At 42.4% G+C, this 71,651-nt stretch overlaps 2 protein-coding genes across 2 annotated transcripts; one reads left to right on the top strand and one right to left on the bottom strand.

Moving 5' to 3' along the window:
- The first annotated feature begins 31,597 nt into the window (after positions 1 to 31,597).
- LOC139172555 (vomeronasal type-2 receptor 26-like) lies at positions 31,598 to 48,008 on the top strand. The gene is made up of 6 exons (XM_070761706.1): positions 31,598 to 31,824; positions 32,253 to 32,541; positions 35,863 to 36,657; positions 44,773 to 44,985; positions 45,573 to 45,699; positions 47,098 to 48,008. The coding sequence occupies exons 1-6, from the start codon at positions 31,598 to 31,600 to the stop codon at positions 48,006 to 48,008; spliced, it is 2,562 nt and encodes an 853-aa protein (XP_070617807.1).
- Positions 48,009 to 58,351: 10,343 nt separating this feature from the next.
- On the bottom strand, positions 58,352 to 66,407 carry LOC139172553 (vomeronasal type-2 receptor 26-like). Its single transcript, XM_070761705.1, has 4 exons — positions 65,661 to 66,407; positions 61,535 to 61,747; positions 60,837 to 60,963; positions 58,352 to 59,262 (listed from the first exon to the last, which is right to left on the bottom strand). Exons 1-4 carry the CDS (start codon positions 66,390 to 66,392, stop codon positions 58,352 to 58,354), a joined length of 1,983 nt encoding a protein of 660 aa, XP_070617806.1. The 5' UTR covers positions 66,393 to 66,407.
- Positions 66,408 to 71,651: the final 5,244 nt, after the last annotated feature.

The raw sequence follows: 71,651 nt of genomic DNA, 5'->3' as shown, positions 1-71,651 counted from the left end.
CAGGCACTGAAGCACTGGGGAAAAGCCTGAAAATGGCCTGAAAAAATGGTCCAGGAAACAGCCAAAAGAAAGACAGTTTGCAGGTGATTTTTTTGCACCAAAAATGACCTGAAAAACAGCCAAAAAGTGGCCAAAAAATGGCCAAAACAGGCATGTGCACACTGGCCAGCTGGTCTTTGAGTTTCCAGTGCTCCAGCATGTGTATCTGCATGTTCTGGTTTGGCATTCGGTGCCGAAATGCCATCACTGGTATAGGTTCTCCTGTTTGAGCAGGGGGCTGGACTAGGAGACCTCCAAAGTCCCTTCCAGCTCTATTTTGATTGATCGATTGATTTATATGACTGGCAGAGCATTTGTATAATGAGTTCCCCCCTTTATTATCCACAACACCACATTATGGACCTTCTCAGTGATCCTTAAAGGGAGACCGATATCCAATGAATTGCAATGTCTTTAAGAAGGTGGACCTGAAAGAATTCAAGTTTCAAAGATCTCAGATGTTCCTAGAAAGGTAAACTTAGCAGCATTTCTCCAAACTAAAAAGTGTAAGAGATATTTCGTCTGTTGTTAGTAAAGCTTGCCCAGTCTGCCATCCCCTCCTCCCATCAGTTCCCAGCTCTCCTTCAAAGTCTTTTTGATTTACTTCCTTTTACATAAGAAATTGTGCAGGTTAAAAATAAAGAAAAAAACATGTTTGCTCCAATCTTCCTTTTAACTTGCACTTTCATAAAAATGTTCTGGATGGATCCAGTTCCACCAAGCCTCCCATTTTCCTCAGTGTCACCCACCTTCCTGAGTGGAGAAGGTCCCCTCCGGACAAGGAACGCAGTCATAGCAGCAAACTGGCTCTCCTTCTCGGGCCCTTTTGACAAATCCAGGATGACAACTTTCCACACATTTGGACTGAGGCAGAGACTAAGCAGAAAAAGAAGGAATACCAAAGGAAATATGTTAGGACTCTCCATCCATAGAAAACAGAGGTAGAAATGAATGGAGACAAGTAGCCTCTGGTCTTCACTGAGGTTAATATGAAATCTCTGACTTCTTCTGAACAGATATAGGAGGTATTACAACTGGCAGATTCTTCATTTAATTCCTCCCTTTTGGTTTTGGAATTTAACATGATAATAAAGTACTTTTCTATTTAATAAAGTCTGAAGGGATAGAATTGCAGGAAAAATATTTAAGTATGATGATATATTCATATTAAAACTGAGAATAAAATTTACTGTAAAAGATTTATGAAACTTTTATTTAATTCAGTTTTTTTAATGTAGAAAAAAACTGTGATGAGGAAAGAAACCTCTGATCTGTAAGATCTTGAAAGATTTCCATAAAACATGGCAAAGCTGCTCCACTTAGGTCCTGTCTGTTGAAGAACTTCCATTAGATGACACCAAATGGCATGGGAGGCCAGCCACCCTGGAGATTCTAGGCTTTCCCCACTTAAAATGGGACCTCTGGCTTTATAAAACACAGAAAAGACAGCAAAATGTCTCCCACCTTATTGAGTAACTTTAGCCGTGAAAGAGCATCTTGTTTGACAGAAAGTCTCTGCCTTTCAAAATACACCAGAATTTCCACCTTGGGATCCTCCTCAGGGAGAATCAAGTAGTAGGCAATGACCAGATCTGCTTTTATCTCTCCATTTTGGTCCAAGTACAGTTCATAGTGTGAAAAATTCCAATATTCATTCTTCTCCAGAAAGGGATGAAACTAGAATGGGAACATCCAGGAATTTGAAGTACAGAAAACATTGTTTCTTATTCCACATTAAATCTTTCTTCTTCAATTGTCTAATTTCCAAAAATGGTTAAATAATATTGCCACTATCTTCAAAAGTGAATGAAAAAGTTTGAGAAAAAATTGTCAATCATATATTGACAAAATATACAGAACATATAATTGATACAGTTGGTCAATTATACGAGATCATTCTAGAGTATTGTTTGATGGTGGGTGCACAGGTTACTGAGCACTGTGTTATATGTTCTGTGTATGTTTTTGTTATTACAAAAATTTATATATATATAGCCTTGGAAATGGCCCTGGGTTGGGCCAAGAAGGAAAAATAGGAGCTGTGATGTTCCTTCAATACACCAGGGTGATTCGACACAAAAATATGTAATTCTTCCCTGGTGCAGAGCTGAAGGGACTGGATACTGTAGCCTAGAGGTTAATTCTCTGCCTTACAAGGCAAAGGTTGCAGGTTCAAGTCCCAGTGAGGGTATGGCTAGCTGATGAGGCCAAAATAAGGGTGAAATAGATCTATCCTAGTCTCCCTTAATTTTCAAATTCAGCAAAAAAACATGTGACACATACAGATAGAATTGTTGGCTATCAATAAAATTAACTGCCTTGGAAATGGCCCTATATATACAGTGATACCTTGTCTTATGAACTTAATTGGTTCCAGGACAAGTTTCATAAGGTGAAAAGTTTGTAAGATGAAACAATGTTTCCCATAGGAATCAATGGAAAAGCAATTAATGCATGCAAGCCCAAAATTCACCCCTTTTGCCAGCCAAAACACCCGTTTTTGTGCTGATGGGATTCCCCTGAGGCTTCCCTCGCTGGGAGAAGCTTTTATTTTGGATTTGGTGGTTTTTTCCAGGTAGGTGGTAGGATCTGTGCTTAGAGGTTTGTAAGCGGGGTCTTGGAGTAGGTTGGATAGCTTGTCTTCGTAGTCAGATGTGTTCATCACCACAGTGGCATTGCCTTTGTCTGCTGGGAGGATGATTATGTTATTGTCTTTCCTCATGTTTTCGTAGATTTTCACGGCTACAGGTATGATGGTCTTGGTATATTCAGGTTTCTTCCCATGTAGGATTTGGAAATTTCTGGTGACGTTTCGACGAGGTCCCACTCGTCATCTTCAGGCTGGTGTTTCTGTCCTTGTTCTAGGGTGAACGTCACCAGAAGTTTCCAAATCCTACACGGGAAGAAACCCGAATTACCAATATTTATGATTTCCACAGATAGAAGGGTGCAGGAATAAAAGTCAGTAGAAAAACATTTGGGCTATTTAGCAATTAGGACTTGACTAACAATAGAGCCTCATAGAAGAAGATTAATGATGAACTGGAAGAACAATGGGGGACACTAAACTTGATATGCATGTTTGTGAAAATGATCTCATAGTCGTAGTTAACTGGAAACAGAATATTGTCAGCAGAGAGATGTTCTTGGAAAGAAGGCAAAGGCAGCCATAAGAATCCCAGGACGTGGACCTTCTGGCTTCGGGAGACCCCAAATCAATGACCAAGTCCCCTTGCAGGCACCAAACTTACAGGAGAATTTACAAAACATCTACATCAACTTCAGGGAACGATAAATGCAGTATTTTCTGGGGTATAAGACACTCCAGACTATCAGGTGCACCAACCCTTTTTGGGGAGGAAAACAATGGGAAAACAATCTGCCTCCCAGAAATTTGCCTTCTTGCAGCAAACAGCCCATTTCAGCTTCAGCACAAGCAGATTATTATTATTATTATTATTATTATTATTATTATTATTATTATTATTATTATTATATATTATTATTATTATATTATTTTATTATTATTATTTAGATTTGTATGCCACCCTTCTCCAAAAACCTGTTTGTTGGATCAGCCTCATCAGCTGTTTCAGGCTGCAAGGATTGCCCTAGCCTATTGCCGCCTCTGCACGCTCCATTTCCTGGGTAGTGGGGATCTGAATGGATGGAAAATGGGGCACACAGAGGCAGCAATGCGAATCCCTGAGACTGAAACAGCTGAGGTTCGTGCGGATGCTTGTGTTAATCAGGCTGTGCTGAAGCTGAAACTGAAACTGGCTGTTTACAGGCAAGAAGGCAAATTGCTGGGAGGAAGAGGCCAAAGGGTGGGGGCCGGTGGGTTGGTGAGGCCACATTTGTTATTTGAATGCAAAGACAGAGCAGCCATCAGTCAGAGAAGCTTTAACTGGGATTCCTGCTAAGAGGAGGTTTGGCCTAGATGGTCTTAGAGTCTCCCCCAAATTAATAAAGGTAAAATTCTACAATGCTAATCACAAACCTATACATACAGGATTTTATATTAAAAAGAATAAATATTTTCAATTAACAGTGTTTAATATCAAAATGCCATGGTATCTAGTCTTTGGAACAGGGGTGGGATCCTACTGGTCCATTCCTGGTGCATTGGTAGTGGCCTGCTGGTGACGTCACCCCACCTGGAACTGGTCCTTAGGGTAAAGTGACCATATTTTAAGATTGGGAAAGAGGGACACCATTGAGGGGAGGGAGATAAAAAAGAGTTTAGCCAAAAGAATTAGCAAAAAATAAAAACCTCTCTCTCTCTCTCTCCTTCCCCCCTTTCTCTCTATTTCTCTCTCTCTCCCTCCCTCTTTCTCTCTTCTTTCCTTTGTGTCTTTCTCTCTTCCTCCCTTCCTCTTTTTTTCTCTCTTTCTCTCTCTCTTCTTCTTTGTCTCTTTCTTTCTCTCTCCCTCCTTCCCTCCCTCTCACTCTTTCTCTTCCTTCCTCTCCTTTTTTCTCTCCTCTTCCTTTCTCCCTTTCTCTCTTTCCCTTTCTCTCTTTTTCTCTCTCTCTATTGCTCTCTCTCTCTTTTTCTCACTAGCTCTCTTTTTCTCACTCTCTTCCTCCCCTCTCTCACACTCTCTCTCTTTTGCTCTCTCTCTTTTTTTCTCTCTCTCTCTCCTCTCCACGTCACCTACCTTGGGTCGTCGTGGGTCTGGCCTGGCCATTTCCAAGAGAGCCACTTCAAGAGCCATTCATCCTCCGCTGCTCCCAGTTGCCTGAGCTTCCAAAAGCTGGCGTGGCACATCTTATGCACCCGGAGATACTACTACTACTACTACTACTACTACTACTACTAATAATAATAATAATAATAATAATAATAATAATAAATTATTAGATTTGTATGCCACCCCTCTCCACAGACTCAGGGCGGCTCACAACAATAATTAAAAAATGTACAATGTAACAAATCTAATATTTAAAATAAAGCACTACGGGGCGCTCCTGTGAGACAACTGGAATGGCTAACAAAAAGTTGCGAGACCGGAAGCTGAGCTTCCTTCATCGCGGCTTCCAAGTTTTTTCCGGGCACCGGTGATAGATTTTGCCGAGGGAAAAACTTGAAAGCCACGAAGAAGGAAGCTCAGCTTCCACGCTGCCCAAAATTGGCTGATGTGGAGGTCCAGCAATCTCCAGCCGGGGGCTTGTTTAAAAAAATTGGGACTTAAAAAAAAAAAATCGGGAGGGAGGGTGGGGAGGGAAGGAAGGAAGGAAGGAAGGAAGCAAGGAAGGAAGCAAGGAAGGGGGGAAGAGGGGGGGGGAAGGAATTTAAAATTTCTAAAAAGCGGGATGTCTGGTCACCTTACCTTAGGGGCCAGCATTTTTTCATAATTTCTTTTGAATATTTTTCAATTGTGGGGGAATTTCTTTATTTTTTTATTCTTCTGAGAATCTGCAGAAGCCAGGTTTTCAGCAGTGAGCATGCTGAATTTTTTTATTTTTTCTTTCTGAGCATGTGCGGAAGACAAGTTCCAGAACTGTACATGTGGCTGCCATCTGTTTTTTGGCCTTGTATTTTTTTTTGGCCACACTCTCCAGGAGGAAGCAAACTGGTAGCCCACCCCTGCTTCCAGAGTTCCCGGTGCCCCTTTTGGCTCCCAGGGGGATATAGAAAAACTTCCTAGGCCCAAAACAGGGCAGGGAGGAAGAGGGTTTAGGCTAGTTGATGTGTTGGTATGGCAGTCCCCTCAATTTCTCAACTCCTTATACACCCTGTTATAGTAGGAGAAGGAAAGGAATGGAAGGAAAGAAAAGGAGGAAAGGAAAGAAAGAGGGAGGGAGAGTGGGAGGGAAGGAAGGAGGGAGGGTGGGAGGGAAGGAGGGATGGAAGGAAGGAAAGAAGAAAGAAAGAAAGCAAGGGAGGGAGGGAGGAAGAGGGAGGGAAGGAAGGAAGGAGGAAGGGAGGAATAAGGTTGGGTGGTGGGATGTTAAGAAAAAAGAGGACGGGAGAAAGAAAGAAAAAGAAACAAAAGAGAGGAAGGAAGGAGGGGGGAGGGAAGGGAGGGGAGGAAAGAAAGAAGGAAGGAAGGAAAGGAGGAAGTGGGAGGGAATGAAGGAGGGAGGGAGGGAAGGGAGGGAGAAAAGAAGGAAGGAAGCAAGGAAGGGAGGAAGAGGGAGGGAAGAAAGGAAACGGGGAAAGGAAACAAAAGAGAGGAAGGAAGGAGGAAGGGAGGGAAGGGAAGGGAGGAAGGAAAGAAGCAAGGAAAGGAGGAAGAGGGAGGGAAGGAAGGAGGGAGGGAGGAAGGAGAGAGGGAGGGAAGGGAGGGAGGAAAGAAGGGAGGAAGGAAGGAAGCAATGAAGGAAGGGAGGAAGAGGGAGAGTAGGAAGGAAGGAGGGAGGGAGGAAGAAGGTTGGATTTATTTATTATTTATTTATTTATTATTTAGATTTGTATGCCGCCCCCTCCGCGAACTCGGGGCGGCTCACAACAAAGCATAAACAAATCGTATGGATACGTGGGATGTGAAAAAAAGAGAGAGTGGGGAGAAAGAAAGAAAGAAAAAGAAACAAGAGAGAGGAAGGAAGGAGGGAAGGAAGGGAAGGGTGGAACGAAGTAGGAAGTAGGAGAGAAGTAAGGAAGGAGGGAGGGAGGAAGAAGGTTGGATGCGTGGGATGTGAAAAAGAGAGAGTGGGGAGAGAGAAAGAAAGAAAGAAAAAAAGAAAGAAAACAGAGGTAGGAAGGAGGGAGGGAAGGGAAGGGAGGAAGAAGGAAGGAAGCAAGGAAAGGACGGAGTGAGGGAAGGGAAGGGAGGAAAGAAAGAAGGAAGGAAGGAAGGAAGGAAGGTAGGGAGGAAAAGGAGGGAGGGGAGGAAGGAAGGAAAAAAGGAAGGAGGGAGGGAGGAAGTGTCACGCTGAAAAATTGCCAGCCCCAGAGACATTTAGTAATTAAAGAGTTGTGTGTGCCTTATTAAGTTCCTCCTATTATGATGTAATATCCTGCCAAATCTAACATCACTTCCTTCTTCTTCCTCATCATTCTCCATCCTCTTTTCTATCCACCATTATGTGAAGACGTATTTGTTATGTTGTCCATCGAGACATGTTTTATTTCTGTTTTATAATAAAGAAATCTTGTTTTTGAACAAATGACTAAAGGCTTCTATCTATCACCTCCGCGGGATTAAGGTTGTAATGGACTTTAATCACTCATAAACTGCGACATGGTAGCAGAGAGATGGTTCTCTTAATTAAGCCTGAAAAATAAATAAGCTCTAAGGCTTGATATGCCTGGCAGGAAAGGAAAATTCCATTTTTCTGACACTTTGGCATTCGCGATGACTGACAGAGAGGTAAAAGATGCGCTCTCAAATCTAACTAGGGTACAAGAAATTAGGAATGCTGAATTGCAAAAGGAACAAGCAACAGGAATTTTTAAAAGACTCTGAAATGCCTTTAAGGAGTGATCGAAACCCCCCCCTCACCAAGTGTAACTTCAGATACTGATATATTCACTTTAAATTTCCTGGCTGCAAATCTGCAAGAAGATATAAAACAATGATATATTCACTTTAAATTTCCTGGCTGCAAATCTGCAAGAAGATATAAAACAAACTAGAAATTTCTTTACTAATTTTTATGCACAAAGGATGTCACGCAACCTTACCATGAAAGGAAAAAAATTAATAGACTTTTATGCAGATCAACTTATGCAAAAAGAAAAGAAATTCAATAGAGTCAGAGACTTGCAAATACGTTATTATGAAAGTAATGAAAATAATGCTGCAGTGGCCATCTGGTGGCCAAATTAAGCAAATGCAGCCTAAATAATATGAATTATGTCTAATGCTCAAAAATGATGTTGCAGTGCCATCTAGTGACCAAATTAAGCAAAGTATATATGATGAAACATATTTTAAAAAGCGTACAACAGATTTTATTTCAGATGTTCCAACGGGACAAAAGGACCATGTAGTGCACCACTACCTTGCAGACAAACCCCAAATGCCACAGAGAAGCCAAAGTGCGCAGATGCAACAGGATCAACAACCGCGGGTTCAAACTCAACAAGTACAGCAACCGTGGGTTCCAGTTTCTCAGATACAACAACCGTGGGTTCCAGTTCCTCAAATGCCACAACCAGTAGCAGTACAAGCTGCAGTTCAAAGGCAAGTTCTGGCTTCATTACAATTGAAAGGTGAGTCAAGATTAAAGAATAATGGACAAAATTATAAAGCTTGGTTACATGAAATAAGAGTAATACTACACAGTGAAGGTGCTTATCACATGGCATTCAATCCACCAAATAGACTGTGGACTGAAGAGGAAAGGGCTTTAAATACCAGAGCTAGTACTTTAATGTTAATGTCAATGGATACAGATTTATCAGTTAGATTTCCATATGATATCACTGCAAATGCCTTGATCACAGCTCTAGATTAACTTTATAGACCAATTTCAGCTGAAGGGACATGCTTATTATTTTCTGAATTTTTCACTCCAAAATTAAAGCCTGGAGAGAAAATTGCTGCACATTTATCTAAACTTTTAGCAATGCAGAAAGAATTAATTGAAAGAGGTTATAATATTGATGACATTCAAATGAACACCGCTATAATTACCTCTCTAAATGATGATTGGAAAGAGGCTATTTCAAAATATAACAACATACCTTTAGCTCAACGTACCACATCCAGAGTTTGCAAACTTTTAACAGAAGAAGAAGTTATTATGCAAGGAAGACTTAAATCCAGAGCAACTGCTTCCAGAGCTCCAAAGAGTCCCAGTTACCAATCAAGGGGCTACGCTCCTAGATATCCAACGTATAACCAACCCAGAAGAACAGATTTCAACACACTCAATATCCTGATTCACAACACTCTCAATCTGCTGATTTTCAATGCTCTCAATATCCTGTCCAGCCCAGAGGAACAGATCCCAGTGGCAGCAGACACAGAAGCTCCAGGAACTACAGATCAACTCAACGAGGTTCCAGAGGTGAACCACATCCTTACATCGGTTCTTTGGTCCTGAACAATGTTTCACAATCAGATCCAGAGCATGACATTTGACGGTTATGGACTTTAGATAGTGGAGCAGCTTTTCACATTATTTACCAAAGAGAACTTTTCACAGAACTACATAAGACTGACATAAAAGAACTATATTCAGTGTCAAATCACCTATGCAAAGTTGAAGGAGAGAAGGAACTGTTTACATAAAAGAATTAGACCAAATGATTCCATACATTCCAAAAGCTACAAGCAACTTACTCAGTCTGTATCACAAACAAAGATCTAGGCTACAAAGTTATGCTTTTAGAAAGTGAAATTCACATTATCAAGCATGGGAAAGTTATTGCACATGCTTTTCCAATTGGAGGTATCTACTACTTAAGGCCAAAACCTCAAGTGCAAGTTGAAGTAAGTATAAAAGTTCCAAAGAATGAAAGCACAGGCTCAGAGAGAAAACCTGTTGCTACTCTAGAAACAAAGGCTCCTAAAGCCAATGAAGTTGAAAGGGTTGATCAAAACAAATCTGAAGTTCCACATAATGTTGCAAATGTTAAACCTGTACTAACAAACAAATCTTTTCATTCCAGGTGTGTTCACCATTGGCACCGTCATTTGGGCCATGCATCCTTTGCAGTTTTATCCAAGATGCCAGAATTTGTCAATGGTTTTAAGGTTATAGTACAGTAATTGCAAAATTTACTTAGATTGTTCTGTTTGTAACAAATCAAAATCCAAAGCATTACCTATTGCTAAACATGCCACATGTTTGTCTACACGCATTTTTGATTTGGTTCATACCGACATTGTCGGTCCATTTCGGCCTACTAAAGGTAATTGTAAGTATTTTTTAACTATTGTTGATAGTTATTCTAGATATGGTTTTGTGTATCTAATGAAACAAAAATCAGAGACCTTTCAGATCTTTAAAGACTTTGCTGCACACGTCCTCAATCAACATGGTGTCCACATCAGAAGAATACAAAGTGATCGTGGTGGAGAATTCATGTCCCACCAATTCCAAGGATGGATGAAATGAAATGGAATACATCACCAAACTTCAGCACCTTACTCCCCAAGTCATAACGGTATTGTAGAATGACGCCAAGGCGTTTTACAGACTATGTTTAGTTGTCTTCTAGAAGATGCTAATCTCAACAACTTCTATTGGGGTGAAGCACTAAGGTATGCCAATTACATTGTTAACCATATTTGGAGCAGTGTTATAAATCAAACTCCTTTTTACATGTTGCACAGAAAGAAGCCTGATATCCAAAACCTCCACATTTTTGGCTCATATGCCATGGTTAACATTCCACTGGTCCAGAGAAAGAAAGGCGGTCCAGTAGCAGAAAGACTGAGGTTTATACGTTTTGATCAAAGTTCTAAGTATTATAAATTTGCTGACTCTAATCACACAGTTGTTATTTCCAACTCAGCTAAATTTGAAGAAGATACAGATTGGTCCAGAATACACAGTAATGATACTTCAGTTTATTTTCCTAAAGATGATGTTGAAGGTACAGTGCAACCTGATCCACAAGCAGCTGTTCCAGATGTTCTTTCTCCAAAAGATGATGCACAGTCTTCACAAGTCGCAGATGATGTTCCTAGCGATGAAGTTGGAGACGAAGATGATCAAGATGAAGGATGGACTACAGTTCTAAAACGTTCCAAGAGAACCACACAAGGAATTCCTCCAAAGAGAAACAGCAAGTATTACAAAAATCTTTTCCTTTTCTTTGTAACAATGTTACACTTCCTCCTGAAAATTTTTCTCAAATAAGACATTTACCTGAGTCTGAACAAGAAAAATGGTATGAAGCAATGGAAATTGAACTGGACAGTTTAAAGAAATTTAAAATGTTTAAATATGTTGAGCCTCCAATGAACAAGAAGATTATTGGCACACGATGGGTCTACAGAATTAAACAAAAACCAAATGGTGAGAAAATATATAAAGCAAGATTAGTAGCATAGGGCTACTCCCAAGTTTATCCTGAAGATTACACAGATACATTTTCACCTACAGTTAAAAATGAAAGTGTCAAAATTGCTTTAACCACAGCTATTGCCTTGAATTTAGAAGTTTACCAATTTGATGTTGAAACTGCTTATCTGAATGCTGATTTAAATGAAGAGATCTATGTGAAGGGTGCAGCTGGTTTCCAGGATCGAGAAGGAGATGTCTGGTACCTGCAAAAGAGTCTTTATGGCCTGAAACAATCTGCTTTAATGTGGCACAGGTGTCTCATTGACAAGCTAAATTCAATGGGCTTTATTAAGTCCAACTCTGATGAATGTGTGTTTACAAAAGTGGCAAGGTAATGTTTATGAAATTATATTTGTTTACATTGATGACATTGTTTATATTGGTCCAAACAAACGTATGAGTGAAGTTTTTGCAAAAGGTTTAGAAAGACATTGTACATTGAAAAGCTTAGGGCACATTCATGATTACCTAGGTGTTCAGATTGAAAAAACTCAGAAGGGGTTTAGCCTCTCACAAGAAAACAAAATTGATCAACTTTTACAAAATTGCAACATGATTGATGCACATCCATGTCTCTCTCCAATGCAAACAGATTTTTACAAGTTGACACAACAGACTAGTCCTGAATTTAAAGATCAAACACTTTATCGTTCAATCATTGGGTCACTGTTATACATTAGCAGTTGGACAAGACCCGACATTTCACTTAGTGTCAATCTTTTGTCATGGTAGGTTGGCAAAGCAACTACATTTCATTGGACATACATAAAGAGACTACTGAGATACATGAAGCACACAAAAGACATGAAGTTGTTCTTAGAACCAAAACATAACAAGTTTCCTGAGTTAGTTTGCTACGCAGATTCTGATTGGGCAGGTGAGAAAGAAACACAAAAAAGTACTTCTGGTTATATAATGTTTTTAAATGGTTGTCCAATTTATTTGAAAGTTAGAAAGCAGAACTTTATTTCTTTATTTCTTCTACTGAGTCAGAATATGCCTGTGTTTCTGACTGTTGTAACGTTTTAACCTGTGTTTCTGCTCTCGTTGATGGAGTGATCCTATGAAACCAATTGTTATTATGGAGGATAATGTTTCAGTTATATTCATATCTGAAACATGTTGGAGCTCGTTCATGGCACATCAACATAAGATATAAGAATGCAAGAGAATATGTAAAACAAGGATTTGTGAAACTACACTATGTGCCCACAACTGAACAGATTGCTGACGTGCTGAATAAACCACTACCAGCTGACCAACACGAATACCTCTGCAAGAAAATGTGCCTTATGTGAACAAATGTCACTAATGACTGCCAAAGAAGGGCTGTCACACTGAAAAATTGCCAGCCCAAAGACATTTAGTAATTAAAGGGTTAGCTGTGTGTGCCTTATTAAGTTCCTCCTATTATGATATAATATCCTGCCAAATCTAACATCACTTCCTTCTTCCTTCCTCATCATTCTCCATCCTCTTTTCTATCCACCATTATGTGAAGACGTATTTGTTATGTTGTCCATCGAGACATGTTTTATTTCTGTTTCATAATAAATCTTGTTTTTGAACAAATGACTAAAGGCTTCTATCTATCGCCTCCGCGGGATTAAGATTGTAACGGACTTTAATCACTCACAAACCGTGACAGGAAGAAGTTTAGATGGGTGGAATGTGAAAAAAACAGAGTGGGGAGAAAGAAAGAAAGAAAAAGAAACAAAAGAGAGGAAGGAAGGAGGGAGGGAAGGGAAGGGAGGAAGGAAAAAGGAAGGAAGCAAGGAAGGGAGGAAGAGGGAGAGAAGGAAGGAAGGAAGGAGGGTGGAAGAAGGTTGGATGCATGGGATGTGAAAAAAAGAGACAGTGGGGAGAAAGAAAGAAAAGTGAAGAAGGAAGGCGAAAGGGAAGGGAAGAAAGAAAAAAGGAAGGAAGCAAGGAAAGGACGGAGGGAGGGAAGGGATTAAGGGGGAAAAAGGAAGGAGGGAGGGAAGGAAGGAAGGAAAGAAGGAAGGAAGCAAGGAAGGGAGGAAGAGGGAGGGAAGGAAGGAGGGAGGGAAGGAAGGAGGGAGGGAGGGAGAGAGGAAGAAGATTGGATGGGTGGGATGTGAAAAAAAGAGAGTGGGGAGAAAGAAAGAAAAAAAGGAAGGAGGGAGAGAAGGGAAGGGAGGAAGGAAAAAGCAAGGAAGCAAGGAAGGGAGGAATAGGGAGAGAAGGAAGGAGGGAGGGAGGAAGAAGGTTGGATGCGTGGGATGTGAAAAAAAGAGAGTGGGAGAAAGAAAGAAAAAGAAAGAAAAGTGAGGAAGGAAGGAGGGAAGGAAGGTGTTCTGTCTGGGTCACTCCAGAAGCCAATACCAACCCAAAAAGAGAAGCCAGACACACTGGTAAAAGGCAAAAGCAGTTTTATAAAATGCAAGAAAAACACAGGTAACAGAAAATGTCCTTACAAACAGAAAAATGCTGTATCTTCAGATATATCCACGAAGGCAAAAGTCCATGCAGCAATAAAGAATTCTTGCTGCCAAGCCGAGGCTGTAGATAGCAGACCTACACCTCCCACGGGTCTTCCAAAGCTGCTGGGCCACAAGCCAGGAACAGAGACGCCGAGAAATAAGACAGGATAACGCAACTCCAAACTGATAACACTCCACATGGCTTCAAGGGCTTGCCAGCCTTTTAAACCCCTGCTAAGGAGGATCACACCCAAACCCAGCTGTTCCTAATTCAGTGCTGACAATACTTCTTTAATTGCTCCTTTCTTTGATCTGACCGTCTCTGTCGCATGTCAATGACGGCTTGAGCTTCATCACCTAATGACGCCAAACTACTGACTGGGGAGAGCCCCCCCCCCCCGGGGCTCTCATGCTGTTCTCCTTCATCCCATTCCTGATTTTCCTCTCCCTGTCCGACTGTTCAGCCCCCTCCTCTTCGCTGTCATCCTCCTCCAGGCATGGAGCCAGCAGAGACACAGCCGGTCCCTGAGCAGCCTCAGGCTGAACCACAACAGAAGGGAAGGGAGGAAAGAAAGAAGGAAGCAAGCAAGGAAAGGACAGAGGGAGGGAGGGGAAGGGATTAAGGAAAAAGAGGAAGGAGGGAGGGAGAGAAGGAAGGAAGCAAGGAAGGGAGGAAGAGGGAGGGAGGGAAGGAAGGAAGGAGGGAGGGAGGAAGAAGGTTGGATGGGTGGGATGTGAAAAAAAGAGTGGGGAGAAAGAAAGAAAAAGAAACAAATGAGAGGAAGGAGGGAGGGAAGGGAGGAAGGAAAAAGCAAGGAAGGGAGGAAGAGGGAGAGAAGGAAGGGGGGAGGGAGGAAGTGTCACGCTGAAAAATTGCCAGGGAGGGAAAGAAGGAGGAAGAAGATTGGATGGATGGGTTGGTGGGTAGAATGAAGGAAGGGAGGTGGAAGGAAGGAAGGAGGGAGGGAGGGAGGAAAAGGAAGGAAGGAAGAAATAGACAAAAAAGAGAAAGAATGACAAAATAAAGATAGAAAGAGAAAAACTCTCTGCTATTATTTTTAATTGTTCCATTATTTATCATGTGTTAATATTTTATATACATTTTACAGATAGAGTGATTTTACTGCCTTTCTTTTGCTCAGGGCTACCACATATTTTTCAGGGATTTTCGTGCATTCAGTGTTTATAACCCAGAGCATGAATATGCGTGTCTTTATTCTGTACATCAGGTTGCATAAGTCTGGCTTAATGCGCTATGTTCAGCCACATCAGCCATAACACTAATGACTGTTTTGAGCAATATGCAGATTCATTGAGGCTGGGTGTGACAAGGAAGGTCTGGGAGGGGAGGGGCCAGGTGAGGCACCCCTTGATGTGAGTGACTTTAAGTAGGCCACGCCCACCCACTTAATATGACTATCGTGCCTCGCCTACCGAATCACATGACCACCAAGCCTCGCCTACTGAATCACATGACTATGAAGCCACTCCCACCTAGTCACGATTGCCAAGCCACTCCCACCTGGTCACATAGTCATTAAGCTGCACCCACAAAATAAACCATACCCACAGAGTGGTAGTAAAAAATTTAAGAAACACACACACACTGCTTTGGAACCATTATTCCCCGAGTAATTAAATTGGTCAAATCTGTTGAAGTGGTTCCCCTCCTTCTCATCTGGATTCCTTCTCCAAAGGATCTGAGATTCATAGATCCATATCGAGACCCCCTACCTGCCACGGCTGCAGCCTTGGAGACCCCAACCTCTTTTCTCCCTCCTTTCTTATCCTCCTCAGTCTGGGGGAATAGGCAGCATTCAAGACCTGGACCAGAGTCTTCATGAGGCTGTAATAGTCATAGATATTTGTGATCTCTCTTCTGTTCCATGTCCACTGGGTCTCCAGTGGGGCTTTCTGGGTGCATCTTCTGCGGCCTTTGACAGAAAAGACGTTCTTTGAAAGAGAACAGAGAAAATAAAGATCGCGAAACTTTTCTTCCACAAAGAACTTGGGTTCAAAGGCTTCATCTTTTGGCCTTTTTTTGCGCAGATAACCAAACAACAAAATACTGTGGACGTATTTGAGAAGTCTGTGCTTGTTTATTTTATACAATGCAAACGTTGTGAGGATCCAGACTTTCCCTTCAATGAGTCCTGGCAAGCGCAGAAATGTTTCATGGAAAGGAAGAATTCTGTCCATAAGAGACTCATATTCCATGAAGTGAACAAAGACATTGACTTGTCTCCACTTAGAGAGGGCATCCCTGAGGGAAGCTGTATGTTCAGTTGTTGAGAGTTGTTGTGATATAACCACACAAATTCCATTTCTGACAAGCACTGGAGGGAAAGTCCTCATGAAATTCTCTCCTTTCTCTGTCTCTGAAGCAAAGAGGCCAATCAAGGTCCATCTGAAATGGAGGAGCAATTGGACAATGGCTGGGTACTGGAATCCTTCTTTCTGTTGCATCTTGTGGAAAAAGGGGAATTTGCTTTTATCACTCAGTGCCTCTGGAGCAGTTAAATAATTGATCTGAAAAAAGCAATGAAAATGCTATGTTATATTTGGGTCTGATCCAATCCAAAATATTAGATTTTAATAAATCCAGCCTGCTTCTCATGAATGTATTAGAACAATTTTTAGTTAGACAGTGTTTGGAATACTAAAGAGAATATTAGCAAGATTGTATAATAAAAATGAAAATAATAAATTAAAAAAATATAAACAGTGTAAATAATATTACAGTATCACCTCTACAATTTACCATAATTAGATTAACACATTGAAATACTGACTGAAGTATTATATTCTAATAAAGGGCCTATTATAATTTTTGAGGATTGGTGCATCTTTTTCTGTTTCTGTATCCCAGATTTTTTTTCTTTTTAGTTTCTTCTCCAGTTATACAAGAACAGGGAGACCTCAGTTCCTAACACAATTTGTCAGTTATATAATCCAAGATTTCTCTTTAATTGAACTTTTTTCTCTTTTCGGAGACTGTCAGTTTCCATAGATTAAATTTTATGCCAATATCCATATTTTCTGAATTTAGACAAAGCAGAAATTGTGTAAACTCCCAATACAACTGTCAGAGCAGCAGCTGGAATCCTTTTACCCACCCCAAGATGCTCCTCAGAGGCTGTGATTGGGTTGGATCTGCTAGTGATTTCTCTCTGAAGCCCCAAATAACAGATGGATGTAAGAACATGGGGGAAACCTTGGCCTCTTATACTTTGATAATTGGGGCTGAGGAAGCTGGAGAGCTATGAGGTGTTCATTTAAGCACCACTTTCACTCAGGCTCTTTGTCTAACTGAGCTCCTTTGTTGATGAGGGTCTCAGATTCAGTCTCAGAGAAAACAACCCCAGGTAAGGAAACAAGTTACACACTCTATTGGCTGAGCAACTGTGGCTACCATGTCATTTCCCAAAGACTGTAACTTTTCCACTTGATTTATTAATTATCAGATAATTATTATGACAAAAGAATCCAAGTCTTATTCACAGGATATACAATCCAATGTGTAAGCATTATAATATCATTTTGTTAGTGTAAATTTAGTGCGTTCCAATAAGTATTTAGCTCACTGAAATATGTACCTATAAAAGAACTTAAAACAGAATAAAAGAATTGGAAGGGACCTTGGAGGTCTTCTAGTCTAACCTCCTCCTCAATCAGGGGACACTATACTATACTATACTGTACTGTACTGTACTGTACTGTACTATACTATACTATACTATACTATACTATACTATACTATACTATACTATACTATACTATACTATAACATTGCTAACATGTTGTAAGCCCCCCTGAGTCTAAGGAGAAGGGTGGCATTAAAAATAAATAAATAAATAAATAAATAAATAAATAAATAAATAAATAAATAAATAAATAAATAAATATACTATTCCAGACAAGTAGCTGTCTAGTCTCTTTTTTAAAATGCTCCAGGGTTGGAGCACTCACAACCTCTGGAGACAAGTTATTCCACCAATTAATTGTTCTAAGTGTCAGGAAAGGTCCCCTTAGTTCTAAGTTGCTTCTCTCCTTGATGTCAGTGCCCCAAATAGCATCTGAGAAATAAATCAGATTCCAGTCCAATTCGCTCATTTAAGGTTCGATCTATTAACTGAGCCATGTTAGTTACACTCTAGCCATCACGATACTAACTTCCTGCCAGTACCCACCCAGGTTAAGGTTCACCCCTTGTCCCCCGCACCCACAAGTTCATCACGAGGACCAGTTTGGTTGCAGAGATTCCACCGACCTCCTCCTTACATCCACCAGTGCAGAAGAAAGGATGACCTTGGACTCCAAGAAAGGAATTTGTTGTGGCTAGTAACTTTCCCTCTCAAACAACTACCCCTCCCAGTAACTGTTTTGTCATCTCAATAAGAAAGCTGATGCAAGGGAACAAGCAACTCTCTTTATTAAAAGCAAACAAGGAACAATGACTAAAACCTCAGGTACAGCCCTGGCCACACCCGGAAGCTATTTCAGCCAATATATGATTAATAACATGCACTATTTATTATAAAATCTATATAGCTTTTAATTCTACCTGTAACATTCTGGTTCTTCTGCAACAAATCCATTTCTCTTGAGTTTAACAAAGAGGATCATGGCATAAATTTTAGCCACAATTAGCTGTGAGCTGCCCTGAGTCCAAGGAGAAGGGCAGCATAGAAATCTAATAAACAAACAAACAAACAAACAAACAAACAATATCTGCTAGTCCATTTGGTCTATAATTGCCAGAGTCCTTTTTATTCCTCATTTTAGATAGATAAAAAGCTACCATTGCCAAATTCAAGTGGAGAGGGCGAGTCTTATTTGTATGTGAATATGAAGATGTCAATAGAAGCCCCAACAACCAGGGATGAATTTTGATGAATTAAATAGTTGGTAGAATGTCTTCTCCAGGGACTATTCGGCTTGCATTTCAGACCTTTTATGATTAATCTCAATATGAACATAATGGGATAAAATATTGAGATTTTTGCTAATATGGAGAAAAGCAGCTCCTGAATTTCATCTATTGCTCACCCACCATTCACTTTACTCACTGGAGAAAAACACACACAAACCTGTGGGATTTTGTAGGTGCCTCCTAATGTTGACATCTGGATGGAGATTTCCTTTCTAGCTCCATCAAGAAGAGCCAGAAGGTTCTCCTTTCCCCCCCAGCCGTAGTTGGGGACATTGGCTTCTCCAGTAGAGAGAATGTCCACCAAGGCATCTGAAGTGTGAAAAGTGCTCATATAGTTGTCGTGGATATTGTAGCCAAGTGTGAGGTTGTGCAGGAGCTGGGAATTCTTGTTGATCAGTTGAATGTTGAAAATTAATACTAAGCCAGATAAAAAACCATAAACATCCCTATTGTAAAAAAATGTTATTATAATCAACAGCAATAACAAATACTTCTTTTAACATATACTACTCAAAAAAATAAAGGGAACACTCAAAGAACGCATCCTAGATCTGAATGAATGAAATATCCTCATTGAATACTTCGTTCTGTACAAAGTTGAATGTGCTGACAACAGTATGTGAAAAGCAACACAATCAGTGTTGCTTCCTAAGCAAGCAGTGTTCCCTCTAATTTTTTGGGGGGGTGGGCGGAAAAGTATAGTGTCTGAGCGGCAGTCCATTCGGGGACTGGGCGGCACAAAAATAATAAAGAAAGAAAGAAAGAAAGAAAGAAATGAATGAATGAATGAATGAACGAACGAACGAACGAACGAACGAACAAACAACAAACAAACAAACAAACAAACAAACAAAAAACCCACCCTGTTTTGCCTCAGAGAATTTCAAAATAAAATACTGTACTGTGTGTCTATAACAGTGAGCTCATAATAGGGCAACTCTATCAATATCAAAATGCCACTTAAATAGTTGAGCTAGTTTCAAACTAGATTTTGATTTTCTTTCTCTCTTCCTTACTCCCATTCTTTTTCTTTCTCTTTTCCTTCCTCTCTTTTTTCTATCTGTTTCTCTCTCTTCCTCTCTTCCTCTCTCTCTCCTTCCCTCTCACTCTTTCCCTCTCGGCTTCTGAGCAGGTTTGGAAAACTCTGAGTTGATGATGATTTTTAAGTGAGCGATTGCTCACTGCTCAGCTTAGAGGGAACTATGTTCCTAAGTGGACAGTTTGATTTTGCAGAAGTTTGATTTACTTGGAGTTATATTCTATTGTTTAAGTGTTCCCTTTGTTTTTTTGAGCAGTGTATAATCCTCCACAAGCCTACTGAGCTTTAAGCCAGCATTAAACCAAAAGCAACGATCAGTTACACAAATATGGGGATGGGCTGAGGTACTGCAACTACAACTGATTCCAGCACTACTTTAAATAAAATTCATTATTCAAAGGATAAATTAAGGATTGAACAGAGAGAGGAAAATAACCTGCAGCCCTTTCATCTTTTTCTCCAACTCCTTTTGGAGTCTCTTTCACAAAATCAGACAAATGAGAAATCAAAATCATTCAGAAAATTAGACATATTCCCCAAAAGAGGGAGAATGTTAGAATTGAGGGCGGGCATCTCCATCACCCTGAATGACTTACAGATCAGGGACATCAAACGGAAGAAAAGGAGCCACATTGAAAAGCAACTTTTTTGGCAATACATCCTTTTCATTGGTGACTATACCAATGAGATGGTCTCCTGGACTGTAAAGGCTCTGTGGTTGTTTTCCATCCTGGTGCTCCAAACTCAGCAGGCATTTTCTTCTCAGCTTCCCAGAGACTGGATGGGACAAAAGCAGCATGAGAAGCAGAAGCAGGAGGTCCATAATTCATGAAGTGACTCAATCAATCTCCTTCATGATCCTAAAGAAGAATTAGAAGAATTCAGAGGATTGTCACAAGGTGGAATATGATCCAGTTGCTTCCCCGATTGAAACACAAATTCATGTGGAAAGGAGAGAGATGTACATGCAAGAGCACAGACTCTGCCTGTCCCGAAACTCCGTATTTCTCTGCCCAAAGTCTCCCCTGGAGGATTGAGTCAAAGAGCAGAGCTGAAACTTTGATCTTAATTCTCCCTCTCAGGAGAGATCCCTGGATAGTTCAACTTTGGGGAATTCTCTGGAGAGAAGTGAAAGGGAAATCATCCCCCTATGGCTCATAATGGCAGGGGCAGAGATGGAATTAAATCGGTCATCTAGAATTGAGAGGTTTGGGAGCTCCATGCTTGAAAATGACCCCAGAGAGAATACACAGCAACTGTGGCTGAAGAAACAAATAAATCTGAGAGTTGTTGGCATAAAGAGAAAATCCCAGGGGCCAATTAATGCCAGAGCATCTCACAGATCTGAAATAGCTGCTTGCTGAGTTAAAGCCAATATGTATTTAACTTTAACTTTAAAGGGCTGATGCAACTTTAGTGAAAAACTAGTTACCAGAACTTTGCAGTTTTTAAAAAAACTTTGTTTCTCTCTTTCACACACACACACACACAGACAGACAAACACAGAGAGAAGTTTGGGGGAGGGAGGACACACCAGGTGAAAAGAGGTGGAGAAATCCAGGCTGCCTCTCCCTTCATGTGAGGATGGAAGGGGAGAAAGGGAGCTCGGGAGCCTTTTGGTGCAGATGGAAAGCTGATCTTGTGTTGCAGGGCCTCTTCTTTCCACACATGGGGCAGTTGGGGGAAAGCCAAGCCCAGACCCATAGGGCCAGGAGGTCCAGGAAGGAGGAGGGGATTTGGGGCATTCCTGGGAAGAGACTAACCTGGTTTATGGGTCGCATGGTTGAAGTTTTGGGGGAACGCAGCCACCGGGGTTTCTCCCCCCCCTTCTCTTGGGCTCTGTGTCTTTCCAGAAGAGGCTCCTGTCGGGGAGAAGTCTTCCAAGGGGGATCCAAGGTTGCCCTGGAGGAAAAGACAGCCAGCCTCACTCTGGAGGGGACCCTCCGTGATCCTGAGGAGGATAGGGGTCCCTGTGGCCCCTTCCAGAGCCCCCAGCTGAGGAGACTCTCTTCCTTGCAGCCTTTTCTGGGGAAGGGGCTTAAACCCACCTCCCTCCCTCCCTCTGCAATTCTGGGAGGTTTTGCCTCTTCCTCATCACCCCAAAGCTCTGAATTTTGCCCTTTATTTGACACACACACACCCTTTGGCATGGCTCCTTCAGCCTCTTCTCCATCAGGCTGGAGGATTTGAGTGCAAAAATCTGCTTTTATTAGGAAACTCTACTCAGATTCAACCCAGAATGAGGAGAAAAGTATCCTTTCTAATACTCTCCTTCTTTTCTGCCCCCTCCCCCCATTTATTCCTATATTGGGGAATATGTCTAATTTTCTGAAGGATTTTGATTTCCACGGCTTCTCTCTTTTGTCTGATTTTGTGAAAGAGACTGAAATCCATAAAGGGATCTGAGAAAAAGCTGAGTCGGCCTTCTCCAAGTCCCGTCAATTAGACCAGTGTTTTTCAATCAGTGTGCTGTAGCACACTAGTGTGCCGTGAGACATGGTCAGGTGTGCCGTGGGGAAATTAAACATGGGTCCCCAAAATATGACCTGTGTGCCAGATATGGCCCCTGGAGGCCATTTATCCGCCCCACCGCCACCCGCCTCTATCTGAACATAAACATTCCCCTCACAATCCCTCCAGCTATCAGCGACAGGGTGGAGGCACAGGGAATGCTCACTGACCAATCACCTTCTAGGATTCATCCCGACCACTAGCGATGAACCAATAGCAGGTTGCCTCTCATCCACACCCAGGAAGGTCCCCACTCAGGCCGCCGCACACTTGTCATTGTGTGGCCGCGGCGAGTAGTTCAACCTGCTACTCCTCCCCATGGTCCCGATTTCTAATTCTGGTCAGGACCGGAGGTAAATTTTGCCACCACTAGATGAAGCCTCAGCCTCTGCTGGTTATGTCTATTCTTATGGTGTATATAGATATTTGACCTTTTTCTTTTTATAAGAGGCCCCCGCAGAGGGTGATATACAATACATCACAATCTGTTAGAGTGTCATTTTGTGTCATTTTGGTTGGTGGTGTGCCTCAGGATTTTGTAAATGTAAAAATGTGCTGTGGCTCAAAAAAGGTTGAAAATCACTGAACTAGACAATGTCGCTTGGCAGGGCCTAGGGGAAGAACCTTCTCTGTGATGGCCCCGGCCCTCTGGAATCAGCTCCCCTAGGAGATTCGTACTGCCCCCACCCTCCTTGCCTTCCGTAAGAGTCTCAAGACTCATTTATGTCGCCAAGCCTGGGGCTATTAGACTTCTATCACCTGGCCAATGAACATTAATCCCTGGCCAATGAACATTAATCCCAGTGACCGATTAGGTCCCACAGAGTTGGCCTTCTCTGGGTCCCATCGACTAAGCAATGTCGTCTGGCGGGTCCCAGGGGCAGAGCCTTCTCTGTGGCGGCCTCGACTCTCTGGAACCAGCTCCCCCTGGAGATTAGAACTGCCCCCACCTTCCTTGCCTTCCGCAAACTCCTTAAATCTCACCTCTGCCATCAGGCATGGGGGAATTGAGGCATCCCCCCCTCCCCCGGGCCTATACAATTTATGCATGGTATGTCTGTGTGTATGTCTGTTTTAATAATGGGTTTTTTTAAATGTTTTTTAAATTTATCAGATTTGTTATGAATTGTTTTATTGTATGCTGTGGGCTGCCCCGAGTCTATGGAGAGGGGCGGCATACAAATCTAATAAATAAATAAAATAAATAAATTATGCGAGTTAGTGGACTGAACGGGTCTGAGTGTTTTTATAGTCTTTGAGGTCTTAGGTTGTTAGTTATTAATTGGATTCAGGATGTTATATATTGTAATAAATAAATGAATGAATGAATGAATGAATGAATAAATAAATAAATAAATAAATAAATAAATGAATAAATACGTATGTGTGTGTAATCAAACTCCATAGAAAAAGTTGCTTAGCTCTCTAGAGTGTGATCCATGAGATACAGTGATTCCTCATTTTTCGCAGGGGATGCGTTCCAAGACCACCCGTGAAAAATGAATTTCCATGAAGTAGAGGAAAGATATTTTTTTTATATATTTAACGAGTATTTGGACTTTTAAAACCCACCTTTTGCATTAAACAGTCATCCTATAATTTTTCTCAACTGGAACTACATGGGATATCCTACCAGTTTCTTTAATAGAGTACAGTAGTACTGTAGAAGAATTTTATGAATTTTTAATGGATTTAAAATTTTCAATAGATTTAATGGATTTAAGCCCCTTTTGAAAACCCATGAAGTAGCGAGGGATTACTGTATATAGCAGTGATGGCAATCCTTTTTTTCCTCGGGTGCCAAAAGAGCATGTACGTGCACTATCATCCATGCGTGAGTGCCCACACCCATAATTCAATGCCTGGGGAGGGCAAAATCAGCTTCCCCACCCCGCAGAGATCCTCTGAAGGCCAGAAATGGCCTGTTTCCCAACTTCTGGTGGGCCCAGTAGGCTAGTGGTTTGCCCTCCCCAGGCTTCAAAGGTTTCCCTGGAGCCAGGGAGAGTAAAAATGCCTTCCCCCATTCCCCTGGATGCTCTCTGGAAGCCAAAAACGCCCCCCCAGAGCCTCTGTGCAAGCCAAACTCAACTGCACACACATGCACATTGGAGCTGAGCTAGGGCAACAGCTTGTGTGCCAACAGATATGTCTCCATGTGCCAGCTGTGGCACCCGTGCCATCATTGGTATATAGCAATTAAAAGCAAAGAATGATAAATATTTATCAGAGTCACACAGGAGAAAGATCAGAAGATGACATGAAATTGGACCTTAAAGAAAAGAGTGTCACCAAACAGCTTTTAGAAAACTGCTAAAATGGTTATAGTGTTAACATTGTTTTCTGTGCTGGTTGAAAAGATTTATAATTTATAATTTCTTTTTACATTTGAAAGTTTAAAAATTTTTAAATTTAAAAAATGTGTATGCTTTCCTATTAGCGAAATAAAAATCTCACCCAGCCTTTAAAAAGAGAGATAAAAAACCAAATAAAATTTAATTTTCTAGTGGTTTGTGAGTATCTCTCTCTCTTTCTCTCTCTCTCTCACACACACACACACAGGCAAAAATTGGTGACTGTTCTGTCCAGACAAGACAAAGATCAGAAATACTGGGCATGGATAGTCTAGCGAAAAGGAGGGCCGGGGGGGGGGGGGGCATGCTAGCAGTATACAGGTCTTTGAGGGGTTGTCATAGAGAGGAGGGATTCACACTGTTTTCCAGGGCACCAGAGGGCCAGATGAGGAACAAAGGATGGAAGCTGACCAACGAGACTGCTCGTGCGAGTGCAGTGAGATTGAAGAAGAGATTGCACTGCCATTCATCTGGCATAGGGTATCCTGCACCAGTAAAGGGTGGGACTAGATTTATTTATTTATTGTTAATTCAACTTCTATGCCCCACAATTCCGAAGGGTTCACTTCCAACTCTGCAAGTTCACTTTCAACTCTAATAATAAATAAAATAAAATAAAGAGCCACGCACACTCTTCAAAATTTGATCATAGGCAAAATATATTGGTAAAATAAGTCATGCAATCCACTGGTTAATTCTAAGGAATTTCATGCTGCCAGCATTTTCTCACTAATGAGCTGAAGATAAGAAAACCTGGGCTGCGAGCCAGAGAGCTATAAATCTTAGTCTTTGAAGTGTTTCTCGCAGTTTAGAAAAAATTTACAGTTCAATAAAACTTTGTAAAGCGTAACACAGGAATGAAGGAGAAGGATTTGAACTCAGAAGGTCCTCTCAGCTTTGATACTCCAGCTGTTGTTCACCATGCCCACTTTCACTTCAGCTGTCCCGTATATACTGACAAGGCGTGGCCAAGTGTCCCATAGATCTATTAATGCCAAGAACCCCTTCTTTTCAGATATACATGTCTAGATCACGTTGTCCTGACCTTTGCATCTAACAGGGCTCCTCCTCCTCTAATTCTCCATCGTCCTCTGACTCACTCAATCCCATAACTGGGGGTGCTACTCTAATGGTTGTCAGTCGCTAACTCCCCTTCACTCTCACTCTCGGACTCAGATGGCAAGAACACTGGCCTGCAATACCAGTATTCATCCATCTCCTGGTCCTCGAAATCCGTGACCAGCTGAGCCTGACATGGACCACTCACAAAAATGGCAGAGGTGGGATTCCTCCAGGAGATCTCTAAATGCTTCCAATGCAAAGGAAAAGAGCATAGGTTGTTGGAGGAGAGAATTTGGTCCAGAGAGATCTCATCCCCCCCACCCCCAGGCAAAAACCTCTCAAATATCCGGAGCCTCTGCTGGGCCATCCGAGATGAGAGAGGCTGAAGGGGAAGCTGTTCAGGCCAGGAGACCATCTCAGTGGGAGAATCCTCAGTTTAACAAGAAGATCGCATGCAACAAGGACTTCCAACCAGACTCCTCCTTCTCAGTTTCAGTCGTAAATCATTCCCTGCGCTGGAGTTTCCTTTCCTCTCTTTGCATTCCTCCCACTTTCCTTCTTTTCTCTTTATTTCACTTACTCCTCTATTGAAGGAGAATTGTCTAATTTCCTGAGTGGTCTGGATTAACAAAGCTTCTCTCTTTTGTGGAAGTCGCTGAAATCCAAAGATGGGATGGAATAAAAACCGTAACAACTCCAGATTATTTTCCTCTCTCCATCCAAACTTGAGTTCATCACTTGAATGCTAACTTTTGTCTAAAGTAGTGGTTGAAACGGTTGTACTGGCCCCTGCACAGTCCAGTTCCACAGGTTTTATAACTGCTGATTGATACACAATTCCGGGTCCTTATGGAAACAAATGAGGTTTTTAAAAAGAATTGGTAAAAGTTTCTTACATTAAAAACATCTTCTTCCGTTTGTTTGTTTGTTTGTTTATTTATTTATTTATTTATTTATTTATTTATTTATTTATTTGTATGCCATCCTTTTCCGCAGACTCGGGGTGGCTAACAACAATATTGAAACATCATATAACAAATCGAATATTTAAAATAATTTAAAAGACCCTAATTTAAAAGACAACCAAACATACACACAAACATACCATGCATAAATTGTATAGGCCTAGGGGCAAGAGCATATCTCAGTTCCCTCATGCCTGACGACAGAGGTGGGTTTTAAGGAGATTGCGAAAGGCGAGGAGGGTGGGGGCAATTCTGATCTATGGGGGGAGTTGGTTGTCACGAGGAAGCGTTTATCTCTGCCATTGGAGGTGGGAGGGGTCAGAACGAGTGACAGCACCAATGGGAATTCTCCCTGCTTGAGCGTCACCGGTTTCTGGGCAGAGTCCTTTGTGGCTTCACCTGAAGGAGGAGGAAGAGAAGGGGGAAAGTGGGAGGGGGGAGGGAGGGGGGATCTTGGCCTGAAGAACCAACTGGGGCTGCTTCTCTGGGCGGAACTCTCTTCTCCAAGGGGTGAAGTCCAGGGAGAGTCTGCTGGGAGACCGATGACGCTACAGAAGGGAGAATTCCTATTGGTCCTCCTTTCTAGATGCTCCCAGTTCCTAATTTTGAGGAAGCCCCATTCTGGGCTCTGCAACGTTTCATTATCCTATCCTCTATCCATCCATTTCTCAGGAGGGGAGGGGGGAGGCAGGGCGGGGCCAGGCAAGGGAGGCAGGAAGGATGGGACAGGGACAGGCAATTAAGCCGGTTCAGATGAACACATCAACAGAATTGGAACGGACCTTGCAGGTCATCTAGTCCAACCCTCCGCCCACGCAATGGAACCTACATCTGCCTCTACCTAGGATCGAACTCCCAACCTCCTGAACCAGGGAGGACCAGCTAAATCCCACCACTCCTCCCTTCCCTATATTTTCTCTTCCTTCCCCACTTCCCTCCTTCCTCCTCCTCTCTCTCTCCTTCTCTCTTCCTCCCCAAGCCTTTAGCCCCAGATCTTTCCAAAGTCTTTCACTCCTCGCTTTTTCTTTTCATTCCACAGACTTTTCTAAAAATAAAAACTAATTCTAATTGAACAGTTTTAAAAACATATAAATACGTATGTATAAAACCAACTTTCAAAAGATACCACATAACATTACATAACACAACAAGACCTAAACGGTAAAAATTAATATTCATTTAGCAATGTTGCATATCAATATATTTTCTGTATATCTATAACACTTGTTCATTAACTAATCTATATTCACATAATTCATTAAAATCCAACCCATTACAATTATCTCTATCTCATAACGTCTTTTCTACATATATTCATCTTCCACCTTATTTCCTTTATTATTACTAACTATTTAACTTTGTGTCTTTGTTCCAATCAATTATACCAATTATTCCAGATTTTATAAAATTCTGTTTCCTCTTTATCAAGAATTTCTATGGATAACTTGCAGATTTCCAAGCATTTTAATATTTTAATATCTGAATGTCTGACATCATGCATCAATTATGGCGATGTGAGAATTGATGGATTGCTGTATGGGGTTCCACAGTGATGGAGGCCTCCTCCTCATCTTTAGATGGTAGTTCTGGTGATGCAACACCCTGAACACAGAGGCCAAACCACACACAGACCCCCAAAGAAGAACAAGGTCACTTTCCAAGGTCTCCAAAGAACTTTGGTGGGCTCTCACTGGATGGCCGGACCAGTTCTCTATTTATTTATGTAAACATCAAATAATAATTTTATCATGTAGGTAAGATTTGATAAAGTTATACTTTGATGTTTACATAAATAAATAGAGAACCAGTGTGGCCATCCAGTGAAAGCCCACCAAAGTTCTTTGGAGACCTTGGAAAGTGACCTTGTTCTTCTTTGGGGTCTGTGTATGGTTTGGCCTCTGCGTTTAGAGTGTTGCATCACCAGTACCACCATCTGAAAATTAAAATTAAATTGAACAAAATACAATAATTTAAGATAAAGATATCTTAAATTATTGTATTTTGTTCAATTTAATTTTACAATTCTATTTTATTCCAACTTTGTTTTAAATCGTATTGCATTCCAATTTCATTTTATATTATATTATATTATATTATATTATATTTTAAATTGTTTTATCAAATTTTAATAATTATTTGTTTCTGGAACTTTGCACTTTGATATGGCTCATGAGCTAATCAATAAAAACTCATATTATGTTGAACTATGACAGTATAGAATATTTGTTCTGGAAGAAAAGGCAGTGTTGTTATCTAAAAGTTCTCAGTCTTTGTTCCAAATTTTTGCAGAGCTCTTCCTTTTTTGCAATTAGTTGGAGATTTTTCTGTTGCGTTCCTGTCAATTACAAGGAACAGAGAGAAATTGGACTCATTGGGCTTTTTTACTTGAAACTCTTAAATAATATTTCATGGAATTTCATGTATTTGTGTGTAGTTGTGCATATAAAAATCCAATTTTTCTATTTTTTCCTCCCTTCCTCCCTCCCTCCCTCTTTCTTTCTTTCTTTCTTTCTTTTTTCTTTCTTTCTTTCTTTTCTCCCTCCCTCCCTCCCTCTCTTTTTCTTTCTTTCTTTCTTTCTTTCTTTCTTTGTGTTTATATGCTGCTCACTCCAAATAGGAGAGCGGCTAACAATAATCATAAATACAACAATGATAAAAATAGAGCAATAAAATCAGTGATGCAATAAAAACAATAATATCCTACAAAACCATTCCTACTTGCAGTCAATCCTAATTCCAGGCCTGCCGGAAAAGCCAGGATTAAACGACTTTCTGGAAGACATTCTACTTTCCCACATCCACGTTGCAACCAACCACACACAAGGATGGGGAACAAACTGACTCCATGGTGATTTGCAGATTGTGCTGTGTGTACACACTTCTGCCCTCAAACCTCCTAAACTTTACATGCAGCCAATATAAATTAATCCAACTAATTAAGGAAAAAATAGAAAACCTAGAGAAAATCCTAAAAAGTCTGAAACACAAACATCAAAATGAGAAAGTCCAACAAACTCCTAGTAGAGCCAACACCTCAGAGGAGCAAAACAGAATCAACTCCCCAGAGCAGTGATGGCAAACCTTTTTTTCCTTGGGTACCAAAAAGGCATTGCTTGCGAATTCCCACACCCATAATTCAAAGCCTGGGGAGGGCAAAAACAACTCTCCCTCTGGAGACCCTCTGGAGGCTGGAAACGGCCTGTTGACCAACTTCTGGAAGCAAAAAATCCCCTTCCAGAGCTTCTATGTGAGCCAAACATCAGCTGGCCGGCACACACAGGCATGTTGGAGCTGAGCGAGGGCAACAGTTCATGTGCTAGTAGATATGGCTCCGTGTGCCACCTGTGGCCCCGTGCCATAGGTTCCCCATCTCTGCCCCAGAGGATGAAAATGAATGGACTCTTGTCACACAAAGAAGAAAAAACAAAACAAATGCAAAACCACTACCAATTCCAACCTACCCCCTCCCAAACCCACGGCTTACAAGCAACAAATACCTCGGACTCCTCGCGCAAGAGAACCCACAGATAATTGACATTAATCACCAGAAAGAAAGTACAATAAAACAGTGCCACCAGGCGCTACCGCAACAAAGAAAAAGAGCCCCCACACCAACCCAATGAAAAGGAAAAAGGTGGTGATGGGTGACTCAATTCTCAGGGGAACTGGACCTACCATCTGCAGACCAGACAATCAAACCAGGAGCCGGGGTGGCGCAACAGGTGGAGTGCTGTACTGCTGGCCACTGAAGCTGACTGTAGATCTGTAGGTCAGCAGTTCAAATCTCAACACCGGCTCAAGGTTGACTCAGCCTTCCATCCTTTTGAAGTGGGTAAAATGAGGACCCGGATTGTGGGGGCAATAGGCTGGCTCTGTTAAAAAGTGCTATTGCTAACATGTTGTAAGCCGCCCTGAGTCTAAAGAGAAGGGCAACATAAAAATCGAATAAATAAAATAAATAAAATGAACCAGAGAGGTGTGCTGCCTCTTTGGAGCTAAAATCTCTGATGTAATGCAAAACCTTACCAAAATAATAAAGCCCACTGACTACTGCCCCCTACTTATGATCCATGGGGGAACAAATGACACAGGGAAAGACCTGAATCAAATAATGAAAGACTAAGACGATTTGGCCAACACAGTCAAAAAGATAGGTGCACATGTGGTTTTTTTCTTCCATTCTACCCACAAGAGGATGACATCCGACCAGAGAACACAAAATCCCACAAATAAATCATTGGCTAAAGGATTGGTGTTTCTTCAAATAGAGATGTTCAAAAGACCTTGTGAGAATGGGCCTAAAAAAACCCAACAACAGATGGGTCTTTGCCAGCTTTAGTTGTCCAATTCACTGCCTGAGGAGGCCAGTTAGGATTTAAAGGCCAGAGCACAGACTGCACCGTACAGGCAGCGAGAGGAACAGCTAAAGCATGGAAAGGCCCAGGGGAGGAAGGTCCCTGAGTGCTGACAGTGGAATTATGGGGGTTGAAATCCACTCATCTTCAGGTTGCTAAGCTAGCCAGTTTTCTTCTAACTTCTCTCTGGGTTTGTGTGTCTGTGTGTCTGTGTGAGAGAGAGAAAGAGAGACACAGAAAAAGTTTAGTTTAACTCTTCAAAGTTAAGTTTTTTTTTTAATTTTGCAAAGTTCTGGTAACTAGTTTTTCACTAAAGTTGCATCAGCCCTTTTGTGTGGTGCCTTTGACCTTTAACGTTCAAAATAAAGTTAAATACATGTTGGCTTTAATTCGGCAGGCAGCTATTTCAGATCTGTGAGATGCTCTGGCATTAACTGGCCCCGGGGATTTTGTCTTTATGCCCACAAATCTCAGATTTATTTGTTTCTCCAGCCACAGTTGCCATGTATTCCCTCGGGGGTCAGTTTCAAGCATGGAGCTCCCAAACCTCTCAATTCTAGATGACCAATTTAATTCCATCTCTGCCTCTGCCATTAGGTGCCATATGGGGATTATTTCCCTTTCATTTCTCTCCAGAGAATTCCCCAAAGTTGAATTATCCAGGGATCTCTCCTGAGAAGGAGAATTATGATCAAATTTTAGCTCTGCTCTTTGGCTGAATCCTCCAGGGGAGACTTTGGGCAGAAAAATATAGAGTTTGGGGACAGGCAGAGTCTGTGCTCTTGCATGTTATGTCTCTCTCCTTTCCACGTGAAGCTGTGTTTCAATCAGGAAACCAACTGGATCATATTCTACCTTCCAAGAATCTTCTGAATTCTTCTAATTCTTCTAATTAGGAACAGGAAGGAGATTGATTGACTCACCCCATGAAATATGGACCTCCTGCTTCTGCTTGTGATGCTGCTTTTGTCCCATCCAGTCTCTGGGAAGCTGAGAAGGAAATGCCCGCTGAGTTTGAAGCATCAGGATGGAAAACAACCACAGAGCTTTTACAGCCCAGGAGACCATCTCATTGGTATAGTCATCAGTGAAACTGAAACATTGCATACAAAGTTGCTTTTCAATGTGGCTCCTTCTCTTCAGTTTGTTTTCCGTGATCTGTAAGTCATTCAGGGAGAGGGAGTTGTACTCCCTCCATTCTAACACTCTCCTTTTTTTCCTCGTCCCCCCCCATTTATTTCTATATTGGGGAATTTGTCTAATTTCCTGAATTATTTTGATTTCCAAGGCTTCTCTCTCTTGTCTGATTTTGTGAAAGACACTCAAATGAAAAAAGTCTGAAAAAAAGCTGAAAGGGCTGCAGATTACTTTCCTCTCTCTGTTCAATCCCTTATTTATCACTTGAATAATGAAGTAGTGGTGGAATCAGTTGTAGTTGCTGTACCTCAGCCAAGTTCCATGTTTGTGTAACTGATCATTGCTTTTGGTTCAATGTTAGCTTAAGGCTCAATAGGCTCAGTAGGATTATGTATTAAAAGAATGATCTGTTGTAATAATTTGTTGATTATAATAACATTTTTTACAATAGGGATATTCATGGTTTTCTACATAGCTTAATGTTCATTTTCAACATTCAATTGATCAATAAGAATTCCGAGCTCCTGCACAATTTCACACTGGGCTACAACCTCCATGACAACTATCTGAGCACTTTCCACACTTCAGATGTCTTGATGGACATTCTCTCCACTGGAGAAGCCAATGTCCCCAACTACAGCTGTGGAAAGAAGGAGAACCTTCTGGCTCTTGTTGATAGAGCTCACAGGGAAATCTCCATCCAGATGTCGACACTAGTAGGCACCTACAAAGTCCCACAAGTTTGTGTGTGTTTTTCTCCATTTAGTAAAGTGAGTGGTGGGTGAGCAATAGATGCAATCATGTCTTCTCCATGAAATTCAGGAGCTGCTTTTCTCCATATTAGCAAAAATCTCAATATTTTATCCCATTATGTTCATGTTGAGATTAATCATAAAAGGTCTGAAATGCAAGCCGAATAGTCCCTGGAGAAGACATTCTACCAACTATTTAATTCATCAAATTTCATCCCTGGTTGTTGGTGCTTCTATTGACATCTTCATATTCACATACAAATAAGACTTGCGCTATCCATTTGGATTGAGGTTGGCAATGGTAGCATTTTTTCTATCTAAAATGAGGAATAAAAAGGACTCTAGCAATTATAGGCCAAATGGACTAGCAGATATTATTTGTTTGTTGGTTTGTTAGATTTCTATGCTGCCCTTCTCCTTGGACTCAGGGCAGCTCACAGCAAATTGTGGCTAAAATTTATGCCATGATCCTCTTTGTTAAATTCAAGAGAAATGCATTTGTTGCAGAAGAACCAAAATGTTACAGGTAGAGTTAAAAGCTATACAGATTTTATAATAAATAATGCATGCTATTAATCTTATATTGGCTGAAATAGCTGCCGGGTGTGGCCAGGGCTGTACCTGAGGCTTTAGTCGTTGTTCCTTGTTTGTTTTTAATAAAGGGAGTTGCCTGTTCCCTTGCATCAGCTTCCTTATTGAGAGGACGAAACAGTTACTGGGAGGGGTAGTTGTTTGAGAGGGAAAGTTACTAGCCACAACAAATTCCTTTCTTGCAGTCCAAGGTCATCCTTTCTTCTGCACCGGTGGATGTAAGGAGGAGGTCGGTGGAATCCCTGCAACCAAACTGGTCCTCGTGATGAACTTGTGGGTGTGGGGACGAGGGGTGAACCTTAACCTGGGTGGGTACTGGCAGGAAGTTAGTGTCGTGATGGCTAGAGTGTAACTAACATGGCTCAGTTAATAAATCGAACCTTAAATGAGCGAATTGGACTGGAATCTGATTTATTTCTCAGATGCTATTTGGGGCACTGACATCAAGGAGAGAAGCAACTTAGAACTAAGGAGACCTTTCCTGACACTTAGAACAATTAATCGGTGGAATAACTTGTCTCCAGAGGTTGTGAGTGCTCCAAACCTGGAGTTTTTAAAAAAGAGACTAGACAGCTACTTGTCTGGAATAGTATATTTATTTATTTATTTATTTATTTATTTATTTATTTATTTATTTCATCTTTTTTTTTAATGCCGCCCTTCTCCTTAGGCTCAGGGCGTCTTACAACATGCTACCAATAGTATAGTACCGTATGGTATAGTATAGTATAGTGTCCCCTGATTGAGGAGCAGGTTAGACTGGAAGACCTCCAAGGTCCCTTCCAATTCTATTACAGTGTTCCCTTGATTTTCGTGGGTTCGAACTTCACGAATAGCCTAAACCACGGTTTTTCAAAAAATATTAATTAAAAAATACTTCACTGTTTTTTTCCTATACCACGGTTTTTCCCACCCAATGATGTCATATGTCATCGCCAAACTAATAATTTTTGCAAATAAATAACCAAGAAATGATTATTGTTAATAAATAATTATGTTTATAAATATCAAGATCACTAAGTGTCTTATTCAATGGTGAGTACCAGTAATAATGGTGAGTAAATGGTTGTTAAGGGAATGGGAAATGGTAATTTAGGGGTTTAAAGTGTTAAGGGAAGGCTTGTGATACTGTCCATAGCCAAAAATGGTGTATTTACTTCCGCATCCCTACTTCGCGGAAATTCGACTTTCACGGGCGGTCTCGGAACGCATCCCCAGCAGAAATCGAGGGAACACTTTATTCTGTTTTAAGTTATTTTATAGGTACATATTTCAATGAGCTAAATACCTATTGGAACACACTAAGTTTACACTAAGAAAATGATATTATTGTTGTGGTTAGCTCTGGCCCAGCTCCTGCCCCAAGGACTGTGGATGTGGGGGAGACATCCACATGCTGCAGGCCTGTTTTTGCCCCCAGTGGAATCTACTGATGAAGGCTCCTCTGACCAAGAAGACATGAGTGACAGGGAGGAGGAGAGTGTGGCAGACAGCTCAGAATGAGATCATTTATCTAGCTCCTCCTTGGATTCAGAACAAGAGTTAATGATACAGCCACGCATGCGGAGAGCGATGCATAGGCAACAACAACTGAGAGATTATTATCAAAGAAAATGAGGCCACCTGTGGTTGGGTGGGGCTGTGGTAATTAGTGAGGCTGCTTTAAATAGCAGCCTGTGGGTTTGGCCATTGTGGAGGATTATCTGATCTTTGTGTTTCGTGACTGCTTTACTGACTTTGACTTTTTGTGTGTTGATTTCCCCCCGCTTTGAAACTAAACCAGAGCAAAGTGTGTTTCACTTTGTGAAAGAAGAAGGACTGTGAATTGCCTCACAGCTGCAAGCTAAGTATCACAGAACTGATAAGGGACTTGTAAAAATTACCAGTTTGGTTGGAGACAAGTGCTCTTTGCTATACCAAAAGAGGGCTTCGTTTAAGTGAATTTTCATTATAAAGAACATTGTTTTGAATTTTCAAACGTGTGTGTGTCTGAAATTTGTACCTGTGAATTTTTGGGAGGAGTCTACCATAGAGCCCGACAGAACAATTATCATACTTACACATTGGATTGTAAGACCTGGATTCTTTTGTCATAATAATTATCTGACAATTAATAAATCAAGTGGAAAAGTTACAGTCTTTGGAAAATAACATGGTAACCGCAGTTGGTCACGTTTCCTTACCTGGGGTTGTTTTCTCTGAGACTGAATCTGGGACCCTCGTCATCAAAGGAGCTCAGTGAGAGAAAGGCCATGAGTGAAAGTGGTGCTTAAATGAAAACCTCATAGCTCTCCCACTTCCTCAGCCCCAATTATCAAAGTATCAGAGGCCAAGGTTTCCCCCATGTTCTTACATCCATCTGATGTTTGGGGCTGCAAAGAGAAATCACAGAAAAAGATGCACTAATCCTCAAAAATTATAATAGGCCCTTTATTGGAATATAATGCTTCAGTCAGTATTTCAATGTGTTAATCTAATTATGGTAAATTGTAGAGGTGATACAGTAATATTATTCACATTGTTTACATTTTTTAAAAAATATTATTTTTCATTTTTATTATACAATCTTGCTAATATTCTGTCTTTAATATTCCAAACACTGTCTAACTACAAATTGTTCTAATACATTCGTTAGAAGTAGGCTGGATTTATTAAAATCTAATATTTTGGATTGGATCAGACCCAAATATAACACAGCATTGTCATTGCTTTTTTCAGATCAATTATTTAACAGCTCCAGAGGCGCTGAGTGATAAAAGCAAATTCCCCTTTTTCCACCAGATGCAAAATAAAGAAGGATTCCACTACCCAGCCATTGTCCAACTGCTCCTCCATTTCAGATGGACCCTGATTGGCCTCTTTGCTTCAGACACAGAGCAGGGAGAGAATTTCATGAGGACTTTCCCTCCTGTGCTTGTCAGGAACGGAATTTGTGTGGTTCTGTCACAACAACTCTCAAGAACTGTACATACAACCTCCCTCAGGGATGCCCTCTCTAAGTGGAGACAAGTCAATGTCTTTGTTCACTTCATGGAATATGATTCCCTTTGGGACAGAATTCTTCCTTTCCATTTAACACTTCTGCGCTTGCCGGGACTCATTGAAGGGAAAGTCTGGATCCTCACAACTTTTGCATTGTATACAATAGACAAGCACAGACTTCTCAAATACATCCACAGTATTTTGATGTTTGGTTATATGTACAAAAGAAGCCCAAAAGATAAAGGCTTTGAACCCCTTTTCTTTGTGGAAGAAAAGTTTCGCGATCTTTATTTTCTCTGTTCTCTTTCAAAGAATGTTTTTTCTGTCAAAGGCCGCAGAAGATGCACCCAGAAAGCCCCACTGGAGACCCACTGGAGATGGAACAGAAGAGGGATCCAAAATGCCTATGACTATTACAGCCTCACGAAGACTCTGGTCCAGGTCTTGAATGCTGCCTATTCCTCCAGACTGAGGAGGAGAAGGAAGGAGGGAGAAAAGAGGTTGTGGTCTTCAGGGCTGCAGCCGTGGCAGGTAGGGGGTCTCGATATGGATCTATGAATCTCAGATCCTTTGGAGGAGGAATCCAGAGAAGGAGGGGAACTACCTCAACAGATCTGACCAATTTAATTTCTCAGGGAATTATGGTTCCAAGAGCGGCAAAGGGGGGGTGTTTCCTAATTTTTTTACTACCACTCTGTGGGCATGGCTTATTTTGTGGATGTGGTTTGATGGCCATGTGACCAGATGAGAGTGGCTTATCAGCCATGTGTCCAGGTGGGGTGGCTTTGTAGTCGTGACTGGGTGGGAGTAGCTTCGTGGTCATGTGATTCAGCAGGCGAGGCTCGATAGTCATGTTAAGTGGGTGGGTGTGGCCTACTCAATGTCTCTCACGTCAAAGGTCCCTCACCTGACCCCTCTCCTCCCAGGCCTTCCTTGTCATGCCCAGCCTCAATGAATCTGCATATTATTCTAAACAGTCATTAGTGTTATGGCTGATGTGGCTGAACATGGAATGGAATAGCACATTAAACTGGACTTATGCAACCTGATGTACAGAATAAAGACACACATATTCATGCTCTGGACTATAAACACTGAATGCACAGAAATCCCTGAAAAATATGTGGTAGCCCTGAGCAAAAGAGAGGCAGTAAAATCACTCTATCTGTAAAATAGTGTATAAAATATTAACACATGATAAATAATGGAACAATTAAAAATAATAGCACAGTTTTTCTCTTGCTCTCTTCTTTTTGTCTTCCTTTCTCTTTTTCATCTATTTCTTCCGCCCTTTTCCTCCCTCCCTCCCTTTTTCTTCCTTCCACCTCCCTTCCTTCACCCTACCCACCCACCCATCCATCCAACCAACCTTCTTCCTCTTTCCTTCCCTCCCCCTCTCTCTTTCTTTCTTTCCTTCTTTCTTTCTTTTTCTTTTTTTCTCTCCACCTTTCTTTCTTTTTCTCTTTCTTTCCTTCCTTACTCCTTTCTTTCCTACCTTCTTCCTTTTTCTTTTTTCTCTCCACCTCTTTCTTTCTTTCGTTCCTTCCTTCTTTCTTTCGTTCCTTCTTTTTCTTTTTACTCTCCACCTCTTTCTTTCTTTCTTACTTACTTACTTACTTACTTTCCTTCCTTCCTTCCATCCTCCTTCCCTCCCTTCCTTTCCTCCCTCCCTTTCCTCCTCCCTTTTGTTTCTTTTTCTTTCTTTCTTGCAGCTTTTTTTCACATCCCACCCACCCACCCAACCTTCCTCCTCCTTCCTTACTTCCCCTCCCTCCATCTCTTCCTTTCTTTCTTTATCTTTCTTTCTCTCCCTCTTTCTCTCTCTTTCTTTCTTTCATTTTTATTTTCCTCCCTCCCTAACAACCTTCCTTCCTTTCTTCTCCTCCCTCCCTCAATCTCTCTCTTTCTTACTTTTGTTTTTTCTTTCTTTCTTTCTCCCCCTCCCTCCTTCCCTCTTTCTATTTCTTTTTTTCACATCCCACCCACCCAACCTTCTTCCTCCCTCCCTCCTTCCTACCCTCCTTTTCCTCTCTCCCTTGCTTCCTTCCTTCTTTCCTTCCTCCCTTGCTTTTCCTCCCTTTTTCCTTCCTCTCTTTTGTTTCTTTTTCTTTCTTTCTTTCTCCCCACTCTCTTTTTTTCACATCCCACCCACCCATCCAACCTTCCTCATCCTTCTTTCCTTCTTTCCTCCCTCCCCTCCCTCCCTCCCTTCCTTCTCTCCCTTTCCTTTCCTTTCCTCCCATTCCTTTCTTTTTCCTACTACAACAGGGAGTGTAAGGAGTTGAGAAATTGAGGGGACTGCCATACCAACACAACAACTAGCCTAAACCCTCCCCCCACTTGCCCCATTTTGGGCCTCCGTACGTAAGCCTTCCTACATCCCCCTGGGAGCCAAAAGGGGCAGGGGGGACTCTGGAAGCAGGGGTGGGTTGTGACTTAGCTTGCTACCAGTTTGCTTCCTCCTGCACAGTGTGGCAACCCCCCCCCCCAAAGCCGAAAAACAGATTGCAGCCACATGTACAGTTCTAGAACTCGGCTTCTGCACATGCTCTGCAGGAAAAAATAAAAAATATTAAAACCCCACCAAAACAAAAAGGTGATGCTTGCCCACTGCTGAAAACCTGGCTTCTGCAGATGCTCAGGAGAATAAAAAATAAAGAAATCCCCCCACAATTGAAAAATATTGAAAAGAAATTAGGAAAAAATGGTGGCCCCTAAAGTATGGTGACCAGACGTCTCGCTTTTTAGCAATTTGTCCCACGTCCTGGGGCATTTTGAAACAAGCCCCCGGTTGGAGATTGCTGGACCTCCACATCAGCCGATTTTGGTCAGCATGGAAGCTTTCAAGTCCCCCCCCTCCCCCGGCAGATTCTATCACCGGTGCCCGGAAAAAACTTGGAAGCCGCAAAGAAGGAAGCTCAGCTTCTGGTCTCGCAACTTTTTGTTAGCCATTCCAATCATCTTGCAGGGGCGCACCGTAAGCGGACGGCCAGGGCAAGCCTGGCTACTGCCCAGGAAACAGAGTGTGAAGAGGCGGCAATAAGCTAGGGCAATCCCTGCAGCCTGAAACAGCTGATGAGGCTGATCCAACTAAGTTTTCAGAGAAGGAAGGCATGCAAATCTAAATAATAATAATAATAATAATAATAATAATAATAATAATAATAATAATCTGCTTGTGCTAATCAGGCTGTGCTGAAGCTGAAACGGGCTGCTTGCTGCAAGAAGGCAAATTTCTGGGAGGCAGATTTTTTCCCCTTGTTTTCCTCCCCGAAAAAGGTTGGTGCATCTGATAGTCCGGAGTGTCTTATACGCCGAAAAATACTGTACTGTATTTGTCCTTCCCTGAAGTTGATGTAGATGTTTTGCAAATTCTCCTGTAAGCTTGGTGCCTGCAAGGGGACTTGGTCATTGAGTTGGGGTCTCCCCAAGCCAGAACGTCCACTTCCTGAGATTCTTATGGCTGCCTTTGCCTTCTTTCCAAGAACATCTCCCTGCCGATTCATATTCTGTTTCCAGTTAATTACGATTATGAGATAATTTTCACAAACATGCATATCAAGTTTGGTGCCCCCCATTGTTCTTCCAGTTCATCATTAATCTTCTTCTATGAGGCTCTATTGTTACTCAAGTCCTAGTTGCTAAAGAGCCCAGATGTTTTTCTACTGCCTTTTATTCCTGCACCCTTCTATCTGTGGAAATCATAAATATTTTTTTGCACACTTGATATTCCGCTCATTAAATTTTATCTTATTCAAAAAGCTAAAAAAAAGCTTTAAAAAATTGAACTATTATAAAGACAAAAATTAGATGAGACATTTTAAAAAAACACTGCATTAAAAACAGACAAAACCACATACATATATATTGTCCTCCAGTTGAATACTAGAACGGGGGTCCTCAAATGTTTTAAATAGGGGCTGATTGACAATCCCTCAGACAGTACCAGGCTGGACCAGCTGGGTGGTCATGTGACTGGGTGGGCGTGGCCAATTTAACAGTCCAATTAGTTTTCCCTTTCTCCTTCCTGAGCTTTACTTGCTCACCCCAGGAATCTATTTACTTAATAAGACACCACCACCCCCCAAAGGGAAAAAGAGGGCAAACCTCCTTGCCACTTGCCTAACTTCATTACAACAGCAGCTTTGGGCTCCTCAAAATAGTCCAGTGATGGCGAACCTATGACACGCGTGTCAGCACTGACACGCGGAGCCATTTTAGGTGACACGCAGCCGCCGGAGAAACAGGGAGCTTAGAGTGGTGAAGATGCAAATCTCCCCGCTTTCCAATTTCCCACCGACTGCAAGTACAGCAACTGCAATTATTATTATTATTTTTCCTCTCCCCTTAATTTTGTTTTGCACCAATTTTTAAAAAAATTGCGCCGGTTGCAATTTTAATTTCACTCCCAGGGCTATTTACCGGGGTCCTACTTTGCTTACATTAAACTGCTCATCCCATATCGCTCCGCCAGGAAATCTACTCCAACCTCCCCTCCCCTCCTTCGCTTCTTTCCCTCCACGAGCAGCGCATGGTGTCTCCTCACCTTGGGTCGATCGCATCGGGGAGGGCTGAATAACTTAATTGCCGTTTCTCTTATAGCTGTTACAGGTAAACCCTTACCGGGTTATTAATTTGTAATTTTAAAAAAATCATGCCGGGCTCGCAAAAAAGAGAGTGAAAAAAAACACCTGTGTGGACGTCGCGCCATTTGCTTCCTCCTTTGGCAGCTCATAACTAGATTTTCACAACCCCCCCACCCCCTTGATAAGCTTTTTCTTGAGTCTGAACAGTTTGGGGGGTTCACCAAAGAGAAAAGTGAAAGAGAGGGAGAGAGGGAGAGAGGAAGGAAGGGTTAAATATAAAGGGAGAGAGGGAGAAAAAGAGGGAGGGGAAGAGGGGAAGGATGAGGGGTTATTATTAATTTGTAATTTAAAAAAATCATGCCGGGCTCGCAAAAAAGAGAGTCTGAAAAAAAAAACCTGCGTAGACGTCGCGCCATTTGCACCCCCCACTGCGGAGGGAAAGCATTTGGCATCGGCACCGCCAACCCCCCCCCTCCACGAGCAGCAAAAGCCTGAACGACGGAGCCAAAAGGCAAACGGTGCACCCCCCCAGAAGCAGCAAAAGCCTAAGCGGCAGGGCGCGCCGTTTGCCTTTCGGCTCCGTCATTCAGGCTTTTGCTGCTGGTGGAGGGGGGGTTGGCGGTGCCGAAAGGCAAACGGCGCGCCCCGCCGCTTAGGGCGGCTTTTGCTGCTTCTGGAGGGATGCACCGTTTGCCTTTCGGCTCCGTCGTTCAGGCTTTTGCTGCTGGTGGAGGGGGGGTTGGCGGTGCCGAAAGGCAAATGCTTTCCCTCCACGGTTGGGGGTGCAGGGCAGGGGCAGTCAGCCCCAGGAGACAGAGGGAATGAGAGAAAGGAAAGAGAGAAAGGGAGGGAGAGAAGGAAAGAGTGAGAGATAGAAAGGATAGAGAGAAAGGGAATAAGAGAAAGGAAAGAGAGAAAGGGAGGGAGAGAAGGAAAGAGTGAGAGATAGAAAGGATAGAGAGAAAGAGGGAATGAGAGAAAGGAAAGAGAGATGAGAGAGGAAGGAGGAGAGAGAAAGAGAGAGGAGGGGTAGCGAATTATGGATGTCAGAACTCACGCATGCGTAGTAGCGTGCGCCCACAGTTTTTAAAAAAATTTTAAAGAACAAGAGAAAGCATGAGAGAGAGAGAGTGAGAGAAAATAAGAGAGAGAACGAGAGAGAGGAACAGAGAGAGAGAAAGAACAAGAGAGAGAAAGCATGAGAGAGAAAGAACAAGAGAGAGAAAGAAAATAATAGAGAACGAGAGAGAGAGAAGGAAAGCAAGAGAGAAAAAAAGATAGCAAGAGAGAGAGAAAGCAAGACAGATAGGGAGAGGAAAGGAGAACGAGAGAAATGAGAAAAAAGGAGAAATGAGAAAATGATTGAGGCAGAGAATGAGAGGAGAGAGAAACAAAAGAGAGAGAGAGGTGATTCTTGAAGCATATGGTAAAAAGCATCCAAATAATAAGAACCCCCCCCCAGCCCACACCTGTTTTTGAAAAGAATAAAAGATAAAAAAAACCCCAGCCCTCAACTGGTTTTGGAAATGGTTCGAGTGTATACACACACACACATAAGGGGGGGAGAGAGACAGGGATGGAAAAAGAGGAGAAGTGAGAGGGAGAAGGAATGAGGGGAAAAGGGAGGAAGAGAGAGAAATGAGAAACATGAGAGAGAAAAGGGGGAAAGACAGGAGAAGTACCCAGAAATGAGACAGTGGTATAAATTTCAGGAGGGATGATTGATGATTGACTGTATTTATAAGGGGATGTTACATGGGATTGTATATATGAGGGGGTTATTTATGTATGTATGTATGTATGTATGTATGTATGTATGTATGTATGTATGTATGTATTTATTTATTTATTTATTTATTAGATTTGTGTCATTTTGGTTGGTGGTGTGCCCCAGGATTTTGTAAATGTAAAAAATGTGCCGCGGCTCAAAAAAGGTTGAAAATCACTGATTTAAAGCATATGGTAAAAGCACTTAAATAATAACAGAGAAAGAAAAACCCCAACCCTCACCTGTTTTTATTAATAGTTATGTTTTTGAATTTGCTGGTTGTTTTAGTTTTAATAGTAATAGAGTTTGGTTTTGTTTTATTATTAATTTCTTTTAATAAAAAAGAAGGGATTTATTATTTATTTATATTTATATTTTGTTTGTTTATCTGTCTATCTACCTACCTACCTATATATCTACCTACCTACCTACCTATATATATATATATATATATATACTTCTATGCCGCCCAGTTTTTTTCTCAAGGTGACACACCACCCGAGTTATGCTCAGTTTTTTTGGCGAATTTTGACACACCAAGCTCAAAAGGTTGCCCATCACTGAAATAGTCCATTAAAAAAAGAATAAAACAAACAGGATTTCCTTCAAAACAACTCCTGATCACAGAGCACAGAAGTCATGAGAGGCTGAGAGAAGCTGTCAATCAAGACGCCCCCTCTCCTCTCTAGAGGCCCACATGGGTCCTTTCCCTTCGGTTCCAGCCAAAGGCTTCTGGCTTTGCAGAGCTGTGAGTGCCTGTCAGCAGGGGAGGCGGCCAGGGAAGGGAGGGGAGACCAGCCTCCTTCTTTTAGTCATTTGGGATTTTAAGCTAGAAGGAGAATTCACACTGATTTGCTTCTTGACACACTTGTGCATATGTATCCACATACATGAAAACTACCAAAATTGTCCAGCAACCAATTGGGTGGATGTACTTTATATATGACAAAAACCAAAGCAGTGGGTGAATTCTCCTTCAGGCATTATACTGTGGTTGCATTTGAATTAGTGTTAGCCAACTTCAGCTGATTTTGAAAAAGCTAGGAGATATGGAGACATGTCCCCCACCTACCCACCCACTTTGAAAGGGCTACTTTTCAAAGCCGCCCCTCCCCTACTCACCCACCGGCAGCATCTATGTCATCAGAAGGGCAGCTCAACCAGTGAAAGAAGCGCCACTGGAGTAGATGCTGGCAGGAAGATAAGGCCAATGGTGAGGGGAGGGGCAAGGGGAGGGGCTTCATTCCACCACTCTGTGCATGGGATACTTTGCATTGGTGGGCCATATCCACCCCACAGGACGTAGTTTGAGGATCCCTGTATTAGAACATAGAATAACAGAGTTGGAAGGGACCTTAGGGGTCTTCTAGTCCAACCCCCTGCCTAGGCAAGAAACCCTACACCACTTCAGACAGATGGTTATCCTACATCGTTAGAACTTCCAGTGTTGCACCTGCGCAGAAGACATACCAAGATTTCAAAGAGGTAAATAAGAAAAAAAGGTTTTGCCTTCCCTCAGCCCCCAGGATCCCTCCCAAACCGTCTACTCACCAGTTTTCACATGGAGCCAGCCTTAGGGAGGCCAAAAATGGCTGTATAAGACGCACCAACATTTCCACCCTATTTTTTGGGGGGCGGGGGGACGGAGAGGAAGTACGTCTTATACACTGAAAAATATGGTATTTAAGAAGTGTAATTGTATCTATAACCTTAGGGATGAGGAGAAGAGAGGCTGCCTAGGGAAGGATCAGATCAGAGGGGAGAATCCTGCAGTTGCGTAATGGGGGAGAAAGAAACTCAGAAAGAATCTTTGCTAACATTTCAGACTGGGAAAAAAAGTTGGTGGATGATTTGTTCTTTCAGACTTGCAACATTTGGTTGATGTTGCATTACCATCAAGTAGAATTAGCACATCTGGAGGTGTTTTCCATCAGGATGACCAAGGAGAATATTAGACTGACACCTTTCTTCTTGATAAACCCCTATGCCTTCTGGGAATCTACCTGTGGTTTCTAAAGAGTTTATGAATATTGTTTTTCCTCTCTGTTCATTTTATTTCTCATCTGCTCTAGAATCTTCTCTATTATTGACCAATTGTGTCAATTATATTTTCTATATATTGTGTCAGTATGTCAGTGACAATTTATTCTCAAACATTTTCATTCACTTTTGAAGATAATGGCAGTATTATTTAGCCATATTTGGCGATTAAACAATTGGAGAAGAAAGACTGAATGTGGGATAAGAAACAATGTTTTCTGTACTTCAAATTCCTGGATGTTTCCATTTTAGTTTCATCCCTTTTTGGAGAAGAATGAATTTTGGAATATTTCACACTTTAAACTGTACTTGGACCAAAATGGAGAGATAAAAGCAGATCTGGGCATTGCCTACTACTTGGTTCTCCCCAAGGAGGATCCCAGGAGAGAGGATCTGGCATATTTTGAAAGACAGAGACTTTCTATCATCCAAGATGCTCTTTCATGGCTAAAGTTGCTCAATAAGGTGGGATAAATTTTGCTGTCTTTTCTCTGTTTTTCAAAGCCTGAGGTCCCATTTCAAGTGGGGAAAGCCTGGAGTCTCCAGGGTGGTTGGCCTTCCATGCCAGGTGGTGTCATCTAATGGAAGTTCATCCACAGACAGGACCTAAGTGGAGCAGCTTTGCCATGTTTTATGGAAATCTTTCAAGATCTTACTGGTCAGAGGTTTCTTTCTTCATCACAGTTTTATTCTACATTTAAAAAAACTGAATGAAATAAGTTTCCTAAATCTTTTACAGTAAACTTTATTCTTAGTTTTAATATGAAGATATCCTCATACTTAAATCTTTTTTCTGCAATTACATCCCTCCAGACTTTTATTAAATAGAAAAGTACTTTATTGTAATGTTAAATTTCAAAAGCAAAAGGAAGGAATTAAATGAAGAATCTGCCAGTTGTAATACCTCCTGCATCTGTTCAGAAGAAGTCAGAGATTTCATATTTACTTCAGTGAAGACCAGATGCTAATTGTCTCCATCCATTTTTACCTCCGTTTTCTATGGATGGAGAGTCCTAACGCATTTCCTAACACATTCTCTTTTTTCTGCTCAGTCCCTGCCTGAATCCAAATGTGTGGAAAGTTGTCATCCTGGATTTGTCAAGAGGGCTCGAGAAGGAGAGCCAGTTTGCTGCTATGACTGTGTTCCTTGTCCGGAGGGGGCCTTCTCCACTCAGGAAGGTGGGTGACCCTGAGGAAAATGGGAGGCTTGGTGGAACTGGATCCATCCAGAATATTTTCATGAAAGTGCAAATTAAAAGGCAGATTGGAGCATACCTGTTTTTTTCTTTATTTGTAACCTGCAAAATTTCTTATCTAAAAGGAAGTAAATCAAAAAGACTTTGAAGGAGGGTTGAGAAGAGACAGGAGGAGGTGGTGGCAGACTGGGCAAGCTTTACTAACAGCAGAGGAAATATCTCTTCTGCTTTTTAGTTTGGATAAGTGCTGCTAAGTTTACCTTTCTAGGAACACCTGAGATCTTTGAAACTTGATGAATTCTTTCAGGTCCACCTTCTGAAAGACCTTGCAATTCACTGTATATTGGCCTCCCCTTGAGGATCACTGAGAAGGTCCATAAAGTGGTGTTGTGGACAGTAATGGGGGGAACCCATTACAGAAATATTCTGCCAGTCATATTGATCAATCTATCAATTAAAATAGAGCTGAAAGGGATCTTAGAGGTCTTGTAGTCCAGCCCCCTGCTCAAAAAGCAGGACCTATACCAGAAAATGCAGATACACATGCTGGAGCATCAGAAACCCAAAGACCAGCTGTCCAGTGTGCATATGCCTGTTTTGGCCATTTTTCAGGCCATTTTATGGCTGGTTTTCAGTCAAAATGCATATGCCGGGGTGTTTTTATGCTGTTTTTCAGATAATGTTTGGTTCAAAAGTTGGCCTGCAAACTGCAAATCTTTTGGCTGTTTTCTGGACCATTTCTCAGGCCATTTTCAGGCTGTTTCCCATGCTCCAGTGTCTGCAAAGACTGACATGTGCACTGGAAATCAGAAGATCAGCTGGCAATGGCACACATGCTCACAGTAAGGGCTCTGAGTGCCACCTCTGGCACTCGTGCCATAGTTTGCTATCATGGACCTATATCATTTCGGACAAGTGACTGTCCAGTCTCTTCTTAAAAACCTCCAATATTGAAGATCTCAAAACCTGTGAAGGCCAGCTGTTCCACTGGTTAATTGTTCTCACTGTTAGGAAGTTTCCCCTTAATTCCATATTGCTTCCAGATGGTATAGGATACTCTAAGCATCCTCCAAATCCCTTTAACTGCCATGGGGCAGGACTCAGAATGTTTGCCTAAAAAGATTATTATAATTCATTATTAACCTCTAATAATGTAGTTTCCTATGAAGATTCTACACATTACATAGAAAATAATTAACATCGTAGGACTCCCCTCAACTTCATATACATTTTTTAAAATATCCTTCTTAGCTCTTTTTAATGGAATTGTTTAGAAATACACCTTGGATAATGTTCTTGTAATTAGGTGTTGTCCAAAAACAGTATTTCTTGTAATGTTAAAAAACAAAATATTAAGAAAATATTGCTATTCATTTTTCAGATACTGAAAAATGCACCCAGTGTCCAGATGATAAATATCCCAATGAGCACAGAGTCCAATGTATCCCCAAAGTTATAACCTTCTTGTCTTATGAAGAACATCTGGGTATCATACTGGTCACCTTTGCCCTACTTTTGTTCCTAAGCACAGGTCTTGTTTTAATCATCTTTATTCAATACCTAGAAACTTCCATTGTCAAAGCCAACAACCGGGACCTCTCCTACATCCTCCTGGTCTCCCTCCTGCTTTGCTTCTTGTCTTCTTCTCTCTTCATTGGTCAACCAAGGAAAGCCACCTGCCTTCTCCGACAAACAGTTTTCAGCCTCATCTTCTCAGTTGCCATTTCTTCTCTCTTGGCCAAAACCATCATGGTGGTGCTGGCTTTTCTGGCCACAAAACCAGGAAACCGAGTGAAGAGATGGTTGGGGAAGAGCTTGGCCAACTCCATCATCCTCTCTTCTTCTGCTGTCCAAATTATCATCTGCTCCATCTGGCTGGGAATTTCTCCCCCCTTCCCTGACTCTGACCTCCACTCCCAGCATGGAGTGATCATCCTGCAATGCAACGAAGGGGCTGTTGTCATGTTCTACGTCACCCTCAGCTACATGGGCTTCCTGGCTGCCATCTGCTTCACGGTGGCTTTCCTGGCCAGGAATCTTCCTGGGGCCTTCAACGAAGCCAAGCTGATCACCTTCAGCATGCTGGTCTTCTGCAGTGTCTGGGTGACTTTTGTGCCCACCTACCTGAGCACCAAAGGGAAATACATGGTGGCTGTTCATGTCTTCTCCATCCTGGCCTCCAGTGCTGGTCTGCTAGGCTGCATCTTTATCCCCAAGTGCTACATTATCCTTCTAAGACCAGACCTGAACACAAAGGAGCATCTCACAGCCAGAACAAATGTAAAAACATGATATATAACAGCATTGTGATATTGGGGAAAATGTTAACGTGACTTTTAGTTGATTTCCATTTAGATAGTATGCAAAATTACAAGAAAACCACATCTATATGTTTCAAAATGGGAAATTGTTAAACAATGGGAATTCTTGCAGATCCATCCATCCCCTTTCAATAAATCTTGCTAAAGAGATCTTTGTAAACTTCAGAAGAATTCAGCTGTTCAGCAACAGCTACTGAATGTGAAAGCTTAGAGAAAATACTGTGGACACTCTTTCCTATTGAAAGCAGCTAAAAGTGTTTGTGTGAGAGAATGAGTAGGAAAAGAGACCAGGATGAAGTTGTTGGGACCAAGTACCAGCCTGGTTCCCTGATCCTCTCTGTGAGAATGCCAGAATAATGTGAAATATCATGTTTGATCGGTTCTTGACTTGGAAGAGAAATCTTGATCCCTCTTATATAATTCTTTCTTTCTAAAAAAGTTTTTTTTAATTTTTATATAATTCTTTCTTGATTTCCTGATAAAACCTCCTTTGCAGAAAGTGTTCAGCAGAACAGCTATTTGGGGTTTCAATTGGGATTATTATTTTTTGTTTCTGTACTTCCCACCAAAATAAAAAAAAATAAAGTAAATTTAAAAAATTAAGTTTCTAAAGAAATATCCACTGTGTTTTTTTCTTTCAAGCAGTGAAATAGCAATTTTCAGGCTCTTTAATTTTCCAATCTACAATTTCTGCCTAAAGGATTTTCTCTGCTCCTCTTCCAAGCTTGTCTTGTGTATGAAGGGCTGGAGAAGATGTCCAGAGAAAAAGGACCTTGAGACTCTGCCCAGGAGGAGGTTGAAGGGATCCTGTCTAAAGGCAGGTCACAAAAGTTCAATACTGCATAATATTCATCCAGGTCCAAGAAGGGGGTGAATAAGGGTGGAAACCAGTGGTGGGATTCAAGTAATTTAACAACCTGTTCTCTGCCGTAATGATTTCTTCCAACAATCAGTTTGCTAAGCTGCTCAGAAAGTTAACAACCGGTTTTTGCAAAATAGTATGAACTGGTTGAATCTTACCACTGGTGGGAACTATAGATTTCTGGAAGAGGCATCCATGGAAACTGTTCTGCTCTCCAACCACACAGATTGCTGATCATTTGGGAATCAAAGTTTAGATCTCAAAATGGCTCCCAATAGTGAATGCAACATCCTTTTTAAGGAGATAAGAAAAGCTCTGATGGATCAAGATGAAGGTCAGTCCAATATGCGCAGTAACCACACAGATTCCTCTGGTTCTCCCACAAGCAGAAGGTGGAGACTTATGGCTTTGCCCAACATGGAACAGGCATTTTCCCTCAATTTCACTTTCCCCCATCTCACCACACAGGAGTGGACACTCAGCCATCTTACATTCCAGGCAGTGAAGGGCTGCAAACATTTTTACTAACACACGCACCTTTATTCTGTGAGGGTTTCTTGCCAGCCATGTGACCCGGGAGTAGCTTAAAGGTCATGTGGCTGACTTAAAATTGGTCAATGTGACGTCACTTAGATCAAGAGTTTAGGTTAGGGTGCCTGGCCTCTCCCTGCCTCAAAGAGACACAATTTCCCTATTTACTATTAATGAACATCCAAAATATACTCTTTAATTCTATGTATATATGCTATATGTGTACATACGTATTATACACAGGCACACAAAAATATACATTATCTACTATATAAACTGTATGTGTATGTACACACACACATGCACAGCTCTTCTGAAATTATACATAGTGAACCTCATTTACTGCAATAGGAAAAACAGCCCAGAAGGGAAAAAAAGAAAAAAAAATCATTTTTTTTGCTACCAGATCTGCGTACCTGACCAAAATTTTTCTACCAGTTCTGCATACATGACTGTACCCATAGGAGCCCATCACTGATTCTAGGAACCCCCAATTCTGTTATCACACATTAATCTGAGACATTTTTGCAAGTTTCATACTCTCAATCAAAAAGCACTAAGGTGGGATTGGAACTGAGGAGTCTCCTGGTGATTGGCCCAAAGTCATCCACGATGTTGATATGTTAAGGGAAGATTAGAACTCTGAACCAGATGATTTTCATGCCTAAGTGAGGATTAGATGTGAAGGTGAACTTTGGCTAAACTGGAAAACAGACTGGAAAACACACAATTTTTGACTATGTACCACACTTTACAGCCACGAAGTGACATCGACAAGTTGTACCTGCCAAGAAAAATAGGTGGCAGAGGACTATTGCAAATCCATCAAACTGTAGAAGAAAAATGAAGTTTGAATGATTATGTGAACCAAAGTACAGAAAAAATGCTGCAAGCTGTGAAAACAGAGAAATTTATAAAAACAACAGAAACACGGGCAGAATATAAGGAAAAACAGTTGCTGGTGTGCGCATGTGCTTCGTGCAGTGCTTTAAAAAAAGCTGCCCATGTGAAGAAGTGAACAACAAGATGGCAGCATCTATGGCACCAAAAGAACCAGTTCAAGGGCGTGGCAGGCCTGGGTCACTGCCGGTTCTAGTGACCCAAGCTGATAAGTTACTACCGGTTCTATAGAGCCGGTCCAAACGGGGAGGAACCCACCTCTGCCCCAGCCATGGGGAAGCCTCCCAGCATCAGGCGCAGAAAGCCAGGAGCAGCAACTTCCAAGGACGAAGGGTGCATGCACGAGCAAATTAATTAATTAATTTGATTGATTGATTTCTATGCCGCCCTTCTCAAGACTACTCAGGGCAGCGTACATCATAAATGCAACAATATATATAAAGAAATCTAAAATTATTTTTAAAAGAATTATACAAAATTACTAAAACTGTTAGAACACCCCATATACAGTCATACACATTCATCCAATTCAATCAAATGTTGCCCAGAGCAGCTGGAATGGGAGACGATTCCAGTTGGGAGGATCTTTTCTAAGGTAGGCCGGAAGTGGGCATTCCTTTCCGCTCTAGGACACCACAACTCTCTGTGCTTAACCCTTGCTCTGCCCCTGCTTCTTTCAGGCATACATGATCTAAAGTATTGTATAGAAGACATGAACTTGGCGTTGGGCCTTTCTCACGAGCTGAGAGCTGCTCTTTTGTGTCCCATCATCCCCCCCCCCCCAGCCATCAGATCTCAAGGCCCCTTGGATTGTGGCACAAATGAGGCAAAGCAGGGGTGAAACCCAGCAGGTTCCAGAGAACCAGTAGAGGAAATTTTGAGCAGTTTGGAGAAATGGAAAAAACCACCTTTTCTGGCCCCAGAGTGGGAAGGGAATAAGGATTTTGCAGTATCCTTCCCCTGCCATGCCACCAAGCCATACCACGCCCACCAAGCCACACCCACAGGAGCAGTAATAGAGGCAAAGGCGCATCAATCCTGCCTCCGGCTCGCAAGGGGAGCTGCCATGCCCAGGGGCGACCACAAGGGGGCTTCCTCCACAGACTCATTAGCCTCCAAAGGAAACTGAGCTTGCATTTTAAGAAAGCATTTTATTTTATTTTATCTCCATATATACGATAGTAGGAAGATAGATAATAGGAAGGAAAAGTGGACAAATGGAAGCATTTGAAATTATGATTTATACATGTATTTTTTTAAAAAAATGGAAATTAAATTGCATGTGATTCAGAATTCTATTTGAGCAGTAATTGCCTTGAACATTTTTCAACTAATAAAACAAAATAAAAGATACAGGGCTTTCATACATACACACACCATGTCACATAAAGAAATTATTCCTGCAATTAAAACAAAAAACATGGATAATGGTATTACAGTACATCTGAATCAGTAATAAATTTTCTATTGCATAATAAAAATAAGCTAAAGAGATGTTACATTGAAACCATAGCACCAATTATTTCTACTCTCAGTTGAAAAGCTGGGAATTAAAATGAGTAATAAGGGGGATGGAAAAATCACAACAAATATCATTGAAACGTGTGCCTTAAAAATTGGCACAGATTCAAGACATTAGTAAACAAATTAAAAACCAGATAAACAAATAGGATTTTTCTTTCCCTTTATAAGTATTTTGGCTAACATTCTCTTTGTGATAAAAAAAAATATTGCGACTGAGCTTCTTATATTTGAAAGAAAACTACTAAAACTTCTCACACATGATCCAATGTCTGTAAGGAAATTCAGAATACAGAAAAACAGAATTGGAAAGGACCTTGGAAGTCATTCATTTGTCTTTTCCCTTCTTTTAGAAAGCCAAAACAAGAACAAACTCACAAAGTGAGTTTTATGGAATTTCTTGTGTTATGTGCAAGAAAAACCCCCCACATCAATGATTTCTGTTCTACAGAATTTTGGGGAAATTAAAGGTGTGTGGACTTCAACTCCCAGAATTCCCCAGCCAGGCATGCCAGCCAGGCCAAATACTGGGATTGCATGCTGGATGGAGAATTCTGGGAATTGAAGTCCGTGCACTTTAAAGTTCCCAAGGCAGAGGAACACATTGTTCTACCATTTGATAGTAGGTTTGTGATTCCATCCACTTCTCTCTTCAGTTCTTTTACCTACCCTATTCTGTAAACCTGCCAAAGGCCTGCCTATAAGGTAGCACTGCATGAGGAAATTTCAGGCACCACTTTTGGGGGCAAAGTCTAAAACAGGGGTCCCCAAACTTGGCAACCTCAAGACATGTCTGTCTTTTGCCTGTTCTGCTTTTCTGGCTCTCCAGCCTGATGAAAAGGCTCCGAGGGGGGAGGGGTAAGGGCTTCCCGGCTTTATTGACCCCCGTCCTAGCAGTGGGGAGGGCTGGGAGGAACCGCTGTGCGGCATCCCAAGGAAGGGGGCCCCTGCAGATGGGAGGCTATGGAATGTTGGGAGGGTCCCTGTGAGCCCCAGGAAGGAATCCGGCCTTTAGGGGGTCTTCCCAGCATCGGCCAAGCAAAGTCCTTTCCCCGAACAATCCAGTCTGTCCCTCCAGGATCTCTGAGTAAAAGAATCTCATGGAATCACCCAGGGATCCCTCCTGAGAGGGAGGAGGAGGGACCAAGGTTCTCCTCCACCCCACTGAAGCTCAGGGCTGCCTGGAGGCCTTCCCATCCAATAGGCCTGTGGCGCGATGGGGGGGCCCTCCAACTCCAGCCCCCAACAAATCTCCTGGACCACAAAACCCATCACTCCCTCTTCAGACCAGCCTCCTCCCCCTCCCTGCAAGAATCCACTGCTCCTTTCCTGCAGAGGGAGGGGCAGTCAGGCCCTTTTAGGAATGCCTTCGGGACTCTGGCGCCAAGAGTCTCTGCCAAAGGGGGGGACCCAGAAAGGTCCCTTGGTGACACCCCCCTGCAGCCCCCAGCAAAAAGCCCCCAGCAGTACTTGCATGCCAAGTGTCCCCAACACTTGAGCACAGGGAAAAAGGAATTGCTTGTCTCCCCCCCTCCCCCGCTCCCTGTGTATTCACTCCCAACCCTCACGACTGAGAGAAGTCTTCAAGCCGGCAGCTTCAGAGAACCAACAGAACATGCGCGAGGGAATGTTTCCCCACAGTAGCTCCTGGATGGGAGGGGCAGAAATTGCACGTAGGAGGACCTTTTGCAAGAAAGGCAGGAAGCCGGAACTCCTTTCCCCTCTAGGACGTTACACCTCTCTGGCCTTAACCCTTGTGCTGCGCCTCCATCAGGCGTAGATAATGTAGCCTCTGCCTGTGAACTGCCCGTTGTCAATTGGCCTTGTGCCTTTATCATGAGCCGAAATGATTGCGGCTTGGATTGCGGCGCCAAAGAGGCAAAGGCACATCTCTTGTTACCTCTGTCTTGAAAGGGGAAGAAGCCAAGATCCCCCCTCCCTCCCCCCTCCCACTTTCCCCGCTTCTCTCTCGCCTCTTTCAGGTGAAGCCACAAAGGACTCTGCCCAGAAACCGGTGACGCTGAAGTAGGGAGAATTTCTATTGGCGCTGTCCCTCGATCTGGCCCCTCCCACCTCCAACGGCAGATATAAATGCTTCCTCGCGACCCCCCCCCCAATGCAGAACCGCAGATTCTTCCTCTACAGCTGGAAGCAAACCTGGAGGGAGTCTTTCCATCGCTTGAGGAACGTGAGTCCTGCGCAGCTCGAGCCTTTGGTTCCCCCCCCCCACGAACAACAAGACCCCGGTGATGCCGGATATGGATTCACCATACCAGCAGCCACTTCAATCGGAGCTCCTTCCTCCGCTCCGTCCCAACTCTGGCGCTGCTCCTTTTATAGAGGAGCTCAATGGAGGCTTCCTCGATGAGGAAGGAGGGATCCCTGTACGTCCCCCGAGCGCCCCCCTCTGCCTCAGAGAGGTATTTACTGAGGTCGCGTCATTGGCCTGCACGCTAACTCGGCGCGTCTTTTAAGACGCTCTTCGCCGCCGGCCAGGCCTCCCACAGCGCTGGGAGGCAGACATGGCGTTGCCGGCCTCCGGCTTACCACCCTTCACCTCTTTCCGCAAGGCGGACAGCCACCCATCTTCCCAGGTGAGTTGCCCCAGAGACGGTTGGGAGCGAGTGGGGGGAGGGGGTGGAACATTCAGGAGATTGGGGGGAGGGCCGGCCTGGAAGCTTTGCATTCCGCTCGCCTTCGGGTGTGTGTGTGTGTGTGTGTGTCTCCGCTCAAACCTGAGAGAGGGCCCCCGCTTAACTCTGAGGAGGGGGGCTCCCTTCGGCGGGGGTGGATGTGTCTCTCGCAGGAGCGCCGGGGAGGGAGGGGGGATGCGTGGGAAGGCGCCCTCTCTTCTCCGTCCCTCCTTTGTGAGGTGAATTTTTGTGACGTGTTCAAAAGTAATCAAAAGCAATCAAGGCTATAATTTGAGTCTCATGTTTAGTTTACTTGACAGCTATTTTGGTAGCACCCTCAAAACTCTTCCAGATGTAGATACAACTGTGCCAGCAGTAAACCTATGGGCGGTTTTACTTGGTTTTATATTTTATTTTTAAATTTTAGAACGTAAACAACTGCTTTTCAGTAATTATGGGTTTTTAACACACAGTCTTTTTAATGTGCCCTCAAATGCTTGGAGGCAGGATAATTGTCATAAAAATACACCTTTAAAACAAGCCCCAATTTTTAGAGCTCATAAGTTTTAATCTGTTTTTAACTGGATGTTAGTTATCCAAAGTTGTATAACTAGTGGATGGCCACACAAATAAATAAATCTGAATAAATAAGATACTATAACCATTATTTTATTCATGCATTTATTTATTTATTTATTTATTTATTTATTCATTCATTCATTAGATTTGTATGCCGCCCTCTCCGTAGACTCGGGGCGTCTCACAACAATAAAACAATATACAACAAATCTAATAATTTAAAAGTCACTAAAATCCCCTTATTAAAAAACAAAAACATACACACATGGCAGCCCTGGAGGGGAGGGTGGACTTCCTTCTGCCCTCCCCCCATCCATCCATCATGCAGGGGTCTGCAGTGGGTTCCATTTCCCAGAGAAGATTTCTGCCATAGGAAGAGGCACCCCACAGCCACGGAAGACTTGGGGGTGGGTGTCACAAGCAAATTCAGCGAGGAAGCCATATTCACTTAACAACCATGTTACAAACTTAACAACTGTGGTGAGAAGGGTACTAAAATGGGGCAAAGTTCACTTAACAAATATCTCCTCTAACAACAGAAATGTTGGGTTCAGTTGTGGTCGTAAGTCGTGGACTCCCACTAACTGCTTTTTTATGCCATGTCCTGGTGTCTGATCTTTGTCTCCTCCCAGCTATGAACTCTAAAAGCCTAAAGCCTAAAGTATCCTCTGATCTGATGAGTCTCCTTTCTTCTTTCCTTCCTTCCTTCCTTCCTTCCTTCCTTCCTTCCTCCCTCCCTCCCTCCCCCCCCTCCCCCCCTCCCTCCTCCTTTGTGGTTGAATGAGTCAAACGGGGAGAGGGGATCTGACAGCCCCTCTTAGTTTCTCAAACAGATGCCCCCCCATTCCTTCCTTCCAAGGTCCTTCTGGCTAGAGGGAAAGAGAGGAGACAACACCTGGCTTTCCCAGAGGTGTCCAAGCATGGAAGCCTTCCTGGGGTTTTCTAACCCCCTTGACAAGCTCCTGTTCAATCTTGGCCTGAAGAACCAACTGGGGCTTCTTCTCTGGGCGAAACTATCTCCTCCAGTGGGTGAAGTCAAGGGAGAGTCTGCCCGGAGACCAATGACGATGCAGAAAGGAGAATTCCCATTGCTCTTCCTTCTTCCTGGATGCTCACAATTCCTAATTTCGAAGAAGCCCCATTCTGGGCTCAGCAGCCTTTTGTGGATTCCTTCTCTTGGCGCAGAGAGGGAACCAGCGAGGAATCCCACTGCCTGAGCCAAAGGGACCCACAGGATCTTGAGACAGGTATTTACTGGGGGTGAGGGGGACCCTCAGGAGGGGAGGGGTGATGCAGGGCGGGGCCAGGCAAGGGAGGCCAGAAGGAGGGGCCAGGGCCAGGCAATTCAGCCAGTTCAGATTACTGTATTATGATTATGATTATGATTATGATTATGATTATGATTATGATTATGATTATGATTATGATTATGATTATGATTATGATTATGATTATGATTATGATTATGATTATGATTATGATTATGATTATGATTATGATTATGATTATGATTATGATTATGATTATGATTATGATTATGATTGTGGTCGTGATCGTTGTTATTATTATTATTATTATTATTATTATTATTACGATTATTACAATTATGATTGTTGTTGTTTTGTTGTTTTGTTGTTGTTGTTGTTGTTGTTGTTGTTGTTATTATTATTATTATTATTATTATTATTATTATTATTATTATTATTATTATTATTATTATAGTTGAAAGGGACCTTACTGGTCATCAAGTCCAATCCCCTGCTTATGCAGGAAATCCTACAGCACCCCAGCCAAATGGCAGTCCAATCTCCTCTTGAAAATGTCCAAGGTTGGGGAGTTGACAACCTCCGCTGGCAGGCCATTCCACTGGTTGATCGCTCTCAATGAACACATCAACAGAGTTGGAAGGGACCTTGCAGGTCATCTAGTTCAACCCCCCACCCAAGCAACATCTGCCTCTACCTAGGATCGAACTCCCAACCTCCTGAATCATGGAGAACCAGTTAAATTCCACCACTTCTCACTTCCCTGTATTTTCTCTTCCCTCCCTCCCTCCTTTCCCTCTCTCCTTCTCTTCTCTCCCTCCCCAAGTCATTTACCCCAAATCTTTCCAAGGCCTTTCATTCCATTTTTTCTTTTCATGAAAACACCCAAAGTGATATATTTCTATCCAAAATATCATAATATAATATTTTGAATTGCTCCTTTTATGCTTTTATCCTTTGTCTGCTTTCCTCCTATATTTCACACTACTCCCCTCCCTCTATCTTTCTCTCCCTTCTTCCTCCCTCTTTCCCTCTTTCCCACATCCCTCCTCCCCCTTTCCCTAACTACAGCCACTTCCCCCCTCTCATCCTTCCCTGAGTACATCTAATCAATTCTATGGTTAGCAGACTAGAAATCACCCCCTTCTTGGACCTGGATAAATATTATGCAGCATTGAACTTTTGTGACCTGCCTTTAGACAGGATATGTTCAACCTCCTCCTGGGAAGAGTCTCAAGGTCCTTTTTCTCTGGATATCTTCTCCAGCCCTTCACACAAAACACAAGCTTGGAAGAGAAACAGAGAAAATCTTTTAGGCAGAAATTGTAGAGTAGAAAATTAAAGGGCCTGAAAACTGATATTTTATTTCTCTGCTTGAAAGAAACACAGTGAAAATTTCATTAGAAACTTTATTTTTTAAATTTTACTTTATTTTTGTTTATTTTGATGCAAAGTAAAGAAATAAAAAATAATAATCCCAAATTGAAATCCCAAAGAGCTGTTTTGCTGAACACTTTCTGCAAAGGAGGTTGTATCAGGAAATCAAGAAAGAATTATATAAAAATAAAAAACTTTTTTAAAAAACAAAGAATTATATTAGACGGATGAAGATTTCCAAGTTGAGAACCGATCAAACCTGGGCTTTCACATAATTCTGGAATTCTCACAGAGGATCAGGCAACCAGGCGGCTACTTGGTCCCAACAGCTTCGTCCTGACCTCTTTTCCTACTCGTTCTCTTTCGCAAACACTTTTAGCTGCTGTCAATAGGAAAGAGTGCCCACAGTATTTTGTATAAGCTTTCATATTCAGTAGTGTTGTTGAACAGTTGAATTACTCTAAATTTTACAAAGATATCTTTAACAAGATTTATTGAAAGGGGATGGAGCTGCAAGAATCCCCATCGCTCAACAATTTCCCATTTTGAAACATATAGATATGGTTTCCTTTGACTCCTGCATACTTTCTAAATGGAAATCGAATAAAATTCACATTAACATTTTTTCCAATATCACAAGTATATATCATGTTTTTACATTTGATCTGGCTGTGAGATGCTCCTTTGTGTTCAGGTCTGGCCTCAGAAGGATAATGTAGCACTTGGGGATGAAGATGCAACCTAGCAGACCAGCACTGGAGGCCAGGATGGAGAAGACCTGAACAGCTACCATGTATTTCCCTTTGGTGCTCAGGTAGGTGGGCACAAAAGTCACCCAGACACTGCAGAAGACCAGCATGCTGAAGGTGATTAGCTTGGCTTCGTTGAAGGCTCCAGGCAGATTCCTGGCCAGGAAAGCCACCGTGAAGCAGATGGCAGCCAGGAAGCCCATGTAGCTGAGGGTGACGTAGAACATGACAACAGCCCCTTCGTTGCATTGCAGGATGAGCTCTCCATGCTGGGAGTGGAGGTCATAGTCAGGGAAAGGGGGAGAAACTCCCAGCCAGATGGAGCAGATGACAATTTGGACAGCAGAACAAGAAAGGATGATGGAGTTGGACAAGCTCTTCCCCAAACATCTCTTCACTCGGTTTCCTGGTATTGTGGCCAGGAAAGCCAGCACCACCATGATGGTTTTGGCCAAGAGAGAAGAAATGGCAACTGAGAAGATGATGCTGAAGACTGTCTGTCGGAGAAGGCAGGTGGCTTTCCTTGGTTGACCAATGAAGAGAGAAGAAGACAAGAAGCAAAGCAGGAGGGAGACCAGGAGGATGTAGGAGAGGTTCTGGTTGTTGGCTTTGACAATGGGAGTTTCTAGGTATTTAATGAAGATGATTAAAACAAGACCAGTGCATAAGAACAAAAGTAGGGCAAAAGAGACCAGCACGATGCCCAGATCTTCTTCATAAGACAGAAAGGTTATAACTTTGGGGATACATTGGATTCTGTGCTCATTAGGATATTTATAATCTGGACACTTGGTGCATTTTTCAGTATCTGAAAAATAAAAAGCACAATTTCCTTAATTTTTGGTATTTTTACAGTACAAGAAATACCATTTTTGGACAATACTTAATTCCAGAAACATTTTCCAAGACGTATTTCTAAACAATTTCATTACATGAATATATATCTTCCCTCCTTCCGCGATGTAAGTTTATATTCATTGTTATTCGTAACTGTATTTTTCTTTTTTCTTTATTGGTGTTGTGTTGTTTTATTTGTTTCATTTTTGTACTTTGGGTTTTTTGTAAATATTTTTGTTTATGAGTTGTTAATGTTTTTAAAGAATTTCAATAAAGAAGGATATTTTTTATAAAATCTAGCTAGGTATATGAACTTGAGGGGAGTCCTAGGATGTTAATTATTTTCTGTGTAATCTGAAGAATCTTCATAGGAACCTACATTATTAGAGGTTAATAATAAATCATAATATCGTTTTAGGCAAACATCCTGAGTCCTGCCCCATGGCAGTTAAAGGGCCTTGCAGGATGCCTACAGTATCCTGTAACATCTGGAAGCAATATGGAATTAAGGAGAAACTTCGTAACAGTGACAAAAATTAACCAGTGGAATAGCTGGCCTTCACAGGTTTTGGGTTCTTCAAGATTGGAGGTTTTAAAGAAGAGACTGGATAGTCACTTGTCTGATATGATATAGGTCCCTGATGGCAAACTATGGCATGGGTGGCAGAGGTGGCATGCAGATCCTTCAGTGTGGGCACGTGTGCCATTGCCAGCTGATCTTCTGATATCCAGTTCACATGCCAGTCTTTGCAGGCACTGGAGCACTGGGAAACAGCCTGAAAAATGGCCTGAAAAATGGTCCAAAAAAAAGCCAAAAGAAAGAGAGTTTTCACGCCGTTTTTCGGACCCATAATGACCTGAAAACCAGCCAGAAAACGGCCCCAAAAATGGTCAAAACAGGCATATGCACACAGACCAGCTGGTCTTTCAGTTTCCATGCTCCAGCATGTATATCTACATATTCTAATTTGGGTACTTGGTGCCAAAAAGGTTTACCACCACTGGTATAGATTCTCCTGTTTGAGCAGGGCATGGGAAAAAAAGACCTACAAGGTCCCTTCCAGCTCTATTTTGATTGATCGATTGATCAATATGACTGGTAGAATATTTGTGTATTGAGTTCCACCCCTCCCCAAAACTATCCACAACACCACATTTTGGACCTTCTCAGTGACCCTCAATGGGAGGCCAATATACTGTGAATTGCAAAGTCTTTCAGAAAGTGGGCCTGAAAGAATTCATCAAGTTTCAAAGATTTCAGACTTTCCTAGAAAGGTAAACTTAGCAACACTTATCCAAACTAAAGAGTATAAGAGGTATTTCCTCTGCTGTTAGTAAAGCTTGCCCAGCCTGCCACCCCCTGCTCCCGTCTCTTCCCAGCTCTTCTTCAAAGTCTTTTTGATTTACTTCCTTTTAGATAAGAAATTGTGCAGGTTAAAAAAAATCTAGGTTTGCTTCAATCTGCCTTTTAACTTGCACTTTTGTGAAAATGTTCTGGATGGATCCAGTTCCACAAAGCTTCCCATTTTCCTCAGTGTCACCCACCTTCCTGAGTGGAGAAGGTCCCCTCCGGACAAGGAACGCAGTCGTAGCAGCAAACTGGCTCTCCTTCTCGAGCCCTCTGGACAAATCCAGGATGACAACTTTCCACACATTTGGACTCAGGCAGGGACTAAGCAGAGAAAAGAAAATGTGTTAGAAAATGTGTTAGTTCTCTCCATCCATGCAAAACGGAGGTAAAAATGGAGGGAGACAAGTAGCCTCTGGTCTTCACTGTGGTTAATATGAAATCTCTGACATCTTCTGAACAGATGCAGGAAGTATAACAATTGGCAGATTCTTCATTTAATTCCTCCCTTTTGGTTTTGGAATTTAACATTATAATAAAGTACTTTTCTATTTAATATAGAATTGCTTAAAAGATTTAAGTAGGATGATATCTTCGTATTAAAACTGAGAATAAAGTTTACTGTAAAAGGCTTATGAAACTTTTATTTCATTCAGTTTTTTTAATGTAGCATAAAACTGTGATGAATAAAGAAACCTCTGACCAGTAAGATCTTGAAAGATTTCCATAAAACATGGCAAAGCTGCTCCACTTAGGTCCTGTCTATTGAAGAACTTCCATTAGATGACACCAACTGCCATGGAAGGCCAACCACCCTAGAGACTCTAGGCTTTCCCCACTTGAAATGGGACCTCAGGCTTTGAAAAACATTGAAAAGACACCAAAATTTTCTCACCTTATTGAGCAACTTTAGCCATGGCAGAGCATCTTGGTTGATTGAAAATCTCTGTCTTTTAAAATACGCCAGAATATTTTCCTTGACATCCTTCTTGGGGAGAACCAAGGAGCTGACAATGCCCAGATCTCCTTTTATCTCTCCATTTTGGTCCAAGTACAGTTTAAAGTGTGAAATATTCCAATATTCATTTTTCTCCAGAAAGGGATGAAACTAAAATAGGAACATTCATGAATTTGAAATACAGAAAACATTGTTTCTTATCCCACATTAAATCTTCCTTCTACAGTTGTCTAATCTCCATGTATGGTTAAATAATACTGCCATTATCTTCAAAAGTGAACGAATTTTTTTTAGAAAAAATAGTCAATCACATACTGAAAAAATATAGAGAAAATATCATTAACAATTGCTCTATTATAGAGAACATACTTGAGGAGATGACAAATAAAATGAAGACACAGAGAGAAAAGATGATTCATAAATTCTTTAGAAACCAAAGGTTGATTCCCAGAGAACATGGGTTTATCAAGAAGAAAGGTGTCAGGCTAATCTTCTCCCTGGTCATTCTGATGGAAAACACCTCCAGATGGCCTAATTCTACTTGATTGCAATGCAACATTAACCAAATGTTGCAAATCTGAAAGATCAAATCTCCCACCAACGTTTTTTTCAGCCTGAAATGTTAGCCAGGATCCTTTCTCAGTTTCTTTCTCTCCCATTATGCAACCTCAGGATTCTCCGCTCTGATCTGATCCTTCTCTAGGCAGCCTCCCTTCTCCTCATCCCTAATGTCATTCTCAGATATCATTACACTTCCTAAATACCATATTTTTCAGAGTATTAGACACACTTCCTTCCCCACCCTCCAAAAAAGAGGGTGGAAATGTTGGTGCATCTTATACACTGAATACAGCTATTTTTGGCCTCCCTAAGGCCAGCTCCAAGTGAAAACAGGTGCGCAGAGTCTAAGGTCTGCAGAGTGCTCCTGAGGGCTGGGGGAGGGCAAAAGCTTTTTTTCTTATTTACCTTTTTGAAATCTTGGCACGTTTTATAGTCCCACACTGAAAGTTCTAAAGATATTGGATAACCATCTGTCTGAAGTAGGGTTTCCTGCCTAGGCAGGGGGTTGGACTAGAAGAACTCCAATGTCCCTTCCAACTCTGTTATTCTATGTTCTAATACAGGGATCCTCAAACTACAGGCTGTGGGCTGGATATGGCCGACTAATGCAAAGTATCCCATGCATGGAGTGATGGAATTAAGCCCCACCCATTACCCCACCCTTCAAAATCAGCTGAAGTTGGCTAACACTAATTCAAGTGCAACCGCAGTATAATGCCTGAAGGAGAATTCACCCACTGCTTTGGTTCTTGCCATATATAAAGTACATCCATCCAATTGGTTGTTGGACACTTTTGGTAGCTTCCATCTGTGTGGATACGTATGCATAAGTGTGGCAAACAGTAAATTAGTTTGAATTCTCCTTCTGGCTTAAATTCCCAAATAACTAAAAGGAGGAGGCTGGTCTCCCCTCCCTCCCCTGGCCGCCTCCCCTGCTGGCAGGCACTCACAACTCTGTAAAGCCAGACGCCTTTGGCTGGAACTGAAGGGGAAGGACCCATGTGGGCCCCTAGAGAGAAGGGAGGGGCCTTGATTGACAGCTTCTCTCAGCCTCTCATGACTTCTGTGCTCTGTGATCAGAAGTTATTTTGAAGGAAATTCTGTTTCTTTCATTCTTTTTTAATGGCCTATTTTGAGGAGACTGAAGCTGCTGTTGTAATGAAGTTGGGCAAGTGGCAAGGAAGTTTGCGCTATTTTTCCCTTTGGATGTGTATGTGTGTGTTATTAAGTACATAGGTTCCTCAGGGTAAGCAAGTACAGTTTAGGAAGAAGAAAGGGGGGGAAATTGACTGTGTGTTGGGCCATAGGCTCTGCAAGACCAGAAGGTCTACAATGACTTGACATCTCAGTGCCAAGCCCTTCAAAACTCCAAGGTCGTTGCCACCAATGTGTGACACCAACCATCTGGGCCCGGCCCTTCCACAGCTCCAAACTTTCAACAATGGGAGAAGCCCATCTCAATGGAGACCTCTGTGCTCAAGCCATTCCACTATGGACCAGACACTCAGCAACAGCTGCGTTCCCCAAGATGATGTCACAGCTCTTCTTCCAGCACAAAATGCCACACTGTGGATGCAGATCAATACTGTGGGCAAACAAAAGGGCAACTCCTTAGAACTTCACATGTAACAATGTGGAGCAGGGCCAGGACCTGGAGAAATGGGAAGAACAAAACAGTGTTAGCTGCTTGTGCCCAAACTGGCCTCTCCTCAGGTGTTCTGAATGTATTCCCTGTAGATTGCAGACTTCCATCAGCCAATGGATTTTATTTTTTCCACTGAGAAACCTGCTGATGCAGCCCTTGATGCCGTTCATATTGAGAAGGAGTGCATCCCGTATTGTCAAGGGGTTTCCCCCGATATCCCGCAGGGCCTTTTTTGTAATGGCCCAGAACTGGTATTTATTCAGTGGTAACCCATCCTGATGGCAGAACAGGTGAAGCCTTGGCTTGCTGCTCTTGAAGGCTGCTTCTGTCTGCTCTTGGAAGCAGCTAGGCCGAAAAGGTGAGTGTGGGTTGTGTGCAGGCCCTTGAAAAGAGCAGTAGCTCCACCCACGCCTCTCATCACTCCGCGCAGCTGTGCAAGGGTTGCTGGGTGCTCTCGCGCTGTTGCACGAGAGCGCCCAGCCCAGAAGATCAGGAAATTGGGTCCCAGCCCAGAAGATCAGGAAAAGGAAGAAAGAAAGGGAGAGGCAGGAGAGAGAGAGAAAGAAGGAAGGAAGAAAAAAGAAAGAAAGAAAGAAAGAGGGAGGAAAAGGAAAGAAGAAAGGAAGGAATGAAGGAAGAAAGGAGGAGAAAGTTTAGGTGGGTGGGATAAAGGAAGGGAGGGAGGAAGGAAGGAAGGGAGGGAGTGACGGGTGAGGGAGGGAGGAAGAAAGGAGGGTGGGTGGGATGGAAGGAAGGTAGGAAGGAAGGAAGGAAGAGATAGAGGAGAAAGAGAAAGAAAGAAAAAAAGAAGAGAGAATGATTTTACTGCCTTTCTTTTGCCCAGGGCTACTACATATTTTTCAGGAATTTACAAGTCTTCAGTGTTTATAGTCCAGAGCATAAATATGTGTGTGTTTATTTTTTTACATCAGGTTGCATAAGTCCTGCTTAATATGCTATTCCATTCCATAATCAGCCACATCAGCCATAACACTAATGACTGTTTTGAACAATATGCAGGTTGTATTTCACGAATGGCTATTTTATATATGAAATTATGAACGAAATATTTCTGCACCTATATTGGTTCTCACTGTCAGGAAATGTTTCCTTAGTTTTAGGTGGCTTCTCTCCAGTGATGGGCTACCAAAATTTTTACTACCACACTATGGGCGTGGCTTATGCATTTTGTTTCAACATCTTTCAGTGCATATTGGGTGCTCTGGGGTGGAGCTCCAAATTTTGCTACCGGTACTGCATTCCTGACCATACCCGTAGGAGCCCATCACTGCTTCTCTCTTTCTTCAGTTTCCATCCATTGCTTCTTGTTTTGCCTTCTGGTGTTTTGGAAAATATTCCCCACCACCACCACTTCTTTCTGGCAGTCCCTTAAGAGCTTGTTGCCTCACACTCTGGGGCAAAGCATGGGAGCCATTTCCTCCTTTCAGGGGTCCATGAAAGGACATCTAGAGTATGGAAAGATGGAGAAAAGGCAAACAACATTTTTGCAGAACTGCAGATTTATTGAGGCTGAGTGTGACAAGGAATGGTTGGGAGAGGAGGGGCCAGGCAAGGCACATGTTGATGTGAGTGACATTGAGTTGGCCATGCCCACCCAGTCGAATGACCACCAAGCCTTGCCTGCTGAATCACATGACCATCAGGCAACATCCACAAAATAAGCCACGCCCAAGGAGTGGTAGTAAAAAAAATTAGGACACCCCCCCCTCACACTTTGGAACCATTATTCCCTGAGTAATTAAACTGGGCAGATCTGTTGAGTTGGTTCCCATCTTCTCCTCTGGATTCCCCCTCCAAAGGATCTAAGATTCATGGATCCATATCTGGACCCCCTACCTGCCAAGGCTGCAGCCTTGGAGACCCCAACCTCTTTTCTCCCTCCTTTCTTCTCCTCCTCAGTCTGGAGGAATATGCAGCATTCAAGGCCTGGGCCAGAGTCTTCGTGAGGCTGTAATAGTCATATTGATTTCTGAACCTTCTTGTATTCCATTTCCACTTGGTCTCCAGTGGGGCTTTCTGGGTGCATCTTCTGCGACCTTTGACAGAAAAGACATTCTTTGAAAGAGAACAATTAAAATAATGATCTTGAAACTTTTCTTCCACAAAGACAAGGGGTTCAAAGGCTTCGTCGTTTGGTCTTCTTTTGAGCAAATAACCAAACTTCAAAATACTGTGAATGTATTTGAGAAGTCTGTCATTGTCTATTACATACCCTGCAAAAGTTGTGAGGATCCAGACTTTCCCTTCAATGAGTCCTGGCAAGCGCACAAATGTTTCATGGAAAGGAAGAATTCTGTCCCAAAGGGAATCAAATTCCACGAAGTGAACAAAGACATTGACTTGTCTCCACTTAGAGAGAGCATCCCTGAGGGAGGCTGTAGGTTCAGTTGTTGAGAATCCTTGTGATATAACTACACAAATTCCATTTCTGATAAGCATAGGAGTAAAAGTCCTCATGAAATGCTCTCCCTTCTCTGTGTCTGAAGCAAAGAGGCCAATCAAGGTCCATCTGAAATGGAGGAGAAGTTGGACAATGGCTGGGTACTGGAACCCTTCCTTGGGAGTCATCTGGTGGAAAAGAGGGAATTTGTTTTTATTACTCAGAGCCTCTGAAGCAGTTGCATAATTGATCTGAAAAGCAATGAAGAATGTTGTGTTATATTTGGGGTCAGATCAAATCCAAAATATTCAATTTTAATAAATCCAACTTGCTTCTCATGAATGTATGAGAACAATTTGTAGTTAGACTTTGTTTGAAATATTAAAGACAGAATATCAGCAAGATTGTATTACAAAAATGGAAAATAATAAATTTAAAAACATTAAAGTAAATCATATTGGATTAACACATTGAAATACTGACCGAAGTATGATATTCCAATAAAGAGCCTATTATGATTTTTGAGGATTGGTGCATCTTTTTCTGTTTCTGTATCCCAGATTCTTTCTGGAGGACTCTTTTTAGCTTCTTCTCCAGTTATACAAGAAACAGGGTGACCTCAGTTCCTAATAAGATTTGTCAGTTGGATAGTGCAAGATTTCTCTTTAATTGAAATTTTGTCTGTCAATTTTCATAATTAAATGTTATGCTGATATCCATATTTCCTGAATTTAGACAAAGCAGAAATTGTATAAATTCCTAATACAACTGCGAGGGCAGCTGCTGGAGTTCTTTTACCCACCCCAAGATACTCCTCAGAGGCTGTGATTGGGTTGGTTCTGCTAGTGATTTCTCTCTGAACCCACAAACATCAGATGGATGTAAGAACATGGGGGAAACCTTATACTCTTATATTTTGATAATTGGGGCTGAGGAAGCTGCAGGGCTATGAGATTTTCATTTAAGCACCACTTTCATTTATGCACTTTCTCTCACTGAGCTCCTTTGATGATGAGGGTCCCAGATTCAGTCTCAGAGAAAACAACCCCAGGTAAGGAAAGGTATTACACGCTCTACTGGGTGACCAATTGTGGCTATTATGTCATTTCCCAAAGACCATAACTTTTGAACTTGATTGATTAATTACCAGATAATTATTATGACAAAAGAATCCAAGTCTTGCCAGAATGGCCAGAACCATCGTTCTGCTGGGAAAAATGGAGTACGTAGGCATGCGTGGAAGCAAAGAAACCAGCCAGAAGGACGTCTACATGCCAAATTTTTGCTGCTGCACTTGCGCAGGAGCCGGAATCTTGCTGCGGCGCCTAGAGCAGCAGCTGGCAAAAGTGTCCTGCCCAAGCTCCGGGCACGCGTCTGTTCTCTCGCGCCATGGGAGAGAGATGCCTGCAGCGCAGGAGAGCACAGAGCAGGCCACGTGGCCGGAGCTCAGGGCCACCCAGCCTGCATGCTCTCAGTGCCCCTGCAGGAGGTCACCAGAGCAAGATACGGGCTGGGCAGGCCACTCGCAGAGTGGCATGGTGTATGGGAGCATGTGTTGGGGGGGGGAATCCGGCATGAGAGGGGTGGGCTTCTAGCCAGGACAGCAAATTGGGCTCACCACCTTTTATGTCTGCACCAGTAGAGGTAGCAAAATCACACACAGAGCCGCAGATGCACCCATGTTTCAGCATGCGCAGCAGCAAAAAACCCTCAATAAAACACAGGTGCATCTGCGGCTCCATGCATGATTTTGCTACCTCTACTGGTGCAGAAGTAAAATTGTGGTAGCCTTGCAAGCACTCGCAAGCCGCCGCGGCGAGCCCAATTTACCATTCTGGCTAGAAACCCACTGCTGTGGGGTGGTGAGGGGGTGACGCGGCGGTAGAGCGGGCAGTGAGAGAGCTGCCGTGTTGGGTGAACGGTGGTGAGCAGGCAGTGGGGGGTGAACGGCAGCACATTTTGCTAGTGTTAACTAGTGAGTTCCTATAGGTATTTAGCAGGCAAAACATGTGCACCTAAAACAGAACTTAAAACAGAATAAAAGAATTGGAAGGGACCTTGGAGGTCTTCTAGTCTAACCTCCTCCTCAATCAGGGGACCGTATACTCTTCCAGACAAGTAGCTGTCTGGTCTCTTTTTAAAAACCTCCAGTGTTGGAGCACCCACAACCTCTGGAGACAAATTATTCCATTAATTAATTGTTCTAAGTATCAGGAAAGTTTTCCTTAGTTCTAGGTTGTTTCTCTCCTTGACTAGTTTCAATTCATTGTTTCTTGTCTTGTTTTCCATTTTTTGGAAAAAAAAGGTTAACCCATCCCCCCTATTCTTTGTGGCAGCCCCTTAAATATTGCACATTGTTATTATGTCACTGTGAGAAAAGGAAAAATAATGATACAAGAGCCAGATGAACAGGAACAGATGCTTACTATCTTGTTAATCAAGGAAAGGCCAACTCAGGTAGAGAATCAAGGCAATTGACATCTTCACACATCCATTTTTTATACCAAATCAGCAATACATACATGACTCTCAGTATACTGAACACTGAACAATGACCAGGGATGGGCCTTGAACCGGAACGCTGGGAACGCCATTCTGGTGGTGGAAATGGAGTGCATTGGCTTGCTCCATTGCCATCCAGCATGCACCTGCTATGCACATGCAACCGGCGCGATTCCAATAAAAATTACAATTTTTTGGTTTCGTGCATGTGCGGAAGCAAAGAAACTGGCAATTTTTGCTGCCAGAAGGATATTTCAGCTGCTGCACATGTGCAGCAGCTGAATCACGCTGCCACGCCTAGAGTGGCAGCTGGGGGCAGTGGCAAAAGCAGCCTGCCCAAGTTCTGGCCACATGGCCTGCTCTTTGATCTCCCAGGCCGCAGGAGAGATGACTGCGGCATGGGAGAGCACAGAACAGGCCATGCAGCAGAGTTGGGGCCACCTAGCCTGCTCCCTGCACCCTGGTCCTTACAGGAGGTGAGCAGTGGAGAAAGATAAGGGCTGGCGAATGGCAGGACATGGTGATGAGTGGCAAGACAAGTGGCATTGTAAGCGGGAGCACTAGCGGTATGAACAGCGCAGCAGGGCAAGTGGTGGGGCAAACAGCAGGACAATTGGCGGCAAGGGTAACCAGGTGAGTGAATGGAGCTGCGCTACAAGCTGCAGAGCTGTCACAAGCTGTGTGGTGGGGCGGGCGGACTGGGTGCACTGCTCGCAGCAGAGTTGCTGCTTGCGGTGGGATGGAGCCACTGCTTGCAGCGTTGAGCAGCAGGATGAGCGGCCGGGCAAGTGGGGAAGGTAGCGGAAGCAAGCAGCATGGTGGGACAAGTGGCAGCATGGGTGAGCAGGTGAGCGGGCGCAGCTGTGCTGCCGCTTGGGACGGAGCTACCACAAGCAGCGAGGGGAAGTGGGTGAGCGGATGGGAGTGGCCGAGCGGATGAGCCGCTTAGGGCAGAGCAGTGCAGTGGGGAGAGCAGCGGCTTTCTTACTTACCGGTTTCCAGGCCTATTTGGTTCTACACATGCTGAAGAAAACCCTCCCCCCCAGAAATCGTGCACTCACGCTCATCGCACAAGATTTGGCTTCTGCACGCACACACTGGGTGCACATATGCTCCCGTGTTTCCAGCCTGAATCCTGAACTGAAGTCTACAAAGAGAACCCTAGCGTAGTGTAGAGCATATTAACAGCATCATCCATCGGTCTATTTGCTAGGTATGCAAATTGCAGGGGGTCTAACAGTGGATCCGTGATGGTTTTCAAGTGGAATATCACTAGCCTTTCAAAGGTTTTCATAACTATAGATGTAGAGGAACTGGTCTGTAGTCATTCAGTTCCTTGATGCAGGGCTTCTTCGGCACTGGGATGATAGTCAAGCGTTTGAAGAAGGAAGGAACATAGCACAACTCTAGTGATTTGTTGAAGATTTGGGTGAAGATAGGGGGCAATTGGTCAGGACAGACTTTTAAGCAAGAAGGAGTTATCTTGTCTGAGCCTGGTGCTTTTCCAGGCTTCTGTCTGAGAAATAGATCTTTCACTTCCTTTTCTTTGATCACTAGGGGTTGTAAACCCAATGGGATGGGTTCAGTTGTAGAAGATTTGGCTGTTGTTGGTGTGTCTGGGATGGAGGTCGTGCAGATAGGTGGTTGTGGTTTCTTTTCAAACCTGCAGTAGAACACATTCAGGTCATCTGCCAGTTGCTGATTTCCTTCAGCTTGGGAAGGTGGTTTGCTGTAACCAGTGATGTTTTTGAGAGTTTTCCACATGTTTGCTGGTTCATTTTTTGAGAATTGTTTCTTTAGCTTTTCAGAGAAGTTCCTTTTTGCTGCTCTGATCTCCCTTGTTAATATATTTCTGGCCTGATTGTACAGCATTCTATCACCTTTTCTGTAAGCCTTAGAATGACGTAACTACTTGAGTTTGGCTGTGAACCAAGGTTTATTGTTACTGTATATTTGCAAGTTCCTGGTTGGTACACATAGGTCTTCACAGAAGCTGACATATGTTACAGTATCTGTGAATTCATCTAGGTCTGCAGTGGTGACTTTAATAAAAATATTCCAGTCTTTGCAGTCAAAGCAAGCCTGTAGCTTTAACTTTGCTTCCTCAGTGCAAGTCTTCACTGATTTAATTGTTGGTTTTGTGGCCTTAAATCTTTCTTTGTGAGCAGTACATGGTGAATCATGCAATGATCAGAGAGGCCTACAGTTGCTCATGGTAAGGAACAATAAGCATCTTTTAGTATTGTGTAGCAGTGGTCTAAGATATTATTGCCTCTGGTGGGACAAACTACATATTGGAAGTATTTTGGTAGTTCATCTTTTAACTTTGCCTTGCTTAAATCTCCCCAAATAATGGCCAGTGAATCAGGGTATTTGGCTTCAGCCTCTGTAATCTGATTAGCTAGAGTTCTTAGTGCCTTTTTTACAGATGTTTGTGGATGGATGTAAACCGCAGATATTAAGAAAGAATTAATCTCTCGAGGAGAATAAAAGGGTTTGCAATTAATAATTAAAGACTCCAAGTTTCCATCACATAATTTTTATATAATGGTGATGTCTTGAGACCAGCTGTTGTTAATATATATATATACAAGCCTCTTCCTCCCCACCTTTTTAGATAGATAAAATGCTACTATTGCCAACTTCAAGGTGGATAAAGGAGGTATTGTCTTCTAAAATGAAGACGCAAATAGAAGCCCCAACAACTAGTGATATTTTTGATCAGTTTTGATCAGTTAAATAGTTAGTAGAATGTCTTCTGCATGGAATGTATTGCTTGCATTTCAGGCCTTGTATGATTAAGCTCAACATGAACATAATGGGGTCAAATATTGAATTTTTGCTAATATGAAGAAAAGCAGCTCTTGAATTCCATGGAGAAGAGATGATTGCATCTGTTGCTCACCCAGCACTTACCAGATAGATAAAAACACACACAAACCTGT

The sequence above is a fragment of the Erythrolamprus reginae genome, chromosome 9 (genome assembly GCF_031021105.1).
Source record: "Erythrolamprus reginae isolate rEryReg1 chromosome 9, rEryReg1.hap1, whole genome shotgun sequence".
Taxonomy (NCBI): domain Eukaryota; kingdom Metazoa; phylum Chordata; class Lepidosauria; order Squamata; family Dipsadidae; genus Erythrolamprus; species Erythrolamprus reginae.
Note: the sequence above shows the minus strand (reverse complement) of the source record. Positions and strands in the feature narration are given on the sequence as shown.

Bases quoted from the DNA above. Each gene is read 5' to 3' on its own strand.
- LOC139172555 (XM_070761706.1), top strand. From the start codon at position 31,598: ATGGACCTCCTGCTTCTGCTTGTGATGCTGCTTTTGTCCCATCCAGTC. The intron at 31,825-32,252 runs GTAAGTCATTCA...TTTTTACAATAG, and splicing joins CAGTTTGTTTTCCGTGATCT to GGATATTCATGGTTTTCTAC. The intron at 36,658-44,772 runs GTAGGGGGTCTC...TTTCCATTTTAG, and splicing joins CAGGGCTGCAGCCGTGGCAG to TTTCATCCCTTTTTGGAGAA.
- LOC139172553 (XM_070761705.1), bottom strand. From the start codon at position 66,392: ATGACTCCCAAGGAAGGGTTCCAGTACCCAGCCATTGTCCAACTTCTC. The intron at 60,964-61,534 runs GTGAGAAAATTT...TTCTCTGCTTAG, and splicing joins GGCTAAAGTTGCTCAATAAG to TCCCTGCCTGAGTCCAAATG. The intron at 59,263-60,836 runs GTGGGTGACACT...TTTATTTTTCAG, and splicing joins GACCTTCTCCACTCAGGAAG to ATACTGAAAAATGCACCAAG.